The following is a 54,217-nucleotide window of genomic DNA, read 5'->3' on the forward strand; positions in this document are numbered from 1 at the left end:
CAGTATTCTTGGCAGTAGCATAGGAAGCAGCAAAAGTATTGGTCCTCAGGCAATCCCTCCATCATTCAGGGTGTGCTAATAAATGTTTAACAACCAGCTTGGGGGGGGGGGTAGGGACAGAGGGTACCCATGACATACTTCTGCATTATTAACATTTTCTTAAGTCTAAACAATCAACAAAACAATAAATCAAGCCCTGATTTGTAGCATTTGCTGTATTTCTGAGTTGCAAATGCTCATACTGAAAATTAACCTATATCAATGCCCCTGCCATCATCCCAAGCTGGTTGATAGTTGTTTATGTTACACTAGTAATTTGTAGGTTGGGTTTGATGGCCACTCCTTCCTCTGCCCCGAAATTAGCAAAATCCCCAAGAATTGCTCCTAATTTTTCATCAGGTACCAGAGAAATTAAAACAGTGCCCAAAGAAATCAAGGACTCATTGAGATCTGGCCCTATAAGGATATGTGTACCATATTAAGATGAGGGCTTTGAGTTTCTGGATTTCCCATCACTGCCATGAAGGCAATGCTGAGTCGCTGCCAATCACTGGACTCTGATGACTCTGGAAGAGAAAGTGAGGCTTGATTGCACAACCCTGCCTCACTCAGATCCAATTCACTTGAAAGTCAAGATATCACCCTCCTGATGTCATTGGTCCTCTTCTGGAATGAAGGACCAACAATAACAACAAAGAACCATAATGAGAAGTATCACTGAATACTAGCATGTTGAAGGGAGTAAGATTTGTGTAAGAAGGCTGGAAAAGTTGATTATGAAAGACTTTAGATAACATTTAGAAATGTTTACATTTTATCCTAGAGATAATAGGGAGCTATTGAAGTTCCTTATGCAGGAATGCTACATGGTTAGGTCTCTGCTTTAGAAAAATCATTTCTGCAGATGAATGGAGGATGGATCTGAATGTGGACTGAAAGAGACCAGGCCTATGGCAATAATTCAGGTTAATGGGTGATAACACTGACCCAGTGTTATGACTTTAGAAGTGAAGAGGAAGGACCATTTAAGATAACTATTAAAGGGAAAAACAAGATTTGACAATGGACTGGATATATGGGGTGAGTAACAGAAAGAAGTTAAAGCTGTCATTGAGCCTTCAAACCTGGGTGATTGAGACACTGGTGATATTCTTGACAGTCAAATGGAACATTTGGAAAAAGGGAAAGATTGGAGGAAGAGATAATGAGTTCTGTTTTGGATAAGCTGATGAGTTTTGAATTTGAGATGCCAATAGGACATCCAATTTAAGTTATCCAAGATGCTCCCCAGAGGCATAAGAGCTGGATATACAGATATGAGAATTATCTACAAAGGGGTGATAATTGAACAAATGAGGTATATGGTGTATTCAGGGAGGACTAGCATCTCAGCCCTTTTCAAGGCTGCTCGTCTACTTTTGATGTCCACTTTTCACCTCAGACTCCAAAAAGCTATATATGTGTGGGCAGTAGCTGCATCCCAGTAAAATCATCATGGCAGACAGACTAAACCCATTTCAGTATAACTGGTTGAGGCCTCAAATCAATCAGTGAGTTAAGGGGATGTTTAACCCAAGCAAATAAAGAATTCCATCTGGAAGAATGGTCAGGTGAGAACAATTTGTTCCAATAGCCATGAAGGCAGTTGAAGCAGGGGTTGTAGACTACTTAGAGTTTGATCATGCATCATACAAGATGATAAGGTCATCCTCTGCATCTGGGGCCATCATCAGTTGCCCTAACTTTTATCTTACCATTAGATTTCTATGACTCTAGTAGATATATACTGAAGCTGACAACTTTGTGTAACTCTGCCTCATTTAAATTCAAGACATCAACCTTCCAAAATTTTCTAAAATGTTCCAAAATGAAGAGTAAATAACAATTGAACAAATGGGAGCTAAGAAGATATCCAAGTGTAATAACATAGAGTGAAAAGAGAAAGAGCTCAGGACAAAACCCAGGGAGAAGCAAAGAAAACTGAGCAAGCGAGGCTAGATAGGTAGGAGAACCAAGAGAGAGCAGTGTCATGAAAACCTAGAGAGGAAGAAGTAACTTGGAGAAGGTAATTGTCCCTATGAGATGCTGAAAAGTGGTCAAGGAGGTTCAGGGTTAAGAAAAAGCCATTAGATTTGGCACTTAAGAGATCAAAGTGATTAAGTGATTTGCCAAGGGGTCATATAATCATAATGTATCAGGTAAGACTTGAACTTAAAACTTTCTGAGTCTAGTTCTCTATACACTTACACAAGCTGTTTCTCTCACAAGCTACACATTTTTATTAATGTGTCTTTTAACTATTACTAGAGTCCCATTAGTACTGCATACGGCCCCATTCCCCACCTATTTCTGATATCTGATGTCCTACCTGGTCTCTGTTAGAAGGATTTAAGAATTAAAAGGGATCTTGGAGGTCATTTAGTCCAACTCCCTCATTTTTACAGAGGAGGACCTCTAAGCTCTGTGTGGGGAAAAGACTTTCCAAGGTCACGAAGATAATAATTGCAGAGCAGGGATTTAAAACCCAAGTACTATCTCTGACTTCAAAATCAGTCTGCCTCTCCTGTCAGGATATCTCCTTGGATGATTATCAACCATAATGGCACTTTGCTTATTTTAAATCTTTTTTTTTATTCATGAATTTTTAATTTGTCCCTCTTTCAATGAACACCCTCTCCCCTAAAAAAATTAACAAAAAATAAAATCCTCATTATAAAATGCATAGTCTGGCAAAACATTGGCCTTGTCTGAAAATGTCTATCTTCTGTTAGGAGGAGAATCCTTCATCTTCAGTTTTCTGGACTTATGATTTATTATTGCATGGACTGGAATTCTAAAGTCTTTCAAAGATGTTTTTCTTTGTAATGTTGTCTTCGTGTAGATTGATCTCCTAGTTCTTCTCATTTTACTCTTCATCAGCTCACCAAGCTCTTTCCAGTTTCCTTTGAAACTGTGCATTCCATAATTTTTTATGGCACAGTAACATTCTAATATTTTCATATAACCAGAATTTTTTTCACTCTTCCTCAATAGAAGAATACCCTCATAATTTCCAACTTTTAATTACTACAAAAAGAGCTACTATATTTTTATCTTATAGGTCCTTTTCTTCTTTTTGATCTCTTTGTGGAATTAAAATATAGACGTGGTAGTAATAATAATGATGATGAAGATGATGATGATGATGAGTCATTTATATCACTTATGTGATAAGAGTAACAATAATAAAATAGTTAATATTTATATTGTCCATATGATGGTCAGATGCTGTCCTACGTGCTTTACAATTATTTCATTTGGTCCTCACAACAATCTTGAGAAGTAGATGTTATTCTTGTTTTACAGTTGAGAAAAGTGAGGTAAACAGAAGTTAAATAGAGTCACACAGTTTCCTTCTATTGAGTTGCCTTTGGTGACATTTCCAAAATGTACAATTTCACCAATAGTATACTACTGGGGCTTGTTTTCTATTGGGCCAATTTTCTTTTTTCCTTTTTTGCATGTGGGTTAAGTGACTTGCCCATGGTCACACAGCTAGGTAATTATTAAGTGGCTGAGGTCATATTTGAACTCAGGGCCTTCTGACTCCAGGGCTGGTGCTCCATCCACTGCACCACCTAGCTTGCCCCTATGGGGCCAATTTTCAACCTCTTCTTTCCACCCCACTCCATCTACCCCTTTTTGATGAGGCCTCAAGATTTTCCCTCCAATGAAAGACATTTCTGAAACTGTGTCAGGTAAGGAGAACAGTAATGAAGCTGGTTTCCTGGAACTTGGGGAGAAATTATCCCAGGTTTTTGCTTTTCTAGGAGAAGACTGAGCAGCAAGAACCCAAGATCCTCTGTCCTGTTGCCCAGTGAATGGAGTGGTGAAGGAGGTCAAGGGTGGTTCTTGGGAGAAAGGGCTGCAATCAGAGAGGTGTAAGTGACTCTTGTTAAGGACCAGGAAGAAGAGAGGACTGAAAGGTGAGTCTGAGTCTTCTCCTTCAGAAGCAGATGGGAATTGAGGTTATGGAAGAAGCTCCCAACTGGGGCAGGGCGGGAACTTGCCAGTTGGAGAGGAGCTAGCTTGGTGAATGGAGAGGGCTGCAACAAGCTGGCTCATTTGCATCAGAAGTGATTGGTTTTCCCTGCTCGTCCCTCAGGAGGACACAATGGACAGTTGTTTGCTGCGGCAGCAGATCCATTTACCCCAGGAGAAAGAAAACTGAGCACAAATGACTGATAACACCAGCCCCCATTCCAGCCTCCCTCCCCTCCCCCATTTTGGCCATTCATTGTCTTACCTTGTCCCCAGCTCTGTCCTTTTGGTCAGTTCACTGGCTTTCTCTGCTCCTGTGTGTCTCCATATGTCTCTTTCTTGTGGCTTGTTAGATCTGGCAGGGATCTTCAAATAACAATAATAATGATCATATAGAATGTCCCAGAATTTTTAGTCTCTAAAGCTTAAAACTGCACTAAGACATTTGGGACACTGTCTATTCTATAGTCATTCACAAAACAAATCCAAAATCAGTAAAACTCACCTTTCAATAATGATTTTAGGTTTTCAATTCACTTATTCCACAACCTTTGTGGTGTCAAGGGCTATGTACAGTTTAGTAACTTTGGGAGAATAATTTCAAATTATTTTCCATAACTGCTGGACAAATTCATGGTTCCACAAGTGGAACAATTGGATTGGCTTCTCTGGAGTAGTAAGCATCAGGAGCTAACCATTCCACTGGGATAGGAAAGGAAATTATTTTTAATCACCATTTTACAGAGAAGGAAATTGAGGCTCAGAGAACGTCCCACAGCTAGTCATTGGCAGAAGCAGAACCTTCATCCCTTTCCACTACTATATTCTTGGGTCATCCTTTGGGTTTCTGGTCATCTTTAGGTTTCTCTTTTAGCTCCTATATCTGTCTCTGCCACTTTGTCCCTGTCTCTATTAGAAGCAGATCTATTTCTCCTTGTCTCTTGTTTCTATATTTCTTCCTTTAGTCCCAAGTCTCTTCCTCTTGTTTCTTCTATTATATGCAAGCATATAATAAATATTGATTGATTGGTTTCTCCACAGTTGATTTCCCCACCATAGTGCATACCTAGTTTTCTAATGTCCCTTTCCTCTTTTTTTTTCTTTTTTTTTTTAAGGTTTTTGCAAGGCAATGGGGTTAAGTGGCTTGCCCAAGGCCACACAGCTAGGTAATTATTAAGTGTCTGAGACCAGATTTGAACCCAGGTATTCCTGACTCCAGGGCTGGTGCTTTATCCACTGTGCCACCTAGCTGCCCTGTCCCTTTCCTCTTGATGGAAAGGGGGAAAAAACCTATCCTTAAGAGTCAAGAAACCTGAGTTCAAATTGTTCCTTTGCCAATCAAGAGCTATGTTAGAGGGTAGTTAGGTGGTACAGTAGATAGAGTACCACTAGAATCAAGAGGGACCTGAGTTCAAATTTGACCACAGATATGCTACTTACTGTGTGATCTTGGGTAAGTCACTTAACCCCACTGCTCCTCCATAAAAAAGAAGAACAATGTAACATAAATAGGGAAATCACACTGGATGTGACTACTTTGTCTCTCTCTTCCTCTGACCCCATCTTTGCATAGATTAGATAATTACCAGGCTTATGTCCAATTAACTCCTGTCCTAATATACTTGAGATCTGGCAGAGAGAGGTGGCAATTTGACACCCATCTATGTGGGAGGATAAATATGATGCCATGAGAAGGGGAAAAATTCTGTCCTGATGCCACCTCCACAGATACACCCCCAGTAAGTATTTCTCACTTCTCTTATATGCTTTCACAGAAACATAAAGCTGCAAGTGACTTCAAAGGCCTTCTTGTTTAACCTCCTCATCTAACAAATGAAGAAATCAAGTCCCCGGAGGATAAGTGACTTGCCTATAGTCAAAGAGGTAGTAAGCATAAGAGGTGAGATTTGAACTAAGGGCCTCAGATTCCAAAGCAAAGGCTCTTTTCACTGAACCAACCTGCCTGCTTCCTTTATCTATAAAACTAGACCAGAATACTCAGCAGGACTCTTCAATTCAGTCTGAGTCAAAATTATCTTCTGGGGATTATAAATTCTCTGAATACGACTCCCCTCTGCCCCAGCTGAGCTCCTAGTTTCCAGTACCTGCTTCCCACTTGGCCTGGCAAAGTACTGGATTCAGTCTTGGTTTTGCTTCTTACATCCAACCTTATCATGAATGAGTCATTTAACCCTTCTAGGATGACTTCTTTTTTTTTTTTGCAAGGCAAATGGGGTTAAGTAGCTTGCCCAAGGCCACACAACTAGGTAATTATTAAGTGTCTGAGATTGAATTTGAACCCAGGTACTCCTGACTCCAGGGCTGGTGCTTCATCCACTACACCACCTAGCCACCCCCCTAGGATGACTTCTAAGATTTATCTTTCTTCTTTAAGCCTATGATCCTATGACCCCTCCCCTGAAAGAGCATTGGACTTATCAGAGAGCTGGCAACTCTGGGTGAGTCACTTAACCCTGTTTGCCTTAGTTTCCTCATCTGTAAAGTGAGCTGGAGAAGGAAATGGTAAACCATTTCAATATCTCTGCCAAGAAAATTCCAAATGGGGTCATGAAAAGTCAGACAGTGTTGGATACAACTGAACAATGAGGCAGGAGGGGGATAGCTAGTAGACTGTTTGGAGGAGAAATGTGGCATATATTAGGGATTCTCCCCCTCCCCAACACACACATACCCTAACTATGGTCAGGCCTCTTAGTTATCTACTCATATTGGCATGGGAATCAAACTTGTTAGTGAATCAGTGGGGGGTGGGGGTGGGGTGGGGGTGGGGTGGGGGGAAGGGGGACACTGTTTGTACACCTTTTTATTTTTTTTTGTTTGGTTGCAGACTCTTTGAGTCTGTTTCTCTCAGGGATCTTGTATCAGAGAGAGAGACAAAGAGAGAGAAAGAGAGAGAGGGAGACAGAGAGACAGAGAGACAGAAAGAGTAGGTGTCTGTGTATGTATGTGAGAACATAAGGCCTCTGGGTTGATTCTGACACTGAATGAAAAACTTGCCAATGATTTATCCAATTTCATTAATATGTGAACAGACATCTGTTATTTCAGAATTCACGACTCAGGGGTTTTTTGGGAGGAGGAGCTTCCCCACTGGGAGAAGCCTCTCCACCCCTTTCCTTCTTCCAGACTTCAACCAGTCCTCTTCATCTTCCCCACCCACCATGGGCCTGTTCTCTCAAACAGACTCACATTTTTGGGTTTGGGGAGCAGGGAGTGGGAAGAAGGGCTCAGATAACTCAAGTGGATGGGGGAGAAGGAAAGCAAGAAGAGAATCAGGTACAAGAAATCAACACACCCTTCTTCCTAACTTCTCCAGAGAGAAAGGAATAAGCATTTATATATAATAGTGCTAAACATTTAAAGTATGTGTGTATTTATGTATAAAACTTCATTTGGTGCTTACAACAACCTTGCAAGCTATGTGAAATTGTTAGCCACATTTTATAATTGAAGAAACTGAGATAAATAGGTTAAATGATATGCCTAGGGTCACACAAACCAGTATGTGACTGAGGGCAGATTTGAATTCTGGACTTCCAGATTCCAGATCCAGAATTCTATCCACTGCACAAAAAGCTGCTTTTGGAACAGACAGTATTTTCCACTCTATTTCCCATCTAAATTCTACCCTGATGTCATTTCCATAGATTTGCTCCCAGATGAGGACAGGTTTGTGGCATGGAACTCAGGGGCATATTTTTCTTATCTCTTTTACACACTTTCAGAGGAGCATAGATCTAGACCTGGAAGGAAGGTCAACGGTCATCTAAATCAACCCCCTCATTTTATGTATGAGGAAATCAAGACTCAGGAAGCTAAGTGAACTGCATAAGGTAGAAGAGGTAGTCTGCTTCAAAGGTGAGATTTGAACCCACCACCCAGACCCCACAGCAAAGGCTCTTTCCCCTGTATCAAACTTCCTCCTCCCTCTAGGCTCATTTCTTCCACAAAATTGGTCTAATATGACTTCTGAGGTCTCTTTTAGTTCTAAATCTGTGGTCCTGATATGATCATTCCTTCTTCTACCTTGGATCTGGACCACTAGAGAAATAAGCTGACTGTGTGGTACCATGGCAACAAGGGAAGAACCCAACGGGAAGACTGGAAACACCACATTAACAAAGATGGTCTGGTGTCAGGAATCAGAGATTGGAAGAGGGGCTCTGGGTCTTGTCCCTGGAAAGCAGTAATGTCTGTAAAGCTCACACCAGGAGTCTGGGTCAGATCCTCTGAGAACAAGTCAACAATTTCTCTTCTCTTCCTCCAAAGTCAGCCCACTCTAGAAAAATCTCACCCAATTCTTGTCAATCCTTTACCACCTCATCAGTATCACAATAGGTCCTCGGCCTTTCTGAGTAGGGGCCTTTGTCCCATGTCACAAATCTGGGGAGGGGGGTGAAGAACTAGTCTTTTCTATCAGAGGAGTTTCCCAGGATGGCTTGCCTTCTGCCCAATTATTCTCCAGTCTCCCCCCCACTCCCCATTTTCCGTCCTCCCTCCTCATGCAAATAGTGTCTCAGAGGTTTCAGAAACAGTGGCAGCTTCTCCAGAGTCTGATTAGCCATTTATTACATTAAATGATTAACTGAGGCGACATTGTTTCCACAAGGATGCCTAATTTGTGGGGAAAGAAGCAGCTGAACCAGTCCCTGGTGCTTCCTCTTGATCCCAGGTGACAGGGTTTCCTACCCTCCCTCGGTGGTCTAGAAGAACAGGGATTTAAAGTAACCAGATTTGTCCCCACCCCCATCCTCCCCTCCACCTCTCCCTTCTGTCTATCCTCTCACCCCCCAACCTCAGGACATCATAGGCAATCCCAGGTGTAAAGGAGGATGTGAAATTCATTTCCAAATGGCGAGCATTGGAAATGCATTAAATGTTAGTGTTTTGTTCCTCCCCCCAGAGTTTATCTTCCTAATTGTGTTTTTTTAAGGCTGATATTGAAATTTTGAGTGTACTTTTCCTGAATGCAAGTTATTGAGGGGGGGTGAGAAAGGGAGGGGTAGATGGAGAGAAAAGGAAGATTTGCCTGGATTAGTGAGACAGTCAACCCAATCTTGCATTACTTCCTTTGTCACCACAAAACAGAAAATTGTATTTCCTCCTACCTCCAGGGAGGGTTCCTGGGGTGGTCAGTGGATAAAGTTTGAGTCACCCACCCAGGGCAGCAACATTGCAGCCAGGCCTAAGTACCCAAGACTACCCCACAGTGGGCAAGGTAGCAGTGAGAGAGATTTATTTTGTCTCCAGTTTGCCCACTACCTAGCTGTTTTGGATTCCCAAGTCCCTGCAGTGTCTCTGCAACCAAATCTGATTTGATCATACATAGTCTAAGTTTAGTGGGGTTGACTTTTCAATTAAAATAGAAGCTAGGCCCAGAGAATCAAAGGGAAAATGACTGGAAATTACCTTTCTTTGTTTAGGATGGGGGGGAAGACTTTTAAATAACAAATTTCAGAGCAGATTCTCAGGGGAAAAAAAATCTGACAAAGAGGGCATAGGTTATGAACTAGGATAGGAGCGGGCTACATGCAAGCTTAGGGGACCTGGGCTCTCTTGGGGGAGCTGAGAATGGCATCAGAGAGAGTAAGATGGGTTATTACTATAGGTGAGGGAGAGAAGTGTCTCTGGGTGAGGGACCGTTCTCTCTGCTCAGGAGAGCTAACAACACTGTGTGGGCCTGCTCTCATTTCCCTGTTATTAGAAACTAGGCTTGGACTGGGGGATGGAGTTAGAAATAAGGAATTTCCCCCTCAAAACAATGGAGACTTAATACTCCCAAGAAGAGGATTAGTGGAACTGAAATCAGTGCAGCTGTGACTTTTTAGCAATTCTCCATCCTTTGGCATGAGAAAATTCTCTTATTTCCCAGAAATTTGGCACGGCTCTTTCCCTGGCCCCCTTGCTAGCTGCTGTCTTTGGCACCAGGGCTAGGGTGGAAAGGTAGACAGAGTGGAATCGAACACCTAACAAAATACACAAAGATATCACTCTGAGAGGTCTTATGTAATCAGTCCCTTCCACCTGGCTTTCCTCTTCAGCCTTAGGGCTCTGACCTAATGAATGAATTAGAAAAAAGCATAGGAGATAGAAGACTTGCATTCAAATTCTGTCTCCAAAACTTAACTACCATATGAGACCCTGAACCACAGAAAAACTTCTTTGAGCCACAGCGTTGTTATTTATATAAATGTTACATAAAGCATTTATTTCACTACGCTAGAAAACCTATAAAATGAGAGTAGGACAAAGTCTCTCTAGTCCCAAATCCTTATGTCTATCTAATGAACCTTAGGAATGATTCAATCTTGTTCAGCCCGTATGAGTATTTAACCTTAGAACTGTTGCCCCTCAACTCAAGAGAACTTAGAAATGGGCCAGAGCACCCCCAAAACAGTTAATAGTATCACAGGTTTCCCTAATTCTCTGAACCTGGATTGTTGATATGAAGGGAATATGGAGAGAGGTGCATACCCTCATCCCTTGACAAGAGGGGTTCCTGAATTGGCATTGTCAAAGAAGAGTTAGTGGGTTTGAAATTACAGGACTTGAAATCAGGCCTGGCTTCCTGGAAACAGTAGTTGCCCAGAGGGACCCAACTGTGTATTGGGCTCTTATCAGAGGAAAGAACTGATTGGGTCAACTTTTTTTTTTATTTTTTTTTTAGTTTTTGCAAGGCAATGGGGTTAAATGGCTTGCCCAAGGCCACATGGCTAGGCAATTATTAAGTGTCTGAGTTCACATTTGAACTCAGGTACTCCTGACTCCGAGGCCAGTGCTCTATCCACTGCAACACCTAGCCGCCCCGGGTCAACTTTTTCTTCCCCCATCTAAGACTGGGCGAAGTGCTGGAGGAGCAGCCCCAGACCACTTTCCCCCCAGAGAGCTTCCTTTTCCTACCAAGATGGCAAATGAAGGCCAGAGGGAGTGGAGGGGCAGACTGCTTGGGCCAATATATATGTTAAAGTCCTAAGATCTCTGACACTTCCCAAAGCTATTCAGGCTCCCATTTTTCTGACTTCACCTTTAACCAAGATTCAACTCCTTCAATATTAGTAAGTCCTGATGGAGACAAATTTCCATTGCTCAACCTCTATCTAAGATTTTTCTCATTTGTGGTAGCCTCCAACAATAGCAACTCCTCCATGAGGTCTAAGTTACATCCCTCTTGCTTCTTTCTGTTGATTTAAAAAAAATGCAATGAAGTGAAGTACAGCCACTTTCCATGGACATGGGTTTTATTAGCCTCCTGTTGCTGGAGGAAGGCAGAAGGGAAGGAAACTGGATGGGAACATATCCTTTGTCCTGAATTTAGTGCACATGGCCTGTAGTTAGGGGGTCAGAGAAAACAGCAGCAGAAGCAAATGAGGGGGTGGGAGATGGAGGTGAGGGTGGCTCCAGGACCACCAGGGGCATGATATGAAGACTGGGGGAGGTGCAGGAAGGTTATCTTCTCCCAAGGATCTGGCCACTCCTCATCCCCCTCACTTTCATGTGTGTTTATATTCTATGGACATGCTTGTACCCATGCACACCTGCCTCTGGGCTCACCCTTAGGGCTCCATGTAGCATGGACCCTGATCATATAATCATCAGGGACCTTCCAGCCTCCCCAGAGTTTATGAGTAAGTGACATCAAGGGAAGGTAGAAGGTTTTGGGTGTTAAAGTCCCACCCACCCATCCATCCCCATCCCTGAGCCAGGTTAAACTAGATTATCAGGATGAGTCCTAGGGAGGTATAATGGGTGATCTTGACCCCCTCCCCAGAACTCCCCCTCAGGCTCAGCTGGGTGACTGGGCTTCCCTCTCAGATCCCCTCACATGACACTGCAGCTCTTGGCTCGGTCCTTTCGAATCTCAGCCTCGGCCCCCTTGTCCGGCCTCCCAGGCAGCTGAGCTGACCTTTGGGTTGACCTCTGTAGGCCTCTCCTGGAATCACTTCGACGAAGCTGCCTGTGGCCACGTCCAAGGGAGGCCACGGTGGCCACATGGAAGACATCTCGGACACTGCGCTCAGATGACCGGGATGAGCATTCCACATAAGACACAGCCCCCACCTGCCGGGCAAGGACGCTACCCTGTGATGGAGGGGAGCACAGAAGGAATAATAACATTGAAGGGTGAGCAACCCCCCCAAAATGATTTCACTCTGACACTGCCCAGCCCACTGCACTGGGTGGGGGGGATAGAGAGCCACTGAGGGGACTTGGGAATGAGATGATGGTCAGATCAGGAAAGGGTCAAAGGTTAAGCTGGTCAGAGTTAGGGGATCAAAGGTGGGACTGGGTCAGAGAGCAGGGGCAAGGATTAGGGCCTCACCTGCTCATGGGTGACAGGGATGAGCCGCTGTTTGGAGAGCTCCCTCAGCGTGGCTAGGTCTGTCCTCATGTCCAGTTTACAGCCGACCAGAACAACCTTAGCATTGGGACAGAACTCCTGGGTCTCCCCTTGCCACTGGTAGAGGAAAGAATAGTTTATTTTGGGGGAAGGGGTGGGAAGCAAGGGGAGGGAGCTTCCCCCATCACTGGAAAGACTTCACAAGTTATGGATCACTGTGCCTATTCTACATTTGAAGGCAGAGAGGAACAGAGATACACAGGTAATGGGAGCAAGAGCCGTGGGAAACTTCTTAGAAGAATGTGAGAATGAAGGAGTCAAGATGGAGGGAAAGGCTTCCAAACTTGGGGCTTCTAACTCTTCTTCCCTCAGGGGAGGGGCTGACCTCTGCCAGGGTTAAGGAGCTCCGGCTTTCCCAAACTTTCCCTGGGAACTGACTTATCAGACAGCTGCGCCCTCCTCCTCCTCCTCTGGGAACCCAGCAGGCCAAGAGCCCACTTCTCTCTATTCACCACAAACTTTTCTCATGGAAATCAGGTCCTGGGGAGAGGCAGCTGGGGAGTAGGGCTTCCCCGGCCCCACCCCCTAAACTCAGGGAGCTCCCAAACTCCCACAGAAAATAGACTGGGGCTGGGGGTAGGAGGGTGGGCAAGAACCAAGGGGGCACTCTAGTTTAATTTCAGGGAAGGAGCCGAAAATCTCTGGACACAACTGGCTAGGCTAGATAACTCAGAAGTTATATCTCAGTTCCCAGAGCAAAGATGGGGCCACCCAAGTATCCTTATGAGCCAGCACACTCAGGTCTCCTGAGGAAGAGAACCCACAACAGTTCCCACCTTCTTGAGCACGCTGTCAAGGGTCTCTGGCCTGCTGATATCAAAGCAGATAAGGACAGCATCAGAGTCTGGGTAGGCCAGTGGTCGTACATTATCATAATAGGAGGAACCTATGGAGAGGGAGAAACAAGGGGTCCAGAGTTGGTAGGAGGAGGCAGGGGGAGACTGGTTAGCCAGGGAATGGGCATTGGGACCAAAGTAGAAGAAAAGGAGAAGAGAGCTCCCCTTCACTTCTTCCCAAGTCCCCTGTTGCAACACAAATACGGAGGATGGGAAAGGATCAAAGATCAATAAGTAATAATGCCAAACAGCCCTTGAATTGTCCTTCATGGATCCTGGAGGGTAGGAAGAGGCCATGAAGGGAGTTAAGTAAGGAAGTTAGAGTCCAATAAGAACTTCCCAATGTTTATAGGATAATCTGTGTATAGGATATCTGGACTATCTAGGACTATCTGGACTATCTAATCAAGAGACATTTCCAAGCTTGATCTCATCTCATAAAAAAAGATGGCAAAAAATAAAAAAGCACCCCCTTCCCTTAAGTTTCACAAACATGTACCCCAGACATCTCGCATCTTCTTGGGCATGGGCTCACCTCAAGTCTGAACGGTTCCTCCCTATACCTCCTGACTCAGTTTCCCCTTTGGATGGATAAAATCCAATCCTATGTAGACCTTCTTCCTTGAGGTTTTATGAAGGAATGAGTGGAAAGAGCAGGGAGGTGTGTGTGTTTGTGCGTCTGTGTCTGTGTATGTCTGCCTGTGTGTATGGGAGTGTGTGTCTGTATGACTGTCGTCTGTGTCGTGTGTGTGTGTGTGTGTGTGCGCGCGTGTGTGCCCGCGCCCTGCCTCTGGGGTCTCGGGCCGGCCGCGTGGGGGTCCGCCGCGGGGCAGGTACCTGAGGTGTCCCACATGTTGAGCTCTATGCGGCGCTTGTCGATCTCGAAGCTGGCCGTGTAGTTCTCGAACACGGTGGGGACGTAGCTCTGCGGGCGGAGACACGGGTCACTGAGGCCCCCGCCTCGGCCCGGGCCCCCCACCCCAAGGGGATCCGGACACAGAACCGCCGGGGGTCGGGGGGGGATGCAGCCCTGGCCGCCCCCCCGCGGCCCCGATGCCTCGCTGCCACTGCCCCGGGCCCCCGGGCCCCGATGCCCCGGCCCCGGCCCCGGCCCCGGTCCCGGCCCCGGCCCGGCCCCGGCCCCGACCCCGGCCCCGGCCCCGGCCCCGGCCCCTCACCCCGGGGTAGGCGTCCTTGGCGAACACCTGCAGCAGCGCCGTCTTGCCGCACTCCGCGTCCCCCACCACCACGATCTTGCAGCGGCCGCTCTGCCCCTCCATGGTGCGCGCCGCGCGCCCCCCCGGCCCCCCGCCCGGGCCCCGCCTCAGCCGCTCCGGCCGCCGCCGCCGACACCGGCATCTCCCGGGCCCGCGCCGAGCCCCCGCCCCGGGCGGCCGCCCCCCGGCCCCGCCCCCGCCCCGCCCCCCGGCCCGGCGCAACGGGGCGGGGCCGGGGCCGCAGATTGGCGGCCGGGTGGGCGGGGCTTGCTGGGGAGGTGCTTCCCGGGGGCGGGGGACAGGGAGGCCGGGACCCCGGAGAAGTTTTCTTGGGGGGCAGCCGCCCGTGGATCAAGCGCCCTCCCCGGACCAAACGCGCGCACTCAGGTGCGCACGCAACAGCCCCGCTCCGGGACCTGCGGGGCCGTGGGGGGGGGGGGGCCGGCATTCCCGCCCCGGGAGGAGATCCTGGAGAAAAGCACGGAAGGCTCCGGAGCTGGGGGATGGGCCGTGGGCTCGGTGACATCACGGACAGCTCCTCGGCGGCGGGGCCGGGAGGTGGGGTCGTAGGGGGGAGTAGTGTTGACTGCACCGCGAGGCTCCCGCAGCCGGCTCAGCTGGAAAAGTCTGGAGAGCATCGCCCTCTGGTGATGAACTTGAGGAGCGGAAAGAAGAGAAATCGCGTGTGGGGTGCCAGCTGGCGGATCCAGACCCCCCGCTGGCCGGGCTCGGAATCGGGGTCTAATTATAATACTGGTCTGCCTAATGATTAGTTACCCCACCGCGGCATCCGGGACCTGGTGGAAAGAGGAGGGAGCTTGGAGTCAGTGAAATCAAGACTGGAACCAAGTAATTTTCACCCTTTTCAGCCTTAGGATTTCTCCCTCTTTTATAAAACAGGTGATATTACTTACACTTTGCCCACCTTACAGGACTGTGAGGACAGTAAGGTGAAACCTCACATGCGAGTGAACTTTTAATATTCGCAAGTTTTTTTAAATCTTTGAATCTGCAGGTACTTAACGCAAGCTTGTTGAATTAATGAATGCAAAATGAACTAATCTCCATTTTAGAGACAAGAAAGTGGAGCCGGAGATAGGAAGATGACTTGTTTGTCTTAAGTCATATAATGATACTGCTGCTTCTCTTCACCCTCTGCACCGCGATTTTACATTATCCCACCAGCAGCCCAACAGTTTTTCTACTAGAGCAAACTAAATCGTTCCTGGACTCTATCTTGGGGAAAGAGAAAAAATAAAATCAGTCACACCTTTCGAGGCTCCAGGTGGGGAAAGCCTGGGGTCAGTTCTTTGCTCTAGGATTTTTCTTCCTTCGAGATTTAGCAAATCCTCTCAGTCCCCTCCAAAATTATGTATGTGATCATCAACAAGCATTTATGAAGTCCCCACTATTAGTCCAGGTATTATGCTAGAAACCGTGGATACAAAAAACTAAAGGAAAAAGTGACTGCATCAAGTTTAAGTTGGAGCTGGGAAAACAAAGACACAATTAAGAAGGTGATATGTATATATATTACTAACCACTAATAACTGGTGAGATCAGAAAGGCCTCCAGTAGAAAGTGGACTTTGATGGAAAGTATGGGCATAAGGGGTCTTAATCTGGGGTCCAGGACCTTTTATATGTTGGGATGACTATTTCAGTAAATGTAATCCACATGTATTTTATTTTTTGCATTTAAAAGAAAATAAGCTGACAAAGGGTTCCATGACTCAAGAAAGGTTAACGTTTTTCTTAAAATATTTATTTTTATTTTATTAACTGTTTCTCAATTATAAGTAAAAAAATTCATCAAAAATTTTTCCTCCCCTCCCCACCCCTTGAGAAGACAACATATTGATCATTTATGTGAAATCAACAGAATACGTTTCCACATTAGCCACGTCGCAAAAGCGCGCGCGCGCGCACACACACACACACACACACACACACACACAAACACAGACACGAAATAAAAAAAGAAAAGATGGATTAAGGATATGATTTCTGTCATCACATCCAACTGAGATCATTGTATAGCATGGAACCAATGTAAAGACTAGCAGGCTGCCTTCTGCGGGGAGTGGGGGGAGGGAAGCGAGAATGGGGGGGAAATTGTAAGATCCAAATAAAATCTTTCTTTAAAAAAGGGGGAAAAAAGGGTGTTCACTGCGTTCGGAGGCTGTGGAGGTTGGGGGCGGAGCGGCGGCCCGCCCTTTCCCCGACCACCTTACAAAGCACCTGAAGCGGCAGGAGAGCCTCGGGCAGGGAGGGCTCCGCTCCCAGCGCCGGGCACACAAGGCACCGGGCTGGGCACGGGGGGCCGCGCTGCGGCGGAGAACGGGATGCTGCGCCCGGCGGCCCTGAGGGAGGCTCGCACGCCGCGCCCCGCCCCCCGAGGTCCGTGGCGGCTAGAACGGGAGCGCGGGGAGGGCGGGGCCGCGCGGGGAGGGCGGGGCCGCCCAGTCCCGGCCCCCGCGCGTCCCTTTAACTGGGCCGCCCGGCCCCGCCCCGCGCCGCGCCAGTCTCGCCTGGGCGGCCCCGCCCCGCCCGCGCCTCGCTCTGCCCCGCGCCCCGAGCTCGCGCCGCAGATCCGTGTCCCCGGGCCGGCGGCGAGCGGCGGGAGCAGGAGGGAGCCATGTCGGCAGAGGGGGAGGCGGTGGCCGCCGCGGCGCCAGCCGAGGCCGGCGAGGCCGGCGACGCCTCTCCGCCGCCCCAGAAGCCCGAGGAGCCGGCCGTGCCGCCGCCGTCGGGGGCGGCGCAGGGCGAGGGGCCCCCGGAGCGGCCGCCCCTGCGCTGCCTGGTGCTCACGGGCTTCGGCGGTTACGACAAAGTGAAGCTGCAGAGCCGGCCCGCCTCGCCCCCCGCCCCGGGCCCCGGGCAGCTGACGGTGCGGGTCCGGGCCTGCGGCCTCAACTTCGCCGACCTGATGATTCGCCAGGGGGTGTACGACCGCCTGCCGCCGGTGCCCTTCACCCCCGGCATGGAGGGCGCGGGCGTGGTGATTGCGGTGGGCGAGGGGGTCAGCGAGCGCAAGGTGAGGCGGCCGGGGCCGGGCCGGGGGCCGGGGCCGGGGCGGGGGCCGGGGCCGGGGCCGGGGCGGGGGCCGGGGCCGGGGCGGGGGCCGGGGCCGGCGTGGCGGAGGACGGGACTGCGGCTCTGCGGGGAGCCCTCCCCGGCCTGGGCCCGCCGCGACCCCTGCGGGGAGAGAACTGTGGTGACTGTTGGGAGGGGGGCTCCACCCCATATGTGCGGCCGCGGCCGCCGCCCTTCGCCTGCGACTAAAAAACAATGGGGTGGCCTCGCGCATGCGGAGTCCAGCCTCTGCCCCCCAGCAGCATCAGCCCCCTCACATGCCCGAATAGCCCCCTCTCACGGGGGAGTCGCCCCGGGCGAGGTTTGCCGCACCCCGCGCTCTGCGGGGCCAAGGGGCGGGGCGGGGCCCGCGCTGATTAAAAGTCCCAGGGTTTGGGGGGGTAGAAAGTCCAGTCACATGAACCCCCGTGGCTGGCGGGGGTGGAGGGAGGGGCTGCCGCTCCCGAGCCCGAGCGGAGGGCCCGCCACGCCCCCGGGAGCTCCCGCCCGCGCGCTGCCCCCCCCCAGGGGCGTTTTCCCTTCAATAAAGTCGCTCGGGAATTGGGCTGGGGGTGGGGGGGCTAGGGAGGGGGTCCCCGTGTGACCGGCCGCCGCCGCCCAGGCCCGGAGCGCGGACAAAGCAGCCCCCGGGGCCCGGGCCCGGTGTCCCCGCCCGCCCCGACTCATCACTGACCCCGGCACAGCCCTAGCCATCATTCAAGGAGACAGAGTCAAGTCTGAGGGAAAGGGGTCCGAAGCAGGAATGGAGAGAATGGGGACGTCCCCCCTGCCAGCCCTGGAGCAGAGACCCCCAAAGCCCCCGCGCTGAGAGGGGCTGGCCACAGCGCCACTCCAAGCCAGTCCTCTCCCTCGAGCTGTCAGCCCAGCTCCGAGTCAGACCCTTCAGTGCAGGAGCTGACCCCCGGAGAGGGGGCGGGTAAAGGAGGGCCGCGGGGGTGGGCGCCGGACACTCTCCTATCTCCCCAAGCCATACACACAGGCCTTCCGTCGGATATCCTGTCCCGAGGAAGCAGCTGAAGTGAGGGTCCAGATCTGGGCTTGGAGTTGACCTCACCCCTGAGATCATTGTACCGCCAGGACTGTAGAGAAAGGTCCTATAAACACAATCCAAAAGACTCAAGTTCAAGTCTTGCTAGAGATACATACCACCTTTGTGTAGGTGGGCAAGTCAAGAGCCTCAGTTTCTTCATTTCTAAAATGTGAGAAATCTGACTTCCCAAGGTTCCTTTCTGCTCTAACTCTATGGATGTGTTAAATCAGAGGGTGCTAGTACACACCCCTCAATCTTCTAACCTTTGAAATGAGGCTGGAATATTTTCCTCCTGTCCTCCCTAGGCCATGTTATGCTCTGTCTACAATTCCTACCTTGGACTGAGGAAAGGGAGAACGGTACATTCCATTTTCATGCTTTAGTCTCTTACCGTGTAGGGAATGTAGGCCTTGAGGATAGTCGACTTTTTGGTGGGAAGGGGATGTATGTGGGAGTTCTAGCCCCCTCCCCCTGCCCAGCTAACTGGTTGCTTCTCATTACCATGCAGAGTTCCATCTTTCTTGGCAAAGGCTGAGACAGACCCTGATTGTCCAGGGATCTCACCCCCCCACGCATACACACACATCTCTGTTCCCGGTGGAGGAAGAATAAACCTTCCACCCCAGCCCCAGAGAGGACCCCCACCCCCCTAAAAATGCTGCTGAGTTGGAGGAGAAGACCAAATAATAGTCTGTTCTGCTTTCACTCTAGTTATTGTGTATTCTGTGCTCTGTGTGTGTGTGTGTGTGTGTGTGTGTAAGAGGAATATTTTTCCATCTTCGAATGGAGGGCTAGGGGAGAGGTGATAGAACAGATCTCTCAGAGCTCCCAGTAACCTCTCTGGTGTATATAGGTTGTTGTTTAAAACTGTATTAAAACTCTAGGCCCAACATAAAGGCTTCTTCTTTCAAAGGATCTTCCTCTGATTCCCACTCAGGTCTCACTCTCAGAAGCTGGAGCTGTCTTCTGTGAATTTCCACAGTATTAATTTATTGTTGTACATCTTTTGTCCCCCACCCCCACTCAACTATAAGCTTAAAAAAGGGCATGGTTTTATTCACCTCTGTGTTTTGCCCCCTTTCCTGTCAGTGCAGAGAAACCTTGACCAATAGTTAAATAAATAAGAGAAATTGATTTAGAAAACCTGGGTTTGAGTACTGCCCCTCCCCCCACTTATTAGGTATGTGACCTCAGGTAAATCACTTTCTTCTCTGGACCTAAGTTTCTTTCTGCATAAAGTGAGCAGATTGTTTTGACAATTGAATTCCAGTAGAATTAATTTACTTTACAAGAGGAACAATGTCCTATATATTTTATTTTATGCATTTGAAACATTTTTTTCTGAGAAGGGTTAACCAGACTGTTAGAGAAGTCCATGATGCAAGAAAGATGAAGACCACTTGGATCAGATGATCTGAGACAGGATCCTCTTAGATCTGATATCCTATAATTGTCTTTTTTGAATGAAAAAAAAAAGTCTTCTTCTCTGTCCCTACTCCCCAAGATAGGTGACCGGGTGATGGTCCTTGTGAAGGCTGGGATGTGGCAGGAGGAAGTGACTGTACCAGCTGTCCAGACATTCCCAATGCCTGAAGCCATGTCCTTTGAGGAAGCAGCTGCTTTGCCAGTCAATTACATCACTGCCTACATGGTCCTTTTTGACTGTGGCCATCTCCAGCCGGGCCACAGTGTTCTGGTACATATGGCTGCAGGTAATGCCAGACTCTCCTCCTCTGTCTGTTTCACTCCCTACCCCCCAACTCTGCCCCCTCCCCCAACCACCAAGCTGGCTGTTGTCATGACAACAGCAGGGAGACCTTGGCCTATACTGCCCAGGAGCCTCCCAGAGGCCTCAGCAGTGCTGTTGCCTTGACAACATCCAGGCTCCAGGTTGGGTTTGGCAGAGTGGTTTCCATAGCAACTTGCCCCTGCCCCTTTCCTATGGAAATCTGGGCATGGAATGGGAGTGTTGAAGTAGGGTGGGAGGTGAGGTGCATGAAGGCCTGCCAGAAGACTCGGCCGCCTGTGTGTTGGTTTCATGACAGTCCTCTGTTTGTCCCTTGGCTCTAGGAGGGGTAGGGATGGCAGCCATCCAGCTGTGCCAGACAGTGGAGAACGTGACTGTGTTTGGGACAGCTTCAGCCAGCAAGCATGAAGTACTGAAGGAGAAGGGTGTCAGCCACCCCATTGACTACCACACATCCAACTATGTAGATGAGGTCAAAAAGATCTCCCCCAAAGGTGAGAATGTCCTGTGCAGCATGTGTGTATGTGTGTATCATGGGAAGGGGCTCCATTTCCATCCCTGCTGACTTCCTGTGACCTTCCCTACAGGAGTGGACATTGTCCTAGATCCACTGGGTGGAGCAGATACCTACAGAGCTTACAACCTTCTGAAACCAATGGGTAAAGTTGTCACCTATGGTGAGTTGCTTTAGGGGATAGGGGGAACACTGAAGGTGATTGGTTGAGTGGGGGTATCTGCAGTTCCTAGCAAATAATAGTTTGTCAATTTATTGCTTGGCATTGTATTCCCCTCCTTGTGGAATTTTATTGATTTGGTTTTAATTGTTTTATTGAAAGGTTTGATTTGTAATGAATGGGTTAGGGAGAAAACAAGCAAGGTAGGGTAAGGGTCAGCAGTTGAGAGTGTGTGTGTGTGCCCAACTCTCTTAGAAAAGGAAGTTGTCCCTTTTATCTGTCATTCATAAGATCATAGATTTGGAAATGGAAGGGAATCCTTCCAAATCCATTGTTTCATTCTGCAAGAGAAGACACAGACCAAGTGTTGCCTGGTATCACAGGTCTGATAAAGAGTCTGAGAAGAGGTTAGAATACAAATCTTCCTGCCCTCCCTATCCAGCTTTCTATTCACTGTACTCTCCCACTGAAGGGATTTAAGGAAAGATAGTTGACAATAGGGAGAAGCAAGGGGCTTTTGAGGCACATTTAAAAAAAAACAAACAACCAAAAACATAAAGCAAATTTCCTCCTGGCCCAAATGAGATATTTGAAAAGTGTCTGACAAATAGTGGATGCTTAATATTCCTTCTCTTCCCTTCCTTTCCATCCACCAGCATACCCCAGAATATGCAAACTCATTTTAATGTTATCCCTGAATTATATATTGCTTCCTTATTTTGGGAGAAAAGTCTGGCAATGTGTAACTAGAGGTATAAAAATGCTCACCCTTTGACCTGCTTGCCAGTTCCACTTTGATAAATATTCCATGAGGAAATGACCCAAAAGCAAGAGACAGGGGAAGGAGTCTGTGCAAAGACCCTGATAACAGTGCTTGGGTATAATGGCAGCAAAATTGCAAACAACCTAGATTGCAGTTGTAGGATGTCTATTCAAATTAGTGTGCTGTGACAGTGAACTACTGGTTGCCTATGAAGTGATGGGTGTAAGGACTCTGTCCATATGGAGTAATGTGTTGACAGTGCTAAAGTTCTTTTAGGAGTGCCTTCTCATGCCTTGAAGGTACTGGGCCTCAAAGATTCCAGCAAGCCCTCTGGAGCTAGAAAGGAGGCAGCTGCCTTGGCCTAGCCATGGGCCTATCTGCTGTTCAAAAACCAGTCCAAGTACAACAAAGATGGTGCTCATGCTTGCTGATTTTCTAGCTGAGACAACTGTCAGAGACCATCTGCCAATTTGGCAGTCAGATTCATGAGACAAGATCTGGGATGCTTAAAGTAGAAAATCCACAAGATTATAGTCCTCCCTGGAGGTCTTCAAATAAAAAGCTGGATGACTACTTGTAAGGAATGTTGTAGGGGAGGATTCCTGTTCAGATGTGGGTGGGACTAAATGACCTCTGTGGTCCCTATCAACTCTGATCCAATGATACAACTATGTAAAAGTAGACACACATGAATAACAGAAAATAATCTTAGTACAGTAGGTTCCCTTCAGATAGCACAGTGGATAGAGCTTCAGCTGGAATCAGGAGGATCTGAATTCAAATCTAGACTCAGATACTTGACTTTTTGACCCTGGTCAAGTCATTCAATCCTGTTTACCTCATTCTCTTCATCTGTAAAATGAACTGGAGAAGGGAATACTCCAGTATCTTTAACAAGAAAACTTTAAAATAGGGTCCAGAGACTGAAACTATGAACAATAGCAAGAGTTCTTACCCCATCTATCAAAATGCTTAAATTCTTCATTTTAACATGTTAGTTATGTATACTTTTGCAGAGAGTAGGGTTTGGGACAGGTTCTGGACTTATGATTCCTTCAGTATGGAAACTGTTGTAGAGCTCAGACTTCTCTGTAGCTCACTGTCTTAGAGTTGCTGGTCATATGACAGAGACAGAAACTTAAGTCTAGGTTTCCTGGCCCTAAAGCTGGTCTTCTCTTTACCATGACATTTGTCTCTGTGTATCTACCTGTCTCTATGGATGTACAATATTTGTGTGTGTGTATATAGATATATACACACACACACACACATATTTTTTTCAATTATTTTCCATCATGTCTGATTCTTTGTAAGGTTTTCTTGGCAGAGATCCTGGAGTGGTTTGCCATTTCCTTCTCCAGCTCATTTTACAGAGGAGGAAACAAGGTTATTGTGACTTGTCCAGGGTCACACAACTAGGAAGTGTCTGAGGACCGATTTTAACCCAAATGCACTATCCACTGCACTCACTGCCCCCTCATGAATGTGCTTATACATATATAAATATACATATATTTAATATTTTAATTTGAGTAGACTTATAGTTTTATTGATAATAGAGAATGCCCAGTAAGGAAATTCCTATCCATACAAATCAATGCCTGCTTTCTATCTTAGAGCCTTAAAGATTATACTTTGGGGCTCTGAATGGTTAAATGATTTAACCAAGGTCACACAGCAAGATGTGTCAGAGGCAACAGTTGAACTGAAGTCTTCCTAATTCCAAGGCCTGTTCTCTATCCACTATACCTTGCTGCTGTGACTAAAGGATAGGTACATTTAATATACAGTGCTGCATTAAATCTATACTATATATAAAACACCAAATTTTTATGCATTCAATGTACATATGCATTACATATTTATATACATATATGTACAAATATACATATGTAGACATCCATGTATGTGCATATTCATTTGTTTATGTTTTTATATTTTAAAAAATTTGTCTGAGCCAAACACAGATTGTGAAATCAACTACTGCATCAAAGCAAATTGGTACATTCTAATACTAATGGGAAAATACTTTCGTGTTGGAAACAGGAATTCTTTGAGTTGCTGCTTCCTGCCTGGGTGGGGATTGTTTGAGAGAGGGCTCTCTTAAGCCAGTGAATTTCCATTCCTTCCTCCCCCAGTATCGGATGCGGGTGGTTTTTGATGAATGTGTCCTGTCCCCTCTTTTCTGCAGGGGTAGCCAATTTGTTGACTGGCCCAAAACGGAACCTGATGGCGATGGCTAAAACTTGGTGGAATCAGTTCAGTGTCTCGGCCTTGCAGCTGCTGCAGGCAAACAGAGGCATTTGTGGCTTCAACCTCAGCTACCTGGAAAATGAGGTGGAGCTGATCAGCAGGGTGGTGCTGCGGCTGATGACCCTCTACAGCGAGGGCCACATTAAGCCCCATATTGACTCAGTCTGGCCCTTTGAAAAGGTGAGTTGGGGTCTGGCTTATGCAGGCCTAAAGGGACCTCCCTCCCTTGTAGTGCTGTAAGGATGACATCTGATAGCTCAATACAAGATGCCATAGGAATGATTACCCCTGTTTTACATAAGAGGACTGGGAAGTTCAGAGACTCATCTGGGTTCACATATCTGCTAAGTGTCAGAGGTCAAACTGCAATTCAGGTCTTGCCCTATACCGAGGCACCCTCCTTGTGGCTCAGTGGATGGAATTCAAGGTCTGGAGTGAGAAAGTCCTGAGGTCAAATCCAGCTCCAGACACTCACTATCTGAGTGACCTTGGGCAAGTTACTTTAAACTCTGTTTGCCTCAGTTTTCTCAGCTGAACATGAGAATTAATAACAGCACCTCTCTCTTAGGATTCTGATGAGGGTCTGATGAGATAATTTTTGTACAAGTGCTTAGTATATAGTAGTCACTGTGTAAAAGCCTATTTCCCTCCCTTGTTCTTCCAAGTCCAGTCCTCTTTGCACTTTTCAGTCCTTTCTCTACAGTAGTTGGAGGGAAAAGTCCACTCCCTATAATCATGATGGTGGCTGAGAAGACATTTGGAAAGAAGAGATAGATTCTAAACCTGACTCTGACACTTTCTCCCTGTGACCTTGAGCATGTCACTTCCATATCTAGAGCTTTGGTATTCTCATCTGCAAGAGGAAACTAAGCTAACTGGTCTCTTATAACACCAAATCCTTGGTTTTGGATCACTCCCTTTTTGGGAGGTAAAAGATGGGAACATGAAGGGTCAAGAATAGACATTTTTGCTTCCTCCACATTTAAGTTTCAGTGTTTGTTTTTCCCTTTCCCCTTACAGGTAGCTGATGCCATGAAACAAATCCAAGAGAAGAAAAACGTGGGCAAAGTCATCCTGGTGCCCGATTCAGAGAAGAAGAACTAGGGGGGGAGGGTCATGGCAGGGAGAAAAGTTGGGGGGGGCAGAGGAGAGAAGGGTAAGACTTGGGGGACCTGGAATGGAGAGGTCAGGAAGTCATATTCTTTTTGATTACTACTGATGTCTCTGACTTCTTCCTTCTTCAGCTCTCCCAAATACAATGCCCTTTCAAGGGTCAGGGATGGTCTCCGTGGTGTGATGACCTTTCTCCAATCCTCTTTCTTTTCTCTTGGTCAGGGCTGCCTCCTTCCCCTCCCTTCCTCTTCCCTCAGAAGGTTAGGAAGTGACCACTTGGATGTATGGGCCCTGCTGAGTGGGCGGGGACCCACCCAGGGGCCCAGCTGCTTCTTCCCACCCACTTCTTGTTCCCCTGGGCTTTGTGCCCTGCTTGTGCCAAGTTGAATCCTCCCCTCCCCCTTTCCTGCTCTGTTGTGTATGAATTGGTCTATGCTTATGCTTCCCCAAACCTACCCCCCTTTCTCTTCCCCCCAAAGAAACTGAAATGCCAGCTCGGGAGGGTGGGGGGGCATCCTTGTGAGTCTAGCAAAGATCCCTTCTCAGCTGCACTCCAGATTTCCACCAAGTCTGAATAGCCGCAGAACTGACCAATCTCTAAAGTAATATTACAGGGTGTCCCAGATGTCTTCATGCCCTTTTAAGCTTGCTTAAAATGACACAAAGACTGCTGAAACACCCTAGTAGCTCAGCCCAATCAGCATGCCCCTCCTTCCTATTCCTGACTTTATAAGCACAACTGGGCCTTTCCTAACACCAGGCTCTTCTAGTCTTAACCTAGTTTGTGTCTTGCACCCCAGAGAAGGGACCATATTGTCCTCACCACACTCTTCCCCCCCCCCCCAGCTTCCCTTCTTCCACTGAGTTCCTTAGATCTGTTCTCAGTGCCTTAGCATCTGAAAAGTTTCTTGTGCTCATGGGGAATATAATGGTCTTTTTCCTTCCAGGTTCTCACCCCCAACACTCCCCAGTGCCTTGTTCTGATGGAGCTGGGGTTTCCAGTCCCACTGCGCTGCCAAAAATCTGTGTGTGTCTGAAGGGGTGGGGGTCCCAGCAGCCTGTAGTCTCTGGGGCTTGATGAGAAGGAAACTCCCCCACTCTTTTTTCCAGTCTATCTTGTCTATTTCTGGTTGGGGAGACCCTTTTTTTCAGCCTTGCAGCTAACAATGGAATTCAGCCTGGGCTGCTAGAGACAATTGTGTCCATTTCCAAACTAGGACCAAAGTAGAATTTGAAGCACATTCCAGCTTGAGTCCTGTAAGGTCCCAAACGACTTTGGCTCTCCTCAAAGTGGAGGCAAATTTCTTAATCCTAGCCCTGGATTTCTTGTTTACATTGGGGATTGGTTGGGGAGGGGGGAGGTTAGAGAACAATTGATAGATATGGACATCTGCCCTTGGGTCTCTGAGCTGGAGGCCAAATGTCAGTCCCTCTTTCTCCATCTCTGAATTGAGAATGGGGCATGAGGGGCAGGTGGTTACTATCCTGGCCACTGCCAAATGACCAGTGTGGGGAAGGGGGTGGGCATATCATAGCCCTCATTTTCTAAGCAAGGCCTAAAGTGAAATGTGATTTTTTTTTTTGCTTGTGTGTTTGTCTCCCCTATTTACCCACTGCCGAAGCTGCCTTTGTGTTTGTGTCAATAAAGCGTTGTCCCTATGGCTTGTCTACACTGATTTTGAGTGAGTTTTGGGTGGGTGCATGAGGCTAAGTGAGGTTATGGGGGAAGCTGCAGAAAGGCCCTGGGGGCTGCTGCATTTAGTCTATCACAATCAAAAGCATTAAGTACCTACTATGTGACAGATCCTATGCTAAATGATGGGTTTATAAAGAAGGATAAGATGAGTCATTTTCTCCCTTATAGGGATATCAGATCATACATTCCATGCGTGACCTGTTTAATGTAAAGGGGAAAAGGCTGGAGAGAAGGGAATAAAGACCTTCCCCCCCCCCCCCAAAGACAAAATCTGAGACTGAAGCAGCCAGGGGAGCTTGTGTAGCTGGCTATCACGACTCAGAGGTGAAAAATGCCAGGCTTTGTGACCCAGGAGCTACAAAGGTCAATGCTTCCACTTCACCCCCACCTTGAGATGGCTTTTGGAAATGGATTTCGAGGATATCCTCTAAGTCTGGGCCATCAAGGATGTCTGGAATATTGGACACCAGCACAGAGTTAGGAACTGGGCAGCAACTTATCTGGAAAAGGTAGACATGAAGGATCAGGAGTGGATGGGGACTGGGTCCCACCACACCGAAGTGGTGTGAGAAAAGAGCCTCAGATGAGATCCCTAGGTCACCCTCTAGAAGCGTCATTCTCATGTTTCTCTCCCCGCATCTTACCTCTATCTCCTGGATCTTCCCATCCACATATGGAAAGACTCTCAAAGGATGCGACGTGTCACCCAAGGACACCATGAAGTGGCAGATTCTGACCAGGCGCTCAGCCACTGGGGTGAGAAAGGAAGGGAAGATTCCTTAGGCCCGAGATCCCCACACATAGCTTCCTCAGGTACACAGGGAAGCCCCACCATTTCCAGACCTCCCCCATTACCTTTGTCATCAGTAAAGGCCAACACAGCTGCTCCTGGTAGCAGCTCTCGCATCTTCACCTCACCACCTCCATTTGAAGGTTTTCCAAAGAAAATCTCCAGCTTGTCCAATAGCTGCTCTTCAGTCAGGTTTAGGGCAGGGGGCAGCCCGATGACTAGCACCTTTTGGCTGCATAACCAAGTCAATACCTGGGAATGTGATGGCAAAGAATAGGATCACTGATCCTCCTGGGGTTTTAGGACTTGCCCACCCTGAACTTTTAGAACCTTGATGGTGGTGGGAGTAGGCAACTCCACAGGCTGTATTTGGACTGGAAGCCGACATTCCTCCAAGAAGATGGTATGCTTGGGCTCCTGCAGGAGACCTTTAGCCACTGGAGGGCACACAAAGAAGGACAGGGTCAGCACTTCACTCTGAGAGATTACTCCCCACCATCCCTCACCCAACCCAACCTCTTTCCATGTTGTACTACCCTCAGGGTCCTCAAAGCTGACCAAAGCTGAATTCCCGGGCAATGGATAGTGTATTTGAAGATTGGAAATCAGGGTCTCAGGTACTTCCTTTTGCCCTTTTGTCTGTCCTCGAAATACCAGGACTGCCTGTGGTACTGGAAAGGGGACCTGGAGAAAAGGTGAAAGACAGATAAAAGGGGTGTCAGGTCACCTCTACTGTTCTATTTTGCTCCACAACCTATTCAGCCAAGGTTCCTTTGGTGATCTTTCTAGTGTCTCAAATGGATCTGTGATCTCACCGATTCAAGAGATCCTTCCAACTATGTAAATCACAACCCTGATTAACCAGTGCAAAAGTTTACCACTGATGGTCCACCCAGTGGTACCCAGGTCCCTGCTCTCTCCTGACATTGAGAGGTTCTAGTGGGGCACTGTGGCTGTCCATCTATCATGTCTCCCCTTTTTGACCACATAATCATCTTCTCTTCCCCTTATACAAAGTTTGATGCCTTCCTTTACTCCTGTTCTTTAGAGATGTTCTTTTGTTCTCTGCTGCACCTGTTCCCAAGGGCTTCTTTGTTGCAATTCTCATCTTTGTTTTTTTGGAAGCGGTGGCGCATCACATCTTGTTGCCATAAAACACCACCAGTAAGGTGTTGGTATTAAAAAGGGCATAGGCAAGGAGCTCTACAATGTCTGTATTTGTGTGTGTGTGTGTGCTTGTGTATGTGGTAGGTGGAGGGGGATTGGGGTTTAAATCTCAGGGTCACATATTTAGTAAAAGTCAAGAAACTGAGGCAGGATTTGAACTTATATCCTCCTGTTTCCATAGCCAGTGCTATATCTACTGTGCTACCTAGCTGTTCTCTGCAGTCTTTTTTTTTTTAATGTTTGCAAGGCAATGGGGTTAAATAACTTGCGCAAGGCCACACAGCTAGGTAATTATTAACTATCTGAGACCGGATTTGAAGTCAGGTACTCCTGACTCCAGGGCTGGTGCTCTATCCATTGCACCACACAGCTGCCCCCCAAAGTCTTTTTTAAAAGCAATCCAATGGGGGTCTAGCTAGGTGGCACAATGGATAGAGCACTGGCCTTGGAGTCAGGAGTGCCTGAGTTCAGATCCAGCCTCAGACACCTCAGACACCTAATAATAATTACCTAGCTGTGTGGCCTTGGGCAAGACACTTAACCCCATTGCCTTACAAAAAAAAAAACAAACAAGCAATTCAACTCACCCTCCACCTCCTCTTCAACTCTTTGTCCAAGAGTCCTTTATGACCTACAGTTGGACTAGTTCTCTAACAAGGGTTCTGACTGTGAAGTTACACCAATCTATGAAAGATCTAGTAATAGATTTCAAGGGATCCATGAACTTGGAAGGGAAAGTAAATGATAGCTTTATTTCAATAAAATTGGTTTTCTTTGCAATTCTATGTACTTTATTATATACTGCTAAAAACATTATTCTTATAAGGGGTCCATAGGATTCACTAGGTTGCCAAGAGGAAGGGAATGGCTACATGATAAAAAAAAAAGATTAATAATATGATGTCCACCCAATCAATCAGCACATTGAAATCTGGGCATCACATACATATTTTTTTTTAGGTTTTATTTTTGTAAGGCAATGGGGTTAAGTGACTTGCCCAAGGCCACACAGCTAGGTAATTATTAAGTGTCTGAGGGTTGGATGTAAACTCAGGTCCTTCTGACTCCAGGGCTGGTGCTCTAGTCACTGCGCCACCTAGTGGCGCCTACACGCAAATTTTTAGAATTATTTTATTATTTTTCAAATAATTTTAATAATAATGTCAGTCTCTTAATCTTATTTGCCTCAGTTCCTTCACCTGTAAAATGAACTGGAGAAGGAAATGGCAAAGCCACTCCAGTACCTTTGCTAAGAAAATCCAAACAGAAGAGTCAGGCATGACTAAAAACTAAATATATTCCACAATTCACAACTCCATCAACAATGCAAGAATATATCTGTCTTCTTATAACCCTTCCAGATGTTAACTGTTCCTATCTTTTGTTTTCTTTGCCAATTTGGCAATTGGGGATATGAGGCAAAACCTCAAAGTTGCTATGGTTTGTCTTCCTTTTATTATTAATGATTTGGAGTATTCTTTTTGCAGGGCTATTAATTTGTAGGGTTATTTCTTTCCCCTGAGGAGTTTGTCCATATTCTCTGACCACTTATTTACTGGAAAATAGCTTCTCTTTTTATTTCTATTTTGTAGCAGTCACCCCCAAAGTGGGGTATCGAGGTATGTAAGATGATCTTTAGAGGTATAAAGAGAAAATATTAAAGACACACAGCTATTCAGCAATCTTGTAGACATTACCTGTCCTCACTATTCTCTTTTCTTCTTCCTCTCCCAAAGGCAGATAGTGAGTCACAACTTATCCTCTCCAGGTAGGTGGGCAGGGGGTCATTCCCTACCTAATCTCTGCACATCCCTTTCTCCCTTCTCTGTGCCTCTGCATCCCTAGCCAGAGCCCTTCATTCTTCTAGGTTCACAGTGAGATGCTGGCCGGACTGCATGAGGACAGACAGACCATATTTTCTTCTGAAAGTGGGGACTCTTGCAGGGCCTCACCCTCATAGGAAGATAGATAGAATATGGGCTTTAGAACTTGGGACATTCCGGGGGTATGATCTGGAATCCTAGTGAAAGAGGTTCTCTATGAGCTCAGTCAGAGGAAATGCTTCCCCATGGATCCCTTTTGTCTGCTCAGTTTCCTCTTTCTTCCATCCTACCTCCAAGAGAACAAGACTTATGCTAACTGGAGAAGAGTAGGCATAGACATATAAAGTAGGAGTGAGTAACCAGCAAGAGACAGTAGTGTGGCTATTGTTGCCAGTGGGTTTGAGGCTTAAGTAACTAAACCCAGAGATTTCTAGGATCTGCTCTAGGACCTGATCTACCCAAACCCTTTGGTCAGGTTGGAAGCAAATGAAGGCCATCTACCACTAGAAGATCAGGGCATAATTGGGTATCTTGCCAACCTGCTATTACTCCCTTCTTCCCAACTGAAAAAGAGACTCCCCCTGCCCCCATTAGGATCTGAATCTCCAAAGACTATGATGCTCCTATCCCTAACATCAGGAAAGATGGAAATTTTCTAGCCAAAATTTAAGAAAAATGATTTGGGGGTTTGAAAATTTTATATCAGAACTTAGCAAGTGCATTTGAGTCATGGGTGAGGAATTTTTTTTTTGCAAGACAATGGGGTTAAGTGACTTGACCAAGGCCACACAGCTAGGTAATTATTAACTGTTTGATGCCAGATTTGAACTCAGGTACTCCTGACTCTAGGGCCAGTGCTCTCTCCACTGTATCACCTAGCCGCCCCAATGGTGAGGAATTTTTGATAGACATTGAAGTCAAGTACAAACTGAAATTAAAATCAGAGCTTTTTGGAATAGTGGACTGTGGTTCAAAGCCTTTGCCACCTACTAACTGTGTGACTATTGGGCCTTAGTTTTCTCATTTGTAAAAGGAAGGGTCTAACATTCCTTCTGGATCTAAATCTATTCTCTTAGGATTCTTCAAATAATTTTATCATTCCATGTTAACATAATATTTTCAAAAATAATGAAACATAATCACTAATATTATTCTCAGAAAAAATAAAATGGATTTTTAGTGAGAATAAAAATATTTTCAGTATTGTTAAATAATTTTGGGGGGAAATTTTTTAAATTTTGAAAAAATTAAAATTTCTATTTCATCTTTTAGTTAATTCTTTTCCAAACTTATTTTGTGTATAGTTTTCATGTATATAATTTATAAATATTATTTATACATATTAGTGCTGCAATGATCAAAAAATATTTAACTGATAGGAATCAATAAAAAATGAAAAAAAGATAAAGAAAATTTGGAGACCACTGTTCTAAACTCTAATCAATCTAGATGCTTCCAGTTCCAGATTCCCAATACATGTCTAGTCTTACACATTTCTGTCCTTTTGCCCATGCTGATACTATTTATGCTTGGGATGCCTTTCTTTCCTACAATATCCTCTGGAGAATTCTTGCCCCTTCTTTATTTTTTTTTAAATTTTAATTATCTCTTTTGTCAACAATGACTTCTCTATGTAGCTTTCTCCCTCATAACTTGGAACCCTTCCTTTTAACAAAGGAAAAGTCGATCAAAACTGACCAATAAAGGGGCAGCTAGGTGGCACAGTGGATAAAGCACCGGCTCTGGAGTCAGGAGTACCTGGGTTCAAATCCAGTCTCAAACACTTAATAATTACCTAGCTGTGTGGCCTTGGGCAAGCCACTTAACCCCATTTGCCTTGCAAAAACCTAAAAAAAAAACAACTAACCAAATATGGCAACTGTGTCTGTCTGTCATACCTCTCCCTCTTCTGTTAAGTTCAACTCAAATGCCTCCTCCTTCAGGAAGCTGCTTTTGATTGTACTTTTCTCTGCACTTTTCTCTGGCTTTTATCACATGCTATTTTGTACTATATTTATTTGTTGGGAGTTTTTAGACCATAACAACTTTCACAATAATCTTTTGAGATACAAAAATCCATATCAATAAAAGAGATAAAACCACTGATGAATTCACAAATTGTTTAAGTATTGAAGAGTCACATTCCCCTACTCCACGGTAAATTTCAAGAGGGTGAGGACCAAACTCAACCAAATGTTGTATCTCTCCTAGCACAATTCTTGGCATAAGAAGATACTCAATAAATTTTTGTTGAACTGAATGAAATTATCCCCTTTTATAGACAAGGAAATTGAGTCAGAAAGAAATGTCTTGACTGAGGAATAAACAGTTCTCAGAAAATGAATTTTAAACTATTAAAAACCACATGAAAGAATGTGGTTAAGTTACTAAGTCCATATTTGTTCCTCAGAACTACCTAAATCCATTGGACACTTTGAAAACAAATGAAAACCATCCACTAGGAGACCGGAGTTTATCTGGGCTTGCAATCTACCACTATCCCCTTCTTCCCAATTGAAAGAAGATCCAGGATCTGACCTCTAAAGCCCATTCCTGATATGAAAGATGGAAAAACACTAGTTATACTTTACATTTAGAACTGGAAAGAACGTTAGACCCCTCCTTTTACAGGTTAGGAAACCGAGGTCCACAAAGATAAAGTGATTTGCCTCAGTTTACACAGCTATTAGATGGCAAAGCCAGGATTTGAGTCATAGTCATTTGGTTCCAAAACTACATGGAATCCCTGGTTGTATGAAAATTACAAATCAAAATAACCTCAAGGACTCATCTCTCACCCAACAAATTGTCAAAGATGACAAAAGATGGAGATAATCAAAGCTGAAAGACAAGCATGATAGTGAATTGTTTGTGGAGTTATGAATTAGTGTAATCATTCTGAAAATCAATTTGGAATTATGCAAAGAAAGTAGCTAAAATATCCAGACCATGTGATTCAGAGGTTCTTATTCCAGGCAAACCCCACCTAACCTGAGTCATTGATGGAAATCCTTATATAAACCAAAATTTTCATAGCCCCACTTTTTGTGGTAGCAAAACACAAAGTAGAAGCTCATTAAATAAGAAAAGACTAAACCAGTTACGATGCATGAAGTGTCATGGATTATCCCTTATTTTAAAAGACAGATATGGTAAATACAGAGAAGCATGGAAAAACCTCCATGAAATGATGCAGACTGAAGTAAGCTAAGCTAAGAAAGCAATATTTACAACAACCACAACAAGGAAATGAAAAGAACCACCACAAGAACAACTAAAAGTGAGTACCACAGAATTTCTTTTTCTTTTTCTTTTTTTTAAGGTTTTTGCAAAGCAAATGGGGTCAAAAGTGGCTTGCCCAAGGCCACACAGCTAGGTAATTATTAAGTGTCTAAGACCGGATTTGAAACCAGGTACTCTTGACTCCAGGGCCGGTGCTTCATCCACTGTGCCACCTAGCCGCCCCTGCACCACAGAATTTCAAAAATCAAATGAAGTCCTTAAGTATATATCCCTACATCACTCCTTTGCAAGAGAGGAAGGTCCACATATGTGGAATATTTGTCTATATTTTCAGATTTTTTAATGTCATTAATTGCTTTTTTTCTCCTTTTCTCTTTTTCTTTAAAATATTCTTTGTCTTCCAGTGCCAAGGCAAGGAATAAGGAAGGAATCTCCTGAAGTACTCCCAAATTTCTCTCCAAACAACTAGAAAACACTTAGAAAAAAGAAGAAAAAAAATGAGTAAAAACAACAAAAACAAGAACTTGATTATAGAAAGTTACTATGGCTAAAGGGAATCAAGGCATAAAAGTTAGATGAGGGCAACAGTGTCAAAGTGGCTAAATGTGAAGTCTCAAAATAAAAATGTAATTTAGTCTCAGGCTCAAAAAAGAATTCCTGAAAGAGCTTAAAAAATTTTAAAAAGTAAATTTAGGGGTGGCTAGGTGGCACAACGGATGAAGCACCGGCCCTGGAGTCAGGAGTACCTGAGTTCAAATCCGACCTCAGACACTTAATAATTACCTAGCTGTGTGGCCTTGGGCAAGCCACTTAACCCCATTTGCCTTACAAAAAAACCTAAAAAAAAAAAGTAAAAGAAAAATTGGAAAAAGAAATAAGAATAATTTGAGAAAATAACTAAAAAAATAAACACCATGAGAAACTATACATAAAAAATTACTAAGGAAAATAATAATCTTAAAAATAGAATTGGCCAAATGGAAAAGGAAGTACAAAAAAATCACCAAAGAAAATAATTGCTTAAAAATTAAAATTGAATAAGTGGAAATGAATGACTTTCTGAGATATTAAGATACAATAAAACAAAAAAAAAGTAAAAATATAGAAGAAACTGTGAAATTTCTCATTGGAAAAACAATTTACTAAGAAAATAGATCCAGAAGAGATAATATAAGAATTATTGGACTACCTAAAAGTCATGATAAAAAAATAAAAATGAAGAAGCCTGGACAGCACCTTCCAAGAATTATCAAAGAAAACTTCCTTGATCTATTAGAACCAGAAGGCAAAATTCACCAATAACTACCTGAAAGAGATCCCAAAATGAAAACTCCCAAGAACATCTTAACTAAATTTCAGAACTAAAAGATCAAAGAGAAAGTATTGCAAGCAACCAAAAAGAAACAATTCAAATATCATGGAACTATAGTTAAGATTACATAGGATTTGGCAGCTTCCATATTAAAGAACCAAAGGGATTGGAATATAATATAATCAATTCCAATCAACAAAATTAAAAATAATCTTTCAAAAAATGAATATTTACAAAATAGAGAATTTTCTAGGATTTCTGATAAAAAGCCCAGAGCTGAATAAAAAAAATCTGACCTCCAAATATGACTTAAAGGAAACATAAAAAGGTAAAAAAAAGAAACAAGACATAAAAAATTCAATAAGATTAAACTGTTTATGTTTCTATGTGGCATATATTTCTATGTGTAATTTCTATTTGCACCTCTTAACTTTATTACCATAAGAGTAATTAGAAGTAAATGTAAACAAAAGGTATGGCTATAATGTGACTTCGATGTGATAACCAAAAAAAATAAAAAGGTGAGAAAGAAAATTGCACTGGAAGGAGGGGAGAGACTGAATGAGATAAATTTTCTTTCACATAAAAGAGTCATGAAAAAGCTATTATAATGGAGGGGAAGATGGTCAGGTAGTGAGCAAAGCTTACATTTTACTCTTATTAAATTGTCTCAAAGAAAGAACAACACACTCTCATTTGGATATAGAAATCTATCTGACCCGATAGAGATGTAAAAAGAGATGGGGATAAAAAAAAGAGGGAGGTGGAACTGAAACAAGGGAGGGTATATTGGAGGAGGGAGTGATCAGAAGTAAAACATTTGTGAGGAATGAAAGAGTGGAGGTGTAAGAGAAAGAGAGGACAATAGCATGGGGGAAATAATATAGTTAATTATCAAAACTATAAATGTAAATGGAATGAACTCATCCACAAAATGGAAGTGGATAGCAAAATGAATTAAAAACCAGAGCAGTACAATAAATTGTTTACAAGGAGCAGAGAAATAATACAGAAAAAAGGTAAGGGACTGGGAGAAGAATCTTCTATGTTTTAGCTGAAGCAAGGGAAACAATCATGATTTCAGACAGGGCAAAAACAAAAATAGATCTAATTAATAGGGATAAAGAAGGAAACTATAGGGGTGGCTAGGTGGTGCAGTGAATAGAGCACCAGCCTTGGAGTCAGGAGTACCTGGGTTCAAATCCAACCTCAGACACTTAATAATTACCTAGCTGTGTGGCCTCAGGCAAACCACTTAACCCCATTGCCTTGAAAAAAATCTTAAAAAAAAAAAAAGGAAACTATATCTTGCCAAAAGGTACCATGGACAATGAAGTCATCAATACTAAACAAAAATGTGCCAAATGGTTTAACATCTAAATCTTTGAAGAAGCTGAATGAGTTACAGGAGGAAATGGATAATAAAACTATTCCCCCTCAGAACTAGATAATCTAACCAAAAATAAACAGAGAGAAATTAAGTAGGTAAATGAAATTTTGGAAAAGCTAGACATGATTGATCTTTGGAGAAAACTGAATGGGAATAGAAATGAATATACCTTGTTGTAGTCAGTATATGGCTTCTGTACAACAATTGACCACATATTAGGTCATAAAATCTCACAACCAAATATAAAAAAGGAGAAATAGCTGACTTATGCTTTTTGGATCATAATGCAATAAAAATAACATTTAATAATGGATAGTGGAAAGAGATATCAAAAATTAGTTGGAAATTAAATAAAAATTAAAAAATAGAAATTAAAAACTTCTGATCATTGCTCCAATTTTGATGTGACTCCCTTGACCATATATATTATGTGAACAATTCACTGATTAAAATTCAGGCAGTAAATGCCTACTTATTGTAAGGCATCATGGGAGAACAACAATTAAAAGCAACCACAAACTACCACGGGATCTTAGAGTCCAGCAGTAGATATGAAATATATATAAAAGATGCTATAAAAATTTTTTTAAAAAGGCATACAGGAGAAATAAAAAAAGAAACTGGGATGGGAAGGGATCACTCTTAATTGAGGAATCAGGATACTTGAATTGAACCTTGAAGAAAGAGAGTTTGACAAGAGAGAATGGAAATTGGACTAGATGGTGCAATGGGCGGGGCAGCTAGGTGGTGCAATATATAAAGCACAGGCCCTGGAGTCAGGAGTACCTGGGTTCAAATCCGGTCTCAGACACTTAATAATTACCTAGCTGTGTGGCCTTGGGCAAGCCACTTAAACCCATTGCCTTGCAAAAACCTAAAAAAACAAAAACAAAAAAAACTCAACAATGCATAAAATGTAAGTATGGCATTGTATCATTTCAATATATTATAGCTTTTAATACTATAATAATTCAGACTTCTTCACTTGTATGAAGGAAAGGCCAAAATATTTTATGCAGATTTTTCATATTACAGGGGTGTCATGCCTGTCACCCTCAAAATGTGTACTATGGTTCAGGAAAGCAGTAGTAAGAGCCGCAAAAAGAGTGGTAGCAGCAATAGTAGAAATGATGTGGGGTAAAAAGGGATTTTCAGATGTAGAAGTGACAGGATTGGATACCTCACTAGATGTGAAAGAGAAAGGAGAGAAGAAAAAAAATCTCCTTCCCTCTTCCCACCCCTTGCTGTCTATTCTCCCCTTTACCTCCTCCTTTTGGGGAACCCGTTTCTCTGTCTGGAGTCGCTGTAGTTCCTCCTTTCTCAGTTTCAGGCTCTTCTGTTCTTCCTTCAGGGAGCAGAGCTGCTGCTCAAGAAAGGTGGGGGCAAGGGGGAGGAGAGAGGTGATGATGAATAACTGATTGATTTCCCAAAGAATGTGCATACCCAAGGAAAAGTTTCCCCATTCTGGGAGGTTCCACCTGAAACACAGTCCATTCCCTCTTTCCTGGAGAGAGCCCCTGCCAATCACTGGGACTCACCTGAAGCTTCTGTCTCCACCATTCAGGCTTCTCATGAGGGCTGTGTGTCTGTGCTCCCAAAGCAGCAGCAGCAGATGTCAGTTCATCCTTATCAATCAATCAATCATTCAATCAACAAACAGCAACTGAGTGCCTATTATCCACCAAGCATCCCATAAGGAGCTCTTTAGAATTTAGGCACTATATTAAACATGGTCCCTCAAGTTTACAATCTGGCAGTTTCATATTGTGGCAAGATTTACATACAGAACATCATAGTCAGAGGTAGAAGGGACCTGAGAGTCATAGTGTGTCATAGATGATAGATCACTGGACCAAGACTTCAGGTTCAAATTCTGCCTGTCATCCTCCATATGTCACTTAATCTCAATGAGACTCATGAGGGGGATTAGACTAAATGGCAGTCAATCTGAGAGTCTATGATCTAATCATCCCCTCTTCATTTTACAGATGACAAAAATGAAGACTAAAGATGTTTAATGACTTGCTGGTTACATTAAGAAATAAGAGGAAATGGTATGGGTTGAATTGATTTGACTATTTTAGAAACTGATTTGGAACTAGATGTAAAAAGTTCTGGAAACTATTCATGCAAAAATACCACTGCCAGGTATATAACCAAAGGAGAAGAAAGAAAGAAGGAAAAGACCTACATATGTAAAATATTTATAGTAGCTTTTTTTTAAGTAGCAAATTGGAGACTAAATGGTGCAAAATGAGCAGAACTGGGAGAACAATTTATATAATAATATCATAAAGACAAAGGTTTTAAATACTTAAATCTGATCAATGCATTGACCAACCAATTTTAGAGGTTTGATGATGAAAAATGCTACCCATCTTTTGACAGAGAGGAATGGATCCAATATACAGAATAGGACATACATTTTTGGATAAAGACAATATGGAAATTTGCTTTGCTAGATTATACATATTTATTATAAGGATTTTATTACTTAACACAAAGTGATGGGAAGTAGGTAGGAAAAAAGGAGAGAAAATAAATAACTTAATTGAAAAAATATTTCAAAAACAACTAGTCTTAGGAAAGAATCCGGGAGACAGGAGAATAGATCAATATTTAGACAGATTCTACATATTTAAGAATGAGGATTGAGGCTTATCCTTGTCATTAGACCTTCTTTTGAGCAATGAATGTAACCCAAGGGCTTCAGAGGGTGAGGGTGAAGGCAGACACCTTGAGATCCAGAGAATCGAGTGTTACTGAAACAATATAGGTGTTGATTTTTATGTATGGGTGAAGTCCTGGGGGATCAACTCCAAAGGCTCAATCTATTTCTCTCTTTTTCAAGGAAGCCAAAAGAATAGTTAGAAATAAGTAGCCTGATTGCTGATCCCAGATACATCCCAATCCCTTGCCATTCCTTCAATCTGTAACAGTAGACAGGAAGGGGTGTCATTCTGACGACCATCACCATACCCACTACTTACCTTTTTATATTTCTCATCCATGAGGTTCTTCTTTGTGCTACTTAGGGGTAGCAAAAAAGACTCAGGATACCACTTGGAGATGAGGATTCAGGGTTGGGGGGAATGGAGATGAGGGTGGACTCTATGGAATTAGTCTCTCGGTCTCAAAACTCTCTGGAAACACAATCAGCAAGTTCTCTAACTTCTCCCCAAATCAATACTTCCACTTTCATTTCTTATAAATACCCACCCCCTCAGTGACCACACCTCCCTTGTATCGGGTTTTCCTGTCGCTAGATGGAGCCTAAATGGATCTCTGCCCAGGAGTAAGAACCAACCTTCACCAGCCTGTCAGCTTGAAGGTAGAACTGTCTCCCAATGAGTCAAAGTGAGACCCTGCCTCCTAAAGGAGCCTCATCTACAAGAATGTTAACCCCTCTCCTACCATTCCAACTTCACCTAATCTCAGAATTCTACATATATTCAACAAAAAACAAGAAGTGCCTAATAAACAGTCAACATGCATTTATTAAGTGCTTAATGTGTACTAGATATTGTGCTAAGTAACAAGAATGGAAAAAACTGTCTCTGCCTCAAGGAGCTCAGATTCCCATGGGGGAGGCAAGGTCCCATTAAATCTGATGCTTTCCCTTTGTTAATAATTTCCAAATTATCTGGCATACATGTATATATATATATATATGATTATATGTTATATTACATTTATTCTATATTATTTTATGTATATAAGTATATACATATGTTGTTTGCTGTCACCATCAGAATATGAGCTCTTGTGGTGGCTAGGTGGTGCAGTGGATAGAGCACCAGCCCTGGAGTCAGGAGAACCTGAGTTCAAATCTGTCCTCAGACATTTAATAATTACCTAGCTGTGTGGCCTTGGGCAAACCACTTAATCCCATTTGCCTTGTAAAAACCTAAAAACAAAAACATATGAGGTCTCTGGAAGCAGGGACTGCCTTTTTACATTTCTGGTCCCAACATTTGGTTCAGATGGGGTACATAAACGGTGACTGACTATTGGTCCATGTACAAACAATAATAAAAATAGATAATATTGATATAATAGTTTAAAGCACTTTTTTGCATCTCTTCTTCCCTTTTATTGAACAAAGATTAAGGTCATTAACTTTAATTTAGAAAAAATGTATACCATGGAAACAATGTAAAGACTGGCAAATTGCCTTCTATGGGGGTGGGGTGGAGGAGGGAAGTAAGATTAGGGGAAAAATTGTAAAAAAAATAAATAAAATCTTTAAAAAAAGAAAATGTCAGTGAATATAAGGACATAGAATAGCAATTAAGAAATATAAGAGTTGGGGGGGAGCAACAAGAGGAAGTCATGGAAAACATAAAGAGGACTAAAAATGCCAATGATGGGTCTCTCCTTCCCTAGGTCAGTTTTCCACAAATTTAAGTGATAGGGTATAGGGCATTATTTTTTAAAATCATGTCCTGCCCTGTTTAGTCCAATAAATACAAAATTAAAGAAAAGTAGGTTTGTAACTTTGGTGTTGTATCCCAAATGTTTTGTTCTAAATCACTTCAGAAGGCAGGACCTGGGATTTAAAAATACAAATCCTTATATACCTAAAGGTGTGCATATACATATACATATGTATTGTGTGTATATATACACACATGCATAAACATGCATGTACAAATGTATACATGGTCATTACAAGTATATGTATGCATTCATGTATAAGTATGTGCTATATACCCATCCATCCATATATATACACCCATCCATCCATCCATTCATTCATGCATATATATATATATAGATATAGATATTGATAGATCTAACAAGTATAGCAAAGTCAGTGTCATAGGAAATAGGTTAAAAAATTTAAAAGGGGCGGAAGTGACAAGAAGTGTGGTAAAAAGCCATTGCCAGGTAGAGCTTCCAGTAAAAGCTCTTTCAAAATATTATTGATAAATCAAGTTTTTTAATCCAGTCACAAGGTCTGAGAACAACCCCAATTGCAAGTTAGGGCAAGGCAGCAGACCTCAAGTTTGATTAGCTACCCAAGACTGAGCTCTGCTTTAGGAAATCCTATTGATCCAGAAGGGATTAGAATTTCATGATAAAACATGCCTTTTTTTTTTAAAGGTTTTGCAAGGCAAATGGGGTTAAATGGCTTGCTCAAGGCTACACAGCTAGGTAATTATTAAGTGTCTGAGGTCGGATTTGAACTCAGGTACTCCTGACTCCAGGGCCAACTGGTTGCTCTATCCACTGCACCACTTAGCTGTCTCCGACATTTTAAACATTATTTTATTCTCATCTATTTCGGTTTGTGCACATGTGGTGGGCCAACTAGGTGTCTAAGTTAATAGAGCTCTAGGCCTTAAGTCAGACTCATTTTCCTGAGTACACATCTGACCTCAGACATATTTACTAGTTATGTGACCCTGGCTAAGTCACTTAACCCTGTTTGTCTCAGTTTCCACATCGGTAAAATGATCTGAAGAAAATGGCAAACAGCTCCAGTATCCTTGCCAAGAAAACCGCAGTTATGAAGAATTGGACATGACTAAATAACTGCAATTGTGGTTTTAGGTCATAAAAAAATCAAACAGAAATTCTCAAGGTAATGAGTTTATAGATTGTCACATGTACTAGCCAGAATGCAAACATATAGGCTGAATACATGCATAAAGGTAGCATACTAGAGAGGCCAAGAAATTCCCCAACTTTAAAAACCCTTGATCAAACACCGGTTTTTTTTTCCTTTACCATTGTTCTCCAGCTGACATATTGATGTAAGTAAGTCCTTTTTCTTATCCTGAATGTCTAGAGTTCTATACAAACAACTCTGCATTTTATTTTTGCAACTCTGCATTTTATCAGCAATTTGATTTGCCTTCTTTTTCTGCTTTGTAACCTTTTGGATCAGCATGAATTAGTTTCCCTTATTGAAGCATTCTACTATAGTCATATACAGAAATTATACTCTGTAAGTGGTAAGCATGATCAACAGAAAAAAAAAGGCTAGTCCTGGAAGATTTTCTTTTCCTTTCTATGGAAAGGTTGCCCATGGAACTTGGAGATCCTGGAAGATCAGTATCCCAAAATTATCAAAAAACTTGGCAATGGACTTCCTATGTCCCTCTACTCCTTAATTTCCCCACTAATGAAGATCTGCTTCAGTGTTTGTCATTGAATAGAGTTGTCAAATATCACCAGGAAGTCTTAACAATGAATCTTTTCTATGTGCTATGTGCTTTTCTCTTCATATGAAATATAGTGAAAATTCTTATGATGAAATAGAATGACACAGAAGGTGAGGACCAACTTGAATGTAGGAAAGGAGTGTAGGACTCCTTGATCAAATTCAGTGGCAAAGGAAGATCTTGTATAGATGATGGGGTAGTCATGAGTCAAAACAAAATTCTCCACATACTTGTACTTTTCTAGATGCATCGTTTTTTTAAATTAAATTGAACTTTATGTTTTACCATTTTGCAAAACAGATAAAAAACCTCAAGAATAATAAGTGAAAAATAGTATTCTTCAATCTGCATTCAAATTCCAAATAATTCTCTGGAGGTAGAAAGCATTTTCCTAAGTCTTTCAGCACTGTCTCAATCACTGCACTGCTGAGATTAGCAAAGTCCTTCACAGTTCATCATTACAATATTGCTATTATTGTGTTCAATGTTTTTCTGCTTTTGCTCACTTCACTATGCATATTCTTGTTTCTCCACTTTTTTTGAAAGTATCTTGCTCATTTCTTTTTTTAAAAATACTTTTCCCAATCACATGTAAAAATTTAAAAATTTGTTCCAAATTCTTCCTCTTCCCTATAAATTTTGATAAAGGTTTCATTTCTTTTAGCACAATATATTCCATCACAATCATATAAACTTGCTCAGTAATTCCCCAAATGAGTTACTCAGTAACTCCTTTCTAATTCTTTGCTACTACAGAGAACTGCTATATTTTTGCACATATAAATCCTTTTTTCTTTTCTCTGTGGGATAGTTATATTGTTGGGTTAAAGTATATACCATTTTATAGCTCTTTGGGTATAGTTCCAAATTGTTCTCCAGAATATTTAGCTCAATTCACAACTCCACCAATTAAGACTCCCTATTTTTCTACAACCTCTTCAGCATTTGTCAGTTTCCTTGCTAATGATCTCTTAATGACTCATCAATACTCACCACACTTTACTTCTTGGCAGCAGCTTATAGTTCATCACCTTCTCCATATTCTCTCCTCCCTGGATTTTCACCACAGTGCTAAATTCTCTCTGAACTACTCAACCTATGTCACACTGAAGATGTCCTCCAAGGTTCAGACCCTCTTCTTGGTGAATTCACTTCCATGAATTTAGTATCTTCATGAACAATCCCAATTTAAGACTAAACTTCATGATCTCTAGCCAGGCTCACACCAATTTCCTTTTTCACTTTTTTTTTAAAGGTTTTGCAAGATATTGAATGGGTTAAGTGGCTTGCCCAAGGCCACATGGCTAGGTAATTATTAAGTGTCTGAGGCCGATTTGAACTCAGGTAGTACTGACTACAGGGCCAGTGCTCTATCCACTGTACCACCTAGCCACCCCGATACCAACTATTTCCTGGACGTCTAGATTGACATCTATCAGCATCTGAAATATTTCGTCTTTCTTCTCCAACACTGTTCTATACGTCTTTTTCCAGTTCTTAAAATTTTTTTTATTAGTTTATTATTCCAATAATATGTAAAGATGTTTTTCAACATTCACTTTTATAAAGTTTTTCTCCCTCCCCTACCCTAATATAGTAAGTAATCTGATATAGTTTATGCCACATTTGTCATAGTAAAATATCCTTGATTCTTGACTTACCCTACATGTCTGGAGTAGACATGTCCCATTTAGTCACGTAAGTAGTTCAGGCTCTCATCAACCCTTGTCTGGACTATTCTTCAAAGTCTATTTGATACTTAACTAAAAGGTCTACTCATTTTTCGAATGCTAAGGCTTATCTTGTCACTTATGTTTTTTTTGACTCCAAGATCAAAAACAAACTCCTGGAGCAAGCGGCTAAGTGGTGCAGTGGATAGAGTACTGGCCCTGGAGTCGAGTACTGGAGTTCAAATCCAGCCTCAGACACATAATAATTACCTAGCTGTGCGGCCTTGGTTTGCCTTGTAAAAACCTTAAAAAAAACAACCCAAAACCCTCCTATTTTTCATTTAAATCTCTTCACAGCAGGTTTCCAACTATTGTTGAATTTTTTTTAAACATTAGATTTGCTCAAAATTTTTGATAAAAAAAATTGATCAAGTTGGGGATATCCCATTTCTTTTAAAAAATGACTACCAGGGTGGGCTAGGTGGCATAGTGGATAAAGCACCGGCCCTAGAGTCAGGAGTACCTGGGTTCAAATCTGGTCTCAGACACTTAATAATTACCTAGCCGTGTGGCCTGGGGCAAGCCACTTAACCCTGTTTGCCTTACCAAAAAAAAAAAAAAATGACTACCAATTCTTTAAGTGTTAAATATTATCAGCAAAGAAAAAAAAATCTTATGCCTTAGATCTAGATTTTTCCCACAATGTCCAAATGTTTTTAATAAATAGCATTTATATAACACTTTAGGATCTCATTCTATCTTTCCTTTTTTTTTTTTTTAAGGTTTTTGCAAGGCAATGGGGTTAAGTGGCTCACCCCAGGCCACACAGCTAGGTTAATTATAATTAAAGTGTCTGAGGCTGGATTTGAACTCAGGTACTGCTGACTGCAGGACCAGTGATCTATCTACTGATTCCACCTAGCTGCACCAAGATTTTTTTTATAAAATTTGAGTTCCAAATTTTCCCCCCTCCCTCCTCCCTAAAAGGGTTAGCAATTTAATGTTTTATATACATGCAGTCATGTAAAACCTATTTCCCTATTAGTCACACTGTGAAAGAGAAACAGAACTAAAAGAAAAAAACTACAAAAAAAAGTAAAAAGACATTCAGATTCTAATAATTCTTTCTCTGGATGTGGATAGCATTTTCCATCAGTAGTCTTTTGGGATCAATGTCCAAATCAAAACACTGCTCTAAAAAAGACTAAGGACCTATGCAACTCCTGAAGTACACTTACATTCTAACTGGTTTTAATAGTTAAGATTTTTAAGGTATAGGACAAGAAAAAGAAAAATAGGATTACTAAGGTTAACAGGAAAGTTCTAAAATAGATATACATCAACCATGCTGGCTTCTACCATCCTACCTTTCAGGATTCTTACACATTACTCTTCTAATGGTGCATTCACACTGACATCCATTCTCCTACCTTTGATGCTGGCCGTCTCCACAATGCCTGGAATGTACTTCTGCCTCTTGGAATCTCCAATTTTCTTCAAAACTCAAATGAATTACCACCTTTTGCTCTGGGTTAAGTTTTTTTTTGGTCACAATGAGATCATTCTCAAAATGTTTTAAATGCCCAAAATTGGGTATTACAGAAATGCAGTTATCAAAATATTTAAAAAAAACAGGGAAATGGACCCTAGATGAATGAAGACTTTCCAATCTTCCCTCCCCAAAGTTTACCCATGTATGTTTTCTTTTTGCAATGTAAGCCCCTTGAGGGGCACCTAGGTGGTACAGTGGATACAGAACTGGCCTTAGATTCAGGAGGATGGGAGTTTTGAATCTGGCCTCAGACACTTGCAGTGTGACCTTGGGAAAGTCACCTAACCCTGACTGTCCCACATTCAGAGCCATCACCAGTCATCCTGATTTATATCTGTATCCAGATGGCTCTGGAGGAGAAACTGAGGCTGGTGACTTAGCACCGTATCCCTCTCACTCAAATCCAATTCATGTGCTTATCATGGAATCAACTCCCCTGAATGTCATCTTCTTTGAAAATGAAGGACAGACATCAGTTGCTTCACTTTTGACCATGCCCAGAGCTTGCAGAATGCTGAGCATCAAGTGCTCAATAAATAAACACATGGGCCCCACATATCCACTGTCAAAGCTCCTGTCTACTTCTATCTGCTTACCTCCTTTGATTAGACAAGTAATCCTAACCCCCTCATTTGTAAAGAGGTGATTTAGGTCTGAAGTATTTTATGAATCAGAGACAAATATGTTTATTTTTAATAAACATTTTATTTTCTGACCAACATAGTAGTTCTAAAACCGTAGCTTCTGGAAGAACCACTTGTTTTTGCCTGTCTTGTACCTAGAGAGAAAAAAAAGGCTCAAATGAAGAGATAATATTAGCATTAATGTAAACATTAAACAACAGAGAGGAAAGAAGAAAAAGCTTCAATGGGTAAAAGAAGCTCATTTAGTGCCATACCACCTCATGACTCACCTTTCCTCAAACTTGACCTTGGCCTCCCTCCTGGCCTTCCTTTTCAGTGCAGGGTCACGGAACACATCTTTGTTGACAACTGTTTTGTCCAATGGGATATCCACAGAATATCTGGAGATTTGAAATGCAACAGGATGTTGGTAGAGCAGCAGGCAATCTTGACAGCTAGGCCCAACCCCCCCCCCCAAACACAAGAACTATTCAGCAAGACCTACCAGGGGAATTTTGGGAGTGCTAGTACCAGATGAGTTCTACATAGGCAGACCAAGAGGATAGGTTGAGATGGGAAATGGGGAGACACATAAAGGACAAACAACAGGACCAGGATTGTTCAATTTATATATATATTTCATTCGGGAATGGGAATGACTTGAGTGGAAACCTAACTTGCAATTACCCTATTCAAAGAATACTGGCTTAAAATCTACTTGATGGAAGTACCCATAGAGGCAGCTAGTTGGGGCAGTAGATAAGAATGCTGGGTCAGAAAATGGTTAGACCTAGGTTCAAATAAAGCTGTGTAATCTTGGGCAAATTACATACATTTGCCTACCTCAGTTTCCTCAACTATATAATGGGAATAATAGCACCTATTTCTTCTCAGGGTTGTTGTGAGTATAATTTAATATTTGTAATATGCTTTATTAGCAAGGGTCTGGCCTACAGCAAGGATTTATTTAATAGATGTATGTTTCCTTTCCCTACCTTTTATTTAGAAAGAGTTAAGTTTTTAATCTTGGAAAGAATCTTCCAATCCTTGGGAGTGGCCAAGGAATAGTTATAGATAGTGCAAAGACTAAGGTATCTTTCCCTTGCTTCAGATCCCTAAATCACTTCAAACTGTTGGGGTAGCAAGATGTTAAGGGACCTATGCCCATTTGAACATATCTCTCAGGCAGTAAAAAAAAAGCTTAGTCATGGAGTGCTCCCTTAATACATTAATTTAAATTTATTAATCGTTTACAGCAAACTAAAGTCCAAACAGTAGAAGACAAAGTACCAATTGTCCTTATTCTGGAAAAACCTACAAATACATAAAGTACAGACAAAATGACTAGCCTTTCAAAGTTAATCTACCCCTATCTTCAGGAATCCCTGTCTTTTGAAATCTAGTGGCATTCATCATCTAATTTTACATTACTTTTTTGAATTCAGCTTCTGAGATTTTGTAACAACATCCAGTACACAAAGTCAAAATGACAGGAGAATTAATGCCAGGAGTACCCTGCCCTTTTATTGAGGCTTACCTGGTGGGCATGAGATGGTTGTAGTTATAAACCTTCACAAATGACTTGATTTTTGATCTCTTGGCAATCTTCTTTTTGCCCATTGCTGCTGTCACTTTGCGAGGATAGCGGTCAATACCTGCCACCAAGGCATGGCTGTAGGGCCTGTCAGAGGTCCCATCATCAATGTTCTGAGAAATGATCACAATCACAGCAGGTTGGCATGGAGCTAGGTCTACACAGATTTTGGTCTGCCCTTACAAAAACCTCAGTGACCAGGGTCCCTTGAAAGCTAGGCTCTCTAAACTGCTAGAGGATATGGAGTTCCCAAGGAGAAGAATCCTTAAGAATTTCCCATTCCCTGATTTTGGCTACAAACTCAGCAACTCTTCAGATCAGCTTCACCCAGAACCCAGTTCTTTCTCTCCAGGAAGACATTTTTTTGGTGTCTCAGGAGAATTCCAGATGTGCCGGATTATACCTCATAACTCCTCAGTCCCTTCCTCCTTGCCCCATCTTACTCTGACTCAGTGACACCGAGCTCCTTTTCCTTCCTCATCCAAAACACTCCAAACTGCATTTTCTACCCCATACTTGCTGGAGGAGTCTTCCTGGGTCACTGCCTGCCAGCTTCAAGTCCCGGCTACCCATCCTCCCAAATGCCACGCTTTTCTTCTATGGATTCTCTCCAACTAACCCTGCCTCCTAGCTTGTTAGTATCTCCTTGCCCGCCGGCTGTCTGCCCCCCTAGGAACCTGAGCTGTTTCTGCCTTTTTTTTTATCCCGAAGCCCGTACTCAGCAGGCTCAATGCATGCTTGGAGCCCTGACTCGAGAACCGGCGGACCCGCCACCCTGGGCCGCTCCCCGGTACCTTCACGATGACGGCTTTGCGCCCCGAGTACCGTCCGGCCAGGACCAGCACCACCTTCCCGGGTTTCATGAACTTGCCCATTTCTGGGGAGAGAACACAACAGGAAAGCGACCCCCTAAGCGCCGGGAAGGCCTCCGGGCACCGCTGAGCCCAAAACCAGCCTCGGCTCCTTCAGCCTCCCCGCGGGCCCACATCCCCGCCCATCCCCAAGGCCCGAAGGCCTCCAGGTCCTAGCAAAGAGGACCTCGAGGGTCCCGGTGCCCCACAAGGCGCGGATGGCAGCGGATCCTACCGCGGTCCGGGGTCCGCGACTCACCGACTCGAAGAGGGACGTTCCCGGAGCCAAAAGGAAGGGAGCACGCTTCCGCTGACCTTTCACACCGGGTCGGTTGACGTCACTGCCGCCTTAGGCCCCGCCCCCTAGCCTGGGCATTCCGGGCCCGGCCTGCGCAAGTCGTTACGTGAAATCAAACTTTATTAGCAGCCCAGAACGGGAACCACGACCGGAAGTCGTGTAGCTGGGAGTCGGAGTCCGCAGTGTCTGAGAGGAAAACCCTCCGCAGTAGAACAGGCGGAGGTGTAGAATCTGGAGAGCGCCCTGCGGCCCAGGCCGTGGTCCTGCCCCAGTTCCCTGGCGCGGTTTCTTTCTGGGCACTCTCCCCGCAGGTGAGGCTCATTGGGGCGCGAAGACAAGCACAAGACAGCCCCCGCTGGCGCCCTGGCACGGATGGACACAGATTGGGCCCGGCCCGACCCTCTCCCTCTCGGAGTGCCCTTCTCTGCGGCCCATTCGCCACTTCCTCCAGCGCAGGGCTGACGTCACTGACCCCGCCCCCACCTGTAGCCCCATTCAGCCCCTGGGGATTGTACAGTTCTGTCAACTTTTCCTGACCCCATTTGGGGTTTTCTTTTTTTTCTTTTTTTAGGTTTTTGCAAGGCAAATGAGGTTAAGTGGCTTGCCCAAGGCCACACAGCTAGGTAATTATTAAGTGTCTGAGGCCTGATTTGAACTCAGGTACTCCTGACTCCAGGGCCGGTGCTCTATCCACTGTGCCACCTAGTCACCCCGATAGCTTACATTTTTTTAAAGCTAGGAATAGGGATTTTTTTAGCCATACAAAGAGTAATGCTGTCTGGCCTATTAGGGGATCAAGACTTAGTTGGACTATCTAGCTAGAGATTAATTAATACACAAGGACCAAATGATGTACTATTGGAATTATTAGCCAAAACTTTGCCCAAGATAGTGAAGCACTTTGAGAATTCCATTAATTTTTTCCATCTTGATTGCCATCCGGCCCTGATTCAGGCCTTAAAAGCTTGGAATAGTAGAAAAACCTGCTGGTAGGCCCTACTTTTCCAACTCACCCTTTTATAGTTGGCTACCCTTCAGGGAATGACCAGAGATAAAAAGAGGCACATAGCAGGAATGATGGTGTAAATTTGGTTGTTGAGTGTGAAATAGTTGTGGAGAATATTTGGGAAGATTCATCAGCTGCTTTTTGTGCTCCTGTGAGAAATGATTCCAGCAAAGCCATTTGGACTTGAGCTGAGTCTATGAGATTTGACTGACAGTAGTAGTTAATTTGGTGAAACTTGCTGACATATTGTTAGGCAATGAGCCTCAAACTAACCCCCTAAAGGTAATTATTAAGTGTCTGAGACCAGATTTGAACTCAGGTACTCCTGACTCCAGGGCCAGTGCTTTATCCACTATGCCACCTAACCGCCCCCATTTGGGATTTTCTTACAAGATAATGAAGTGATTTCCCTTTTCCTTCTCCAGCTCATTTTACAAATGAGGAAACTGAGGCAAACAGGAGTGACTTGCCCAGCCCACACTAATAGCTGAGACTCAGAAAGATGAGTCTGTCACTCTACTCATTTCACTACCTAGCTGTCCCCTAGTCGAACTATTATTTAAATCTTCTAGGTGGCTTAGCACAGGAACCTGGAGTTATCAAGATCTGAGTTCAAATCCTATCTCAGACTTTTATTGACCTTGGGCAAGTGACAACCCTTCTCAGTTTCTTCATTTGTGAAATGGGGACAATAATAATAACAATAATAATTTTTAATAATAATAATAATCTCTACTCTGGGATTGATAGTGGATAAAATGAGAGAACATGTAAGAACACTTGGCAAACCTTCAAGCTCTATATAAATGCAAGCTTTGATCATTATGATTAATGATAATAAAACACCTTAGTTTTAGCACACATGGATTTTGTCTTTTGGGTTTAACAAAAAAAAAAAAGGTTAAGTAATTTGCTGAGGGTCACAGCTATTTTCTCAGCAGAGCCAGTACTGAGATTCAAGTGTCCAAAATCACTGGATGAGCATCTAGACTCAATGTCGGGCTGGAGTTGGCCTATGGTCAATTACTAAATTTTCAGTGTGAGTTTTTGTACCTTAGAAAGAAGCAAACACTACAAATCAGAGTATGATTTGTTGTTTTGTTGGTTGTCTGGACTTAAGAAACTGAGGATGATTAAAATTTGTCATGCATATTTTACCCCCCTGAAAAGTAGATTGTTAAACCTTTGCCAACACACCTCTGCTAGCCTCCTGTAATTATTCAAGCAGCAAGCAAGTACTTGTGTTAGGCACTATGTTAAACACTGGAAATGCAAAGACAAAGGTCCCCATCCTCAAGAGACTTACATTCTAACAGGGAGACAAATTATACACAACCAAGAAATACAATAGGTGTACAAAATAAATGTGGTGCAGTCTTGGGAAGGAGAGCACTAGCTACTAGGAGATAGGAAAAGTTCCCTGAAGAAGGTAGTACCTGAGCTAAATCTTAAACTAAACTCAGAATTCAAAGTGGCAGAGAAAAGGTGAAGGTCTATATATTGTAAGGGTGAGAGTCAGTGCAAAAGACACAGACAAGAAACTATATTAAAGGCTGTTTGGCTGCACCATAGTGAGTGGAGGTGAATATGTAATAAAAATCCAGGCTGTACAGAGTTGTTTTTTTATTTTATTAAGGTAATGGGGTTAAGTAACTTACCCAAGGTTACACAGCTAGGCAATTATTAAGTGTATGAAACCAAATTTAAACTTGGGTCCTCCTGACTTCAGGGCTGGTGCTCTAGCCACTGTACCACCTGGCTGCCCCTGTACAGAGTTTTAAACACCAAGAGTTTATATTTGACCCTAGAAAGTGACAAAGAATCACAAAGTTGATCAGATTAGTAGGTGACATGATCACACATGTGCCTTAGGAAAATCAGTGGAATGAAGTGGAGTGGAGAGAGGATTGAAGTGAGGAGTCCAAAGGGGATGTTATAATAGTCTGGGGAAGACCAATTGAAAACCTTCACGTAGATGGAACTCAGATGAGGAACAAAAGGCACAAATTCCAGAGAAGTGATACACCTTGCCAATGAACTAGATAGGTGGTGTGTGGGATAAAAATCCACTTAAAAAATATAGACTCCTCTGAGCAAAAAAAAAAAAAAAAAAGTTTATTTTGGCTTTTCTCGAGAAAGGGGCACTCTCCAAGTCTCACAAGGGTAGTGAAGATCAAGGAGCTGCCCTGAATTGACTGTCAAGCAAGATTATATGGCCTAACTCGATCCCCTCCTCCTCCCTATTGTCCCTCTTAGTCTTCAGAGTTACATTCTACTTGTGAAAATCTACCCCAGCAACAAAGAAAAGAATGAAAGGTTTTCATAAAATATTACCTCATCATCAAGATGGTGAGAATAGCCTTCAGGATTATAACTATCTTATTCAAGTAATATAACTTGTCTTGGAGCACAAGGTCTAGGAACAGTTTACTTATCGAACAAGACAAGTCTTATGAGCTTCGTTGGAATGCAAGGTTTTTTTCTCATGGGAACAGTCTACTGTTCTCCCAGTTAAGATAGTTTTATCATCAAATACGTGACTAACTAAAAATGCAAGGTCTCTCTGGAAATAGTCCACTATCCCCCCCCCCAACAGAATTGGGAGGGTTCCTGGCTTGGAATGCAAGGTCTCTCTTGCTTTTTCTTCTAAGAATAGTCTAAAAGTGATAGTTTGTTGTTGTTTTAATGATTTTTAACCCTGAGAGGACTTCACTAGGAATATTAACTTTTTTTTTTTTTTTTTTAGTTTTTGCAAGGCAATGGGGTTAAGTGGCTTGCCCAAGACCACACAGCTAGGTAATTATTAAGTGTCTGAGGCCAGATTTGAACTCAGGTACTCCTGATTCCAGGCCTGGTGCTCTATCCACAGCACCACCCTGCTGCCCCAATATTAACTCATAAGATGGAATATTACACTCAGTGAAGTGAGGATGTGGAGTCAAAGTTGTGAACCTGAATGACTGGAAGGATGGTGGTATCCTTGGCAGCAAAAAATGTTTTGGAAGATGTGTGGGTCTGGAGGGAAAGAAAATGAGTTTTGTTTTGTGTTTGAATTTGAGATGCCTATAGAACTTATAATTGGAAAGGCCTTCCAAAAGGCAATTGGCAATTTAGGACTGTAGTTCAGAAGATACTGGATAATACAGATCCTAGAATCATCTGCTTAGAGATAACTGAAGTCAGGGGATACCTAATGAGAGTGTAGAGAGAAAAGGGAAGTTTAAAAGAAAGCCTTAGGTACTAAGCTTCACATGGTGATGAATCAACAATGGACACCAGGAAGGAGCAGTCAAAACTACCTGGAATGAATAGTGATAAAAATTCAAAAAGTACAAAATAAACAGGAATAAATTGTGATCAGCTGAGTCAAATGAAGCACAGAACTGAAGGAGGATGAGGACTGAGAAAAATTAGGTTTGGCGATAAAGGAATCTGGTAAATTTAGGATAAATATCTTGTTATGCACTGAGGAGAGAAGAGGAAATGCAGGCAACAGGTGTGTGTGTGTATAAATATAAATATATATAGATAGATAGGTACATAGATAGATATAGATATTATATACACAGAGAAACAGAGAGGATACGGAAAATAAAATCAGTGGGTACAACTAATGATGTTGCCAGAGAATAAAATTATGAAGAACCACAGTGACTTTCTGGTGAAACTTAAAGTTTAGAGAGGATTAAAAACAGGAAACCTTGAAAGAATAAGCTGTTCCAGAGATGGAAAAGCTGGGGTAAACAAGTAAAGAAAGTAAAAGAAATACAAAGAGCAGTTAGGGAACTGGACCCACAATGTTGTGGTTTAGGTGGAAACTCAGATAAAAGACTCATCAAAGGCAAGTCAGAGATTTCCTATGAAC

At 43.4% G+C, this 54,217-nt stretch overlaps 4 protein-coding genes across 5 annotated transcripts; 1 reads left to right on the top strand and 3 right to left on the bottom strand.

Moving 5' to 3' along the window:
- Positions 1-8,821: 8,821 nt before the first annotated feature.
- On the bottom strand, positions 8,822-14,555 carry RND2 (Rho family GTPase 2). Its single transcript, XM_074223811.1, has 5 exons — positions 14,454-14,555; positions 14,113-14,200; positions 13,216-13,325; positions 12,362-12,496; positions 8,822-12,120 (listed from the first exon to the last, which is right to left on the bottom strand). The coding sequence occupies exons 1-5, from the start codon at positions 14,553-14,555 to the stop codon at positions 11,860-11,862; spliced, it is 696 nt and encodes a 231-aa protein (XP_074079912.1). The 3' UTR covers positions 8,822-11,859.
- Positions 14,556-17,086: 2,531 nt separating this feature from the next.
- On the top strand, positions 17,087-26,828 carry VAT1 (vesicle amine transport 1). The gene is made up of 6 exons (XM_074223813.1): positions 17,087-17,528; positions 20,122-20,329; positions 20,688-20,858; positions 20,952-21,041; positions 23,993-24,234; positions 25,075-26,828. Exons 1-6 carry the CDS (start codon positions 17,130-17,132, stop codon positions 25,156-25,158), a joined length of 1,194 nt encoding a protein of 397 aa, XP_074079914.1. The 5' UTR covers positions 17,087-17,129; the 3' UTR covers positions 25,159-26,828.
- On the bottom strand, positions 25,369-39,792 carry IFI35 (interferon induced protein 35). Its single transcript, XM_074223812.1, has 8 exons — positions 39,579-39,792; positions 38,127-38,213; positions 37,853-37,951; positions 28,190-28,337; positions 27,984-28,090; positions 27,719-27,905; positions 27,508-27,614; positions 25,369-27,363 (listed from the first exon to the last, which is right to left on the bottom strand). Exons 1-8 carry the CDS (start codon positions 39,597-39,599, stop codon positions 27,175-27,177), a joined length of 945 nt encoding a protein of 314 aa, XP_074079913.1. The 5' UTR covers positions 39,600-39,792; the 3' UTR covers positions 25,369-27,174.
- Positions 39,793-46,665: 6,873 nt separating this feature from the next.
- Positions 46,666-49,415, bottom strand: RPL27 (ribosomal protein L27). Of its 2 annotated transcripts, none has more exons than XM_074223814.1 (5): positions 49,308-49,415; positions 48,992-49,074; positions 48,141-48,310; positions 46,894-47,004; positions 46,666-46,758 (listed from the first exon to the last, which is right to left on the bottom strand). In XM_074223814.1, the coding sequence occupies exons 2-5, from the start codon at positions 49,070-49,072 to the stop codon at positions 46,710-46,712; spliced, it is 411 nt and encodes a 136-aa protein (XP_074079915.1). In that variant the 5' UTR covers positions 49,073-49,074; positions 49,308-49,415; the 3' UTR covers positions 46,666-46,709. The 2 variants fall into 2 exon arrangements, with proteins under 2 accessions (XP_074079915.1, XP_074079916.1); XM_074223815.1 differs by having other exon boundaries at positions 49,284-49,384.
- Between the last annotated feature and the right edge of the window lie 4,802 nt (positions 49,416-54,217).

Source organism: Macrotis lagotis, chromosome 2 (genome assembly GCF_037893015.1).
Source record: "Macrotis lagotis isolate mMagLag1 chromosome 2, bilby.v1.9.chrom.fasta, whole genome shotgun sequence".
Lineage (NCBI taxonomy): Eukaryota > Metazoa > Chordata > Mammalia > Peramelemorphia > Peramelidae > Macrotis > Macrotis lagotis.

Coding starts and splice junctions, on each gene's coding strand:
- RND2 (XM_074223811.1), bottom strand. CDS start 14,555: ATGGAGGGGCAGAGCGGCCGCTGCAAGATCGTGGTGGTGGGGGACGCG. Junction 14,201..14,453: donor CCAAGGACGCCTACCCCGGG/GTGAGGGGCCGG, acceptor CTCCGCCCGCAG/AGCTACGTCCCCACCGTGTT. Junction 13,326..14,112: donor CAACATGTGGGACACCTCAG/GTACCTGCCCCG, acceptor CCCTCTCCATAG/GTTCCTCCTATTATGATAAT.
- VAT1 (XM_074223813.1), top strand. CDS start 17,130: ATGTCGGCAGAGGGGGAGGCGGTGGCCGCCGCGGCGCCAGCCGAGGCC. Junction 20,859..20,951: donor CAAAAAGATCTCCCCCAAAG/GTGAGAATGTCC, acceptor CCTTCCCTACAG/GAGTGGACATTGTCCTAGAT. Junction 21,042..23,992: donor GGGTAAAGTTGTCACCTATG/GTGAGTTGCTTT, acceptor TCTTTTCTGCAG/GGGTAGCCAATTTGTTGACT.
- IFI35 (XM_074223812.1), bottom strand. CDS start 39,599: ATGGATGAGAAATATAAAAAG. Junction 37,952..38,126: donor GGTGGAGACAGAAGCTTCAG/GTGAGTCCCAGT, acceptor TTTCTTGAGCAG/CAGCTCTGCTCCCTGAAGGA. Junction 27,906..27,983: donor CTACTCCCACCACCATCAAG/GTTCTAAAAGTT, acceptor TCACATTCCCAG/GTATTGACTTGGTTATGCAG.
- RPL27 (XM_074223814.1), bottom strand. CDS start 49,072: ATGGGCAAGTTCATGAAACCCGGGAAGGTGGTGCTGGTCCTGGCCGGA. Junction 47,005..48,140: donor AACCATCTCATGCCCACCAG/GTAAGCCTCAAT, acceptor TCAAATCTCCAG/ATATTCTGTGGATATCCCAT. Junction 46,759..46,893: donor AAGGTCAAGTTTGAGGAAAG/GTGAGTCATGAG, acceptor TTTTCTCTCTAG/GTACAAGACAGGCAAAAACA.